The sequence below is a fragment of the Salvelinus sp. IW2-2015 genome, linkage group LG22 (genome assembly GCF_002910315.2).
Source record: "Salvelinus sp. IW2-2015 linkage group LG22, ASM291031v2, whole genome shotgun sequence".
NCBI lineage: Eukaryota > Metazoa > Chordata > Actinopteri > Salmoniformes > Salmonidae > Salvelinus > Salvelinus sp. IW2-2015.
In genome coordinates, this window is record NC_036862.1 from 27174760 (window position 1) to 27230652 (window position 55893).

At 42.5% G+C, this 55893-nt stretch overlaps 3 protein-coding genes and 1 long non-coding RNA gene across 42 annotated transcripts; 1 reads left to right on the top strand and 3 right to left on the bottom strand.

Moving 5' to 3' along the window:
• Nucleotides 1-26795: 26795 nt before the first annotated feature.
• Nucleotides 26796-39193, bottom strand: igsf5b (immunoglobulin superfamily, member 5b). The gene is made up of 9 exons (XM_023966857.2): nucleotides 39099-39193; nucleotides 38313-38392; nucleotides 36738-37049; nucleotides 31723-32022; nucleotides 31160-31294; nucleotides 29295-29319; nucleotides 28462-28550; nucleotides 28072-28142; nucleotides 26796-27512 (listed from the first exon to the last, which is right to left on the bottom strand). Exons 2-9 carry the CDS (start codon nucleotides 38356-38358, stop codon nucleotides 27399-27401), a joined length of 1092 nt encoding a protein of 363 aa, XP_023822625.1. The 5' UTR covers nucleotides 38359-38392; nucleotides 39099-39193; the 3' UTR covers nucleotides 26796-27398.
• A 645-nt stretch (nucleotides 39194-39838) lies between these two features.
• Nucleotides 39839-51139, bottom strand: LOC111949431 (adapter SH3BGRL). Of its 38 annotated transcripts, none has more exons than XM_070434166.1 (13): nucleotides 50950-51139; nucleotides 50204-50389; nucleotides 49990-50070; nucleotides 49450-49611; nucleotides 48067-48252; nucleotides 46723-46749; nucleotides 46600-46626; nucleotides 45592-45618; nucleotides 44801-44824; nucleotides 44428-44454; nucleotides 43366-43487; nucleotides 41786-41846; nucleotides 39839-40880 (listed from the first exon to the last, which is right to left on the bottom strand). In XM_070434166.1, exons 1-11 carry the CDS (start codon nucleotides 50992-50994, stop codon nucleotides 43410-43412), a joined length of 870 nt encoding a protein of 289 aa, XP_070290267.1. In that variant the 5' UTR covers nucleotides 50995-51139; the 3' UTR covers nucleotides 39839-40880; nucleotides 41786-41846; nucleotides 43366-43409. The 38 variants fall into 38 exon arrangements, with proteins under 38 accessions (XP_070290267.1, XP_070290265.1, XP_070290266.1 ...); XM_070434164.1 differs by having other exon boundaries at nucleotides 46723-46752; XM_070434165.1 differs by having other exon boundaries at nucleotides 41786-41849; nucleotides 46723-46752.
• Nucleotides 46762-48060, bottom strand: LOC139022824 (uncharacterized). Of its 2 annotated transcripts, none has more exons than XR_011473875.1 (3): nucleotides 47405-48060; nucleotides 47123-47216; nucleotides 46762-47043 (listed from the first exon to the last, which is right to left on the bottom strand). It is a non-coding gene; the product is annotated as an uncharacterized lncRNA (long non-coding RNA). The 2 variants fall into 2 exon arrangements; XR_011473874.1 differs by lacking the exon at nucleotides 47405-48060 and adding an exon at nucleotides 47302-47358 and having other exon boundaries at nucleotides 47123-47229.
• Nucleotides 51140-52185: 1046 nt separating the features above from the next.
• On the top strand, nucleotides 52186-54126 carry LOC139022741 (lebercilin-like protein). Its single transcript, XM_070433874.1, has 4 exons — nucleotides 52186-52468; nucleotides 52614-52891; nucleotides 53034-53276; nucleotides 53938-54126. The coding sequence occupies exons 1-4, from the start codon at nucleotides 52186-52188 to the stop codon at nucleotides 54073-54075; spliced, it is 942 nt and encodes a 313-aa protein (XP_070289975.1). The 3' UTR covers nucleotides 54076-54126.
• Nucleotides 54127-55893: the final 1767 nt, after the last annotated feature.

A 55893-nucleotide genomic window follows, 5' to 3' on the forward strand; every position in this document is an offset into this window, starting at 1 on the left:
AAGAAGTGGAGGAACGGAGACGATTAGAAAAGTACGCGCTAGCACGGAAGCCCGAGAGGCGGGGGCCACACGAGGAGATTGGCTGAGTCAGGTAGGAGACCTAAGCCAACCCTCGTGCTTACCGTGGGGAGCGTGTACTGGTCAGGCACGTGTTATGCAGAGATGCGACGGTGTCTCCAGTGCGCTATTCTAGCCCGGTGCGCTATATTCCAGCTCCTCGCATTGGCCGGGCTAGAATGAGCATCCAGCCAGGTAGGAGAGTGCTGGCTCAGCGCTCCTGTCTCCAGTGTACTCCTTGGACCAGGATATCCTGCGCCGGCTCTGCGTACTGTGAGTCTGCACAGCCCTGTGCGTCCTGTGCAGCGCCCTGCATTTGCAGGGCAGTAGAAATCCAGCCAGGACGGGTTGTGTCAGCTCTACACTCAGACTCCAGTACGCCTCCAAGCCCAGTACGTCCTGTGCCTGCTCCCCGCCTCGCCCTGAGGTGTGTCCCCCAGCCCAGTACCACAGGTGCCAACACACGCACCAGGCTTCCTGTCGTCTCCAGTCCAGTATGCCCTGTTCCTCCTCCCCGCACTAGCCTTGAGGTGCGTGTCCTTAGCCCGGTACCACCAGTTCCGCCACCAACCAGCCTACTGTGCGCCTCAGCAGGCCAGAGTCTGCCGTCTGCCCAGCGCCGCTGCGCTGCCCGTCTGCCCAGCGCCACCTGCGTCTCCCGTCTGCCCAGCGCCGTCTGAGCTGTCCGTCTGCCCAGCGCCACCTGCGCCGCCCGTCTGCCCAGCGCCGTCTGAGCCGCCGTCTGTCTGAGCCGTCAACCGCCCGTCTGTCCTGAGCCGCTAGAGCCGTCCGTCAGTCAGGAGCCGCCAGAGCGTCCGTCAGTCAGAGCCGCCAGAGCCGCCCGCCAGTCAGGAGCCGCCAGAGCCGCCCGCCAGTCAGGAGCCGCCGAGCGCCCGCAGTCAGGAGCCGCCAGAGCCGCCGCCAGTCAGGAGCTGCCAGAGCTGCCCTCAGTCCGGAGCTGCCCTCAGTCCGGATGCCCCTCAGTCCGGAGCTGCCCCTCAGCCGCGCTGCCCCGTCCAGTGGCGCCTCTGGATGGTCTTCAGTCCGGGACTCGCTGTAAGGGTCCTCGCTCCAGAGGCGCCACAAAGCGGGTATTGACTATGTTGGAGTGGGGTCACGTCCCGCACCCGAGCCGCCGCGTAAGAAGGCCCACCCGGACCTCCCTTCTGTGTTCAAGTTTTTCGGCCGGAGTCCGCACATTTGGGGGGGGGGTGGGGGTACTGTCACGCCCTGGCCTTAGTTATCTTTGTTTTCTTTATATTTAGTTAGGTCAGGGTGTGACATGGGAATGTATGTGTTTTGTATTGTCTGGGTTTGTGTGTTTATGGGCAGTCAGTCTTTATAGGTATATTACTGTTGTGCCTAGATTGGTTCTCAATTAGAGACAGCGTGTCTATCGTGTCTCTGATTGGAACCATATTTAGCGCAGCCATATTCTAGGTTGGGTAGTTCGTGGGTTTATTGTCTATGTCGATTATTCAGTTGCCTGTGTCTGCACTGTTTAGCTTACGTCAGTTGTCGGTAATGTGTTTTTGTTTAGTTGTCAAGTTTCTTGTTTCGTGCATTAAACGTAGTATGTATCACTTCACCGCTGCCTTGGGTCCTCCTCTTCTCCAATTACGATCATGACGAGCCAGCCCGGTTAGCCAATGTGCTGGGCACTGGTTGTCGGGGCAATGAGTAGTATTTACATATGTTACAGAATGTATGTTAAAGTGCACTGTGCATATATATAAACAGAGGAGTACAGCAGGAAAGAGAGGGATGGGGGGGGTAACACATGCATATATCCGGTAGCCATTTGAATTACCTGTTCAGGAGTCTTATGCTTGGGGTGTAAAACTGTTGAGGAAGTCTTTTGTTCTAGACTTGGCATCCGGTACCGCTTTGCCAGTGCGGTAGTAAGAGAACAAGTCTATGACTGGGGTGCTGGGGTCTTGACAATTTTAGGCTTCCTTTACACCGCCTGGTGTAGAGGGTCTGAGGTGGCAGCAGCTATAGCCCCCTTGCCTTAACTCACCAACTGCTAAACCCTCGCACAATTCTAAACTTAGCGTTCAGAATGCTTAAGGCCCTCCCCCTCCATCGGAAATCGAACCACGATCGATGGATCGCAGTGGAGAAGGCTGGAAAGCTCAAGTCTGGCGTACACATCACTGAGAATACTGAAATCTAGTCTAGGTGTATGTATGTCTATGGTTGCCTAGATTGGTTCTCAATTAGAGACAGCTGTCTATCGTTGTCTCTGATTGGGAACCATATTTAGGCAGCCATATTCATTGGGTAGTTCGTGGGTTATTGTCTATGTCTATGTCAGTTGCCTGTGTCTGCACTGTTTAGCTTTAACGTCACGTTCGTCGGTTTGTTGTTTTGTTTAGTTTGTCAAGTGTTCTTCGTTTCGTGTCATTAAACGTAGTATGTATTCACTTCACGCTGCGCCTTGGTCCTCCTCTCTTCCACCATACGACGATCGTGACAGACAGCCCGGTTAGCCAATGTGCTGGGGCACTGGTTGGTCGGGCCAATTGAGGTAGTATGTACATATGTACATGAATGTATAGTTAAAGTGACTGTGCATATATGATAAACAGAGAGTAGCAGCAGCGTAAAAGAGGGGATGGGGGGGGGGTACACAATGCATATAGTCCGGGTAGCCATTTGATTACCTGTTCAGGAGTCTTATGGCTTGGGGGTAAAAACTGTTGAGAAGTCTTTTTGTTCTAGACTTGGCACTCCGGTACCGCTTGCCATGCGGTAGTAGAGAGAACAGTCTATGACTGGGGTGGCTGGGGTCTTTGACAATTTTTAGGGCCTTCCTCTGACACCGCCTGGTGTAGAGGTCCTGGATGGCAGGCAGCTTAGCCCCCTTGCTTAACTCACACTGCTAAAACCCTCGACMATTGCTAAACTACCTTCCAGAATGCATATAAGGCCCTCCCCCGCCCTCCATTCGGAAAATCGAACCACGATCGATGGGATCGCAGTGGAGAAGGTGGAAAGCTTCAAGTTCCTTGGCGTACACATCACTGACAAACTGAAATGGTCCACCCACACAGACAGTGTGGTGAAGAAAGCGCAACAGCGCCTCTTCAACCTCAGGAGGCTAAAGAAATTTGGCTTAACACCTAAAACCCTCCCAAACTTTTACAGATGTACAATTGAGCGCATCCTGTCGGGCTGTATCACCGCCTGTTACGGCAACTGCAACGCCCAAAACCACAAAGCTCTCCAGAGGGTCGCGCAGTCTGCCCAACACATTAACGGGGGSAAACTTCCCGCCCTCCTGGACACCTACAGCACCAGATGCCATAGGAAGGCAAAACAGATCATCGAGGACATCAACCACCTGTGCCACTGCCTGTTCACCTTGTTATCATCCAGAAGGTGAGGTCAGTGCAGGTGAATCAAAGCTGGGACTGAGGGACTGAAAAACAGCTTCTATCTCAAGGCCATCAGACTGCTAAACAGCCATCACTAGCACATCAGGTGTGGCTGCCTATAGACATAGATTAGGATCACTAGCCACTTTAATAATGTTCCGTATCTAGCATTACTCATCTCATATGTATAAACCGCACTCCACACTATTCCATGGTATCTTAGTCACTTTTAAATTGTGTTTATATATTGCATCACCCATTTGATATGTATATACTGTATTGTATTCTAGACTACACCACTGACTGTTAAACAGCCATCTCCAGCACATCAGAGTCTGCTGCCTATAGACATAGATTAGGAATCTCTGGCCACTTTAAGGAAATGAAACACTAGGCACTTTAATAATGTCCTCGTATCTTGCATTACTCATCTCATATGTGTAAACTGTACTCTATACTATTCTACGGTACCTTAGTCACTTTAATTGTTTGTAAATATTGCGTCACCCATCTCATATGTATATACTGTACTCTATACTATGCCACTGTATCTTAGTCCAATGCCGCTCCGACATACACTACCGTTCAAAAGTTTGGGGTCACTTAGAAATGTCCTTATTTTTTAAAGAAAAGCAWTTTTTTTGTCCATTAAAATAACATCAAATTGATCACAAATACAGTGTAGACATTGTTAATGTTGTTAATTACTATTGTAGCTGGAAACRATGATTTTTAATGGAATATCTACATTGGCGTACAGAGGCCCATTTTCAGCAACCATCACTCCTGTGWTCCAATGGCACGTTGTGTTAGCTAATCCAAGTTTATCATTTTAAAAGGCTAATTAATCATTAGAAAACCCTTTCGCAATTATGTTAGCACATCTGAAAACTGTTGTTCTGATTAAAGAAGCAATAACATTGGCCTTTAGACTTGTTGACTATCTGGAGCATCAGCATTTGTGGGTTCGATTACAGGCTCAAAATGGCCAGAAACAAAGTACTTTCTTCTGAAACTCGTCAGTCTATTCTTGTCTGAGAAATKAAGGCTATTCCATGTGAGAAATTGCCAAGAAACTGAAGATCTCGTACAATGCTGTGTACTACTCCCTTCACAGAACAGCGCAAACTGGCTCTAACCAGAATAGAAAGAGGACTGGGAGGCCCCGGGGCCCAACTGAGCAAGAGGACAAGTACATTAGAGTGTCTAGTTTGAGAAACAGACGCCTCACAAGTCCTCAACTGACAGATTCATTAAATAGTACCCGCAAAACACCAGTCTCAACGTCAACAGTGAAGAGGCGACTCCTGGATGATGGCCTTCTAGGCAGAGTTGCAAATACAAAGCCATATCTCAGACTGGCCAATACAAAGAAAAGACTAAGATGTGCAAAAAAAACACAGACACAGGACAGAGGAAGATTGGAAAAAAGTGTTATGGACAGACTAATCTAAGTTTGAGTTGTTCGGATCACAAACAAGAACAATCGTGAGACGCATAAAAAATTAAAGATGCTGGAGGAGTGCTTGACGCCATCTGTCAAGCATGGTGGAGGCAATGTGATGGTCTGGGGGTGCTTTGGTGTTGGTAAAATGGGAGATTTGTACAGGGTAAAAGGGATCTCGAAGAAGGAAGGCTATCACTCCATTTTGCAAAGCCATACCCTGTGGATGGCACTTAATTGGAGCCAATTTCCTCCTACAACAGGACAATGACCCAAAGCACAGCTCCAAACTATGCAATAACTATTTAGGGAAGAAGCAGTCAGCTGGTATTTTGTCGAAAATGGAGTGGCCAGCACAGTCATCGGATCTCAACCCTATTGATCTGTTGTGGGAGCAGCTTGACCGTATGGTACGTAAGAAGTGCCCATCAAGCCAATCCAACTTGTGGGAGGTGCTTCAGGAAGCATGGGCTGAAATCTCTTCAGATTACCTCAACAAATTGACAACTAGAATGCCAAAGGTCTGCAAGATTGGAATTGCTGCAAATGGAGCAACGTTTGAAGGACACCATTATTATTTAAATTAAAAATTATTATTTATAACCTTGTCAACATCTTGACTATATTTCCTATTCATTTTGCAACTCATTTCATGTATGTTTTTATGGAAAACAAGGACATTTCTAAGTGACCCCAAACTGTTGAACGGGAGAGTATATGTACAGTTGAAGTCGGAAGTTTACATACACTTAGGTTGGAGTCATTAAAACTCATTTTCAACCACTCCACAAATTTCTTGTTAACAAACTATAGTTTTGTCAAGTCGGTTGGGACATCTACTTCGTGCATGACACAAGTAATTTTTCCAAAATTGTTTACAGACAGATTATTTCACTTATAATTCCCTTAATCATAATTCCAGTGGGTCAGAAGTTTACATACACTAAGTTGACTGTGCCTTTAAACGCTTTGGAAAATTCCAGAAAATTATGTCATGGCTTTAGAAGCTTCTGATTAGGCTAATTTACATCATTTGGGTGTACCTGGTGGATGTATTTTCAAGGCCTAACCTTCAAACTCAGTGCCTCTTTGCTTGATATCATGGGATAATCAAATATAATCAGCCAAGACTGCCTCAGAAAAAAAATTGTAGACCTCCACAAGTCTGATTCTCCTTGGGAGCAATTTCCAAACGCCTGAAGGTACCATGTTCATCTGTACAAAACAATAGTACGCATATGTATAACACCATGGGACCACGCAGCCGTCATACGCTCAGGAAGGACGGACGCGTTTCTGTCTCCTAGAGTATTGACGTACTTTGGTGCGAAGAGTGCAATATCAATCCAGACACAAGCAAAGGACCTTGTGAAGATTCTGGAGGAAACAGGTACAAAGTATTTATTCCACAGTAAAACTAGTCATATATCGACATAACTGAAAAGCCGCTCAGCAACGAGAAGCCACTGCTCCAAAACCGCCATAAAAAAGCCAGACTACGGTTGCAACTGCACATGGGAGAAAAGGTCATACTTTGTTGGAGAAATGTCCTCTGGTCTGATGAAACAAAAATATAACTGTTTGACCATAATGACATCGTTATGTTTGGAGGAAAGGGGGGAAGGCTTGCAAGCCGAATAACACTATCCCACAGAGAAGCACGGGTGTGGCAGCATCAATGTTGTGGGGGTGCTTTGCTGCAGGAGGGACTGGTGCACTTCACAAAATAGATGGCATCTGAGTCAGGAAAATTATGTGGATATATTGAAGCAACATCTCAAGACATCAGTCAGGAAGTTAAAGGCTTGGTACAAATGGGTCTTCCAATGGACAATGACCCCAATCGTATTCCAAAGTTGTGGCAAATGGCATAAGGACAACAAAGTCAAGGTATTGGAGTGCCATCACAAGCCCTGCCTCAATCTGAAAAAGCGTGTGCGAGCAAGGAGGCCTACAAACCTGACTCAGTTACACAGCTCTGTCAGGAGGAATGGACATATTTCTCCAAACTTATTGTGGAAGCTTGGGAAGGCTACCCGAAATGTTTGACCCAGCTAAACAATTTAAAGGCAATGCTACCAAATAACAATTGAGTGTTATGTGAATTTCTGACCCGCTGGGAATGTGATGAAAGAAATAAAGGCTGAAATAAATAATTCTCTCTGCTATTTTTTCTGACATTTCACATTCTTAAAACAAAGTGGTAATCTAACTGACCTAACACAGGGAATTTTACTAGGATTAAATGTCAGGAACTGTGAAAAACTGAGTTTAAATGTATTTGGCTAAGGTGTATTGTAAAACTTCCCGACTTCAACTGTATATCTCTCTGGTTCAAACAGACAGTCATCAGAGCTTTGGGTCGGAAGTTTACATACACCTTAGCCAAATACACGCTTTTTTAGTTCTGCCCACAAATGTTCTATAGGATTGAGGTCAGGGCTTTGTGATGGCCACTCCAATACCTTGACTTTGTTGTCCTTAAGCCATTTTGCCACAACTTTGGAAGTATGCTTGGGGTCATTGTTCATTTGGAAGACCCATTTGCGACCAAGCTTTAACTTCAGGACTGATGTTGCTTCAATATATCCACATAATTTTCCTTCCTTCCTTCTTAATCGTTTACCCTCCCTGCATCACCTCTCTCCTCTCTGTATACAGCCCTGCATACAGAGACCCTGCATCCAACACTGGTGTGCCCCTCTGTGCGCTTTCCAAATAAACAATGTGTCAAAAGAGCCTGGGGACATTCTTTGTGTTTTCATGACTATGGCAGGAAACTTAATTTAATCCTGTGAGCATGGCCACTGCCAGTGAGCCCTAGACAGCCGCATAATGAAATCTCACACAGGCAAAGCCCGACAGCCATCCCTGGGCCCTGCTGGGTCCAGAGCTATTTTAAGGCTCTGTGGGCTGTCTCTGCTGTCTCTGCTGCACGCTTTTCCTCTGCCTCCCTTCATCCTCGCCTGTTGTGTCTCCTAATTGCTAGTCGTGTTCCTCACTGTTGTTCACTSAAATAGATCCCGGTTGTTTAGTGAAGCCCAAGCGTTTTTTGACCAAGTCCCTTCTCTGGAGAATCCTCTTCATCAGAATGTGCACAATGATTGGCTAAACAACTGTTCCTTGGCGCTCTGAGTGGAAGGGTGCATCCGCTCCCATTACCTCAAAGCTCATTGAAGGAAATGTAGGGTGGCTTTAATGTAATTCAATTTGTCTTCCCTCCTGTGTTCTTGATCAATTCCAGTTGTAATGCAAGTGGAGCCGTGCCAAGCCTATCTGCACTGTCAGCAGTTGCATATAGACTGATGTGTCCAGAAATATTCCCTTGTMATTTTAATCTCTTGACTCATTGCACGGGGTGCACAATATGCAAAAAATTGCCTAATGTAACCAAACGTAGTCGACCAAAGCACATCGACCTTGCAATCAGCTGGAAGTGTTTGCCATTTGGTCTGTGGTTCGGTTAGGCCATATTGTGCAACTGTTTGTCACATGCAAATTGCATCAGTATTGAAAATAAAAACTGGAATTACAAACCAATATACAGGCCAGCGTACTGAATGTTGGGTTAATAAAACTAATCTGTGGAAATGTTGTGAAAATGTTCGAGCAGCAGAAGAACAAATCGCAAAGACAACCAGTAGAGCAAGTTTAAATGTAATCGTATTCAACATTCTGGCTTGTAAGGAACATTTACACAAGTACAGTGCCTTCGGAAAGTATTCAGGCCCCTTGACTATTTCCACATTTTGTTATGTTACAGCCTTATTCTAAAATGTATTAAATATATATTTTTTCAGCATCTACACACAATACCCCATAATGACAAAGTGAAAACAGGTTTAAGTTTTTACCTTATTTACATAAGTATTCAGACCCTTTGGTATGAGACTCGAAATTGAGCTCAGGTACATCCTGTTTCCATTGACCATCCTTGAGATGTTGCTACAACTTGATTGGAGACCACCTGTGGTAAATTCAATTGATTGGACATGATTTGGAAAGGCACACACCTGTCTATATAAGGTCCCACAGTTGACAGTGCATGTCAGAGCAAAAACCAAGCCATGAGGTTGAAGGAATTGTCCGTAGAGCTCTGAGACAGGATTGTGTCGAGGCACAGATCTGGGGAAGGGTACCAAAACATTTCTGTAGCATTGAAGGTCCCCAATAACATAGTGGTCTCCATCATTCTTAAATGGAAGAAGTTTGGAACCACCAAGACTCTTCCCAGAGCTGGATGCCCGGCGAAACTGAGCAATTGGGGGAGAAGGGCCTTGGTCAGGGAGGTGACCAAGAACCCAATAGTCACTCTGACAGAGCTCTAGAGTTCCTCTGTGGAGATGGGAGAACCTCCCAGAAGAACAAACATCTCTGCAGCACTCTACCAATCCGGTCTTTATGGTAGCCAGACGAAGCCACTCCTCAGTAAAAGGTACATAACAGCCCGCTTGGAGTTTGCCAAAAGGCACCTATAGACTCTCAGACCATGAGAAACAATATTCTTTGGTCAGATGAAACCACGATTGAACTCTTTGGCAAAAATGTCTAAAAACCTGTTTTTGCTTTGTCATTATGGGGTATTGTGTGTAGATTGATGAGGGGGAAAAAACTATTTAATCCATCCAAAATGTGGAAAAGTCAAGGGGTCTGAATACTTTCCGAATACACCGTACCAATTAATTGTGTACTACAGCTTGATTAATCAGACTCAATGAAATACATTGTCTTTCTGTTGAATCTATAAGAACGCTAAAGCTTCATTGGGTATTTAACGCATCATCTCAACACTTACATCACAAGAAAGAGAAGAAAGATAACTTTATTTTGATGGGTGTTCATTTTTGGGGGAATAAAAAAAGTAATAATTTATACAGTTGAAATGTTTACAAATTAGTTGCTCTGAAATGAAAGCAATTTCCAAAAATGAACGCTCGGATGATAGTGATTTTATGTTTGATCTCGCAAACAATGTAAAGTATGTTTACATAGGTGTAATCTAGAGCCAAGTGTGTTGATTTTTAATCCGAGGGGTGTCCTGCTATTGACACACTTGTTGAATTATGCAAGAGAACGTGACAACATCAGTATTTAAGGATGCAGTCTAGACAGAGCAGGTGAATGCAGGTAGGGTAAACAGAGTAAGTGAGTGCAGGTAGGGTAGACCGAGTAAGTGAGTGCAGGTAGGGTAGACCGAGTAAGTGAGTGCAGGTAGGGTTGACAGAGTAAGTGAGTGCAGGTAGGGTGGACCGAGTAAGTGAGTGCAGGTAGGGTAGACCGAGTAAGTGAGTGCAGGTAGGGAAGACAGAGTAAGTGAGTGCAGGTTAGGTAAGGACAGAGTAAGTGAGTGCAGGTAGGGTAAGACAGAGTAAGTGAGTGCAGGTAGGGTAGACAGAGTAAGTGAGTGCAGGTAGGGAAGACAGAGTAAGTGAGTGCAGGTAGGGTAGACAGAGTAAGTGAGTGCAGGGTAGGTAGACAGAGAAGTGAGTGCAGGTAGGGTAGACAGAGTAAGTGAGGTGCAGGTAGGGAAGACAGAGTAAGTGCGTGCAGTAGGGTAGACAGAGTAAGTGAGTGCAGGTAGGGAAGACAGAGCAAGTGAGTGCAGGTAGGGAAGACAGAGTAAAGTGAGTGCAGGTAGGGAAGACAGAGTAAGTGAGTGCAGGTAGGGTAGACAGAGTAAGTGAGTGCAGGTAGGGAAGACAGAGTAAGTGAGTGCAGGTAGGGAAGACAGAGAAAGTGAGTGCAGGTAGGGTAGACAGAGTAAGAGTGAGTGCAGGTAGGGAAGACAGATAAGTGAGTGCAGGTAGGGTAGACAGAGTAAGTGAGTGCAGGTAGGGAAGACAGAGTAAGTGAGTGCAGGTAGGAAGACAGAGTAAGTGGTGCAGGTAGGGTAAGACAGAGTAAGTGAGTGCAGGTAGGGAAGACAGAGTAAGTGAGTGCAGGTAGGGAAGACAAGAGTGAAGATGGGTAGGGTAGACAAGTAAGTGAGTGCAGGTAGGGAAGACAGAGTAAGTGAGTGCAGGTAGGGTAAGACAGAGTAAGTGAGTGCAGGTAGGGAAGACAGAGTAAGTGGAGTGCAGGTAGGGTAAGACAGAGTAAGTGAGTGCAGGTAGGAAGACAAGAGTAAGTGAGTGCAGGTAGGGTAGACAGAGCAAGTGAGTGCAGGTAGGGTAGACAGAGTAAGTGAGTGCAGGTAGGGAAACAGAGTAAGTGAGTGCAGGTAGGGTAACAGAGTAGTGAGTGCAGGTAGGGTAAGACAGAGTAAGTGAGTGCAGGTAGGGAGACAGAGCAAAGTGAGTGCAGGTAGGGAAGACAGAGTAAGGTGATGCAGGTAGGGTAAACAGAGTAAGTTGAGTGCAGGTAGGGTAAGACAGAGTAAGTGAGTGCAGGTAGGGAAGACAGAGTAAGTGAGTGCAGTGTAGGGTAGACAGAGTAAGTGAGTGCAGGTAGGGTAGACAGAGTAAGTGAGTGCAGGTAGGGAAGACAGAGTAAGTGAGTGCAGGTAGGGTAGACAGAGTAAGTGAGTGCAGGTAGGGAGACAAGAGAAGTGAGTGCAAGGTAGGGAAGACAGAGTAAGTGGAGTGCAGGTAGGGAAACAGAGTAAGGAGTGCAGGTAGGTAGAAGAGTAAGTGAGTGCAGGTGGGTTAGACAGAGTAGTGAGTGCAGGTGAGGGTAAGTACCACAGAGTAAGTGAGTGCAGGTAGGGTAGACAGAAGTAAGTGAGTGCAAGGTAGGGTAGACAGAGTAAAGTGGTGGCAGGTAGCAGAAGACAGGGTAAGTGAGTGCATGATGTGGTGACAGAGTAGTTGAGTGCAGGTAGGGTCGCAGGTGGAGTGCAAGGTAGGGGTAGACAGAGTAAGTGAGTGCAGGTAGGGTAGACAGAGTAAGTGAGTGCAGGTAGGGTAGACAGAGTAAGTGAGTGCAGGTAGGGTTAACAGAGTAAGTGTTTGGTGTTTGCAGCCCTGTTCCAGTCCTTTATTTGAATGTATTCATATATTAAAATAGACCTAGTGTATTTTTGCAAATTAGGCACGTATCATTTTCTTTATTTTAACACAAAATATATACACTTTTTTTTTTGATGTGCATCTATCATTCAACAAAATGTGTCAAAGAAAGCCAGTAGGAGAATGCTGTTTAATATTGTGAAAGGCAAAGCAGAAAACATGTAGGGTAAATAGAGAAAAAAAATTACATTCAGCATCACTACGTCAAGGGAAATGTAGTATTCTTTCAAACAAAGATATCTACATATATTTCAGGTTGTTGTGTATCCCTAGAAATAAATCAGAATGGATGTAAAAATAGCAGTTTTGAAAACATAGCTTGTCCCAAAAAAGTGGTCTCATTGCACAACTTACCCCAGGTATGGGGTAAATTGAGCATAGGGACAGGGTAAATGGGTGATGGTGTCCTGTGACAGTAGGTGATGGTGCTGGTAGGTCAAAGTTGAATTCATGGGATGGGGGTTTGGTATTTTGTATATCTTAAATGTATGCCTACATTCAGCTATAGATACTATATCTCTGTTCAATATCACTTACCCTTCCATTTCTTGACCAGTTGTCTGGGACAGAGATGTTGTTTCAATGTGCCAATTTGTAGGCAAGTTCTCTGCATATGAGGCTACTATGCCCATGAAACTAGTCTACAAAATTCTTGATGTATTTAGCATGCTCAGATTCATCATCATCATATAATCATGATCATATAAGATATTATGTGCCTCTGCTACTCTGTCATAGCCTCTCTTTCACACTGGTAGATATTTGTTTTCTTTTTTGTCAATGTACCACTTCAATCAATCAATCAAGTTTATTTTATATAGCCCTTCGTACATCAGCTAATATCTCGAAGTGCTGTACAGAAACCCAGCCTAAAATCCCAAACAGCAAGCAATGTAGGTGTAGAAGCACGGTGGCTAGGAAAAACTCCCTAGAAAGGCCAAAACCTAGGAAGAAACCTAGAGAGGAACCAGGCTATGAGGGGTGGCCAGTCCTCTTCTGGCTGTGTCGGGTGGAGATTATAACAGAACATGGCCAAGATGTTCAAATGTTCATAAATGACCAGCATGGTCAAATAATAATCAGGAGTAAATGTCAGTTGGCTTTTCATAGCCGATCATTAAGAGTATCTCTACCGCTCCTGCGGTCTCTAGGGAGTTGAAAACAGCAGGTCTGGGACAGGTAGCACGTCCGGTGGACATGTCAGGGTTCCATAGCCGCAGGCAGAATAGTTGAAACTGGAACAGCAGCAAGGCCAGGTGGACTGGGGACAACAAGGAGTGATCATGCCCGGTAGTCCTGACGCATCACTTCAGTGACACTTCAGTGTCATTCAGTCTATTTTTCATCTCTTCCTGCTGCTTGAATGGATGTCTTCCTTTCTCTGACTTCCTTGGCTGCTCTCTCAAGTGCCTGCTTGTTTTAGACCCCTGCTTGTTTTAAGTTTGTACGGTGCATTCGGGAAAGTATTCAGACCCCTTGACTTTTTCCACATTTATTCTAAAATTGGTTACATTGTTTCTTTTCCCCAAACTTGACATTTGGTATTCAGGCCAAAGAGTTCAATCTTGGTTTCATCAGACCAGAGAATCTTGTTTCTCATGGTCTGAGAGTCTTTAGGTGCCTTTTGGCAAGCTCCAAGCGGGCTGTCATGTGCCCTTTACTGAGGAGTGGCTTCCGTCTGGTCACTCTACTATAACGGCCTGATTGGTGGAGTGCTGCAGAGATGGTTGTCCTTCTGGAAGGTTCTCCCAACTCCACAGAGGAACTCTAGAGCTCTGTCAGAGTGACCATTGGGTTCTTGGTCACCTCCCTGATTAAGACCATTCTCCCCCGATTGTTCAGTTTGGCCAGCTCTAGGAAGTGTCATGGTGGTTCCAGACTTCTTCCATTTAAGAATGATGAAGGCCACTGTGTTCTTGGGGTCCTTCAATGCTGCAGACATTTATTGGTACCCTTCCCTAGATCTGTGCCTCGACACAATCCTGTCTCAGAGCTCTACGGACAATTCCTTCAACCTCATGGCTTTGTTTTTGCTCTGACTTCTACTGTCAACTATGGGACCTTATATAGACAGGTGTGTGCTTTTTCAAATCATGTCCAATCAATTGAATTTACAACAAGTGGACTCCAATCAAGTTGTAGAAACATCTCAAATGTGATCAATKGAAACAGGATGCACCTGAGCTCAATTTCGATTCTCATAGCAAAGGGTCTGAATACTTATGTAAACAAGGTTTATTTTTTTATTTTTTTAAATAAATTTGCCCAAATTTCTAAAAACCTGTTTTCACTTTGTCATTATGGGGTATTGTGTGTAGATTGCTGAGGATTTTTTACTTTTTTATACATTTTAGAATAAGGCTGTAACGTAACAAAATGTGGAAAAAGTCAAGGAGTCTGAATACTTTCCGAAGACACTGTATACATAGGACATGACTGTGTCTGCTTTGTAACAATAAAAATGCACTATCTTGAGTTCATATGCATGACACATTGCAAAAATACTATGCATAAAACTGACAAAATGTCATCATCATTTGTGTGGAGTATTGTGGCCATTGGCTCAACTTACCCCAAGGCAAACATTTTAACTATATTAGTCCACACAGCTCCAAGGATGCACTTTAATGCTAGGTTTCGGACCTCATATTGTAGCTTACAGAGACCCCAACTGAAGTATAAAACAATCTTAAAATGATCTACTTTGGTTTAGATACAAGCATCATGAAACGTATAATACAATACATTTATTTGACTTTGGGAAAATATGTTTTTTGGACTTAACTTGCTTATCACTTTTTCCATGTGTTTTCTTCCTTCACAGACTCCATAAAATGATGGCATCTTTCTAAATATTTGGTCACATGATGAATTTTGTGTATGGTTTCCAGTAAACACTCTCCCCTACAGTTCTCCCTCTAAATGAAATGCATTATGCATACTCCAACAGCACTGATAACATCTGCATAAATCATCCCTAGCACCAACATTATTTTCTGATTGTAAACAGACAGTGTTCCCTTTAGACGTAAACAAACACCCACCACTGTTGTCTCCAGGCAGCTTTAAAGTATCACACGGCAGCTGAATGCAGCTGAAAGACGATGCCCAGAGCTTACCCATGATGTTGCACAACGATTTAAGTCAATAAGTCATTGCTTTAGTATGTATATATTTGGGCTTGAAGTGGGAAATCCGAAGTGGGAACTTTGTGGAAATCCATGTCAATGCTGTGTGTTCCCCTTATGACATGACGTGCAAATACTTTTCACACTACGTTTCTTTTCAGGGCTGGGTTTTATTTGAATGTTACCACCCACTAGCATGGAATTGTTAATTAATCAGAAACACCTGCAAAGTTCTTCATCTTCGCGAGTCGCGACTGAACTGAGCCAAACAGCCTTTCAACGTCCACTTGTGCGTCTAAACCCTGGGGCAGATTAAAATAGAGGATGCAAACATGTTTTTGCACCTTCACTTTTTTACCAGATAATTATCATAATCCATTGGATAATTTGTTCATATTTTTTAGCTAGTCTGTATTCAAATTATATTTTATGAATTGTATAATTCCTTTTTGCATCCCTGCTCCCCGTCACCCCAAGATGAAGGGTTTTGACCACAAACGTTTTGGATCGCTACACGCGCCACTGCTTTGATTGGTGAAGCTAGAAAGCATTATTTCAAAAGTGTCTATCCTATAATGAAAAGTCTCCTGTGAAAGAAGATTCAAGGAACTTGTTTATCTATATTGCTCTGCTGTTGTTACATTTGTATTGGGGTTTTGTCCAATGCGCTCAGGGTGTTGTTACATATCATTTGAGCGGTGTGTATCATGAGCAAAGTCATTGTAGCCTATCATTTCACTTTCCATGTGGGAACCATGAGCATGGCTGACTTGGCTTTGCTGTACCGCAGCCGAATAGCCTACCAGCATCCTACCAAAAGTTGCACCTTGTCCCTTACAATGTAGAATAACGCATGTCTAACCCAAATCGTTCAATAGTTATCCATATTACCAGAGCTTGATCTTATTATTTCGAACTATTACTATGGTGGATTCGCGGCCACAATTTATGGAAGATGCCAAAACTTTGGAGATAACAATAGATGGCGAAGTCAAAGATAGGCTACTGATTTCATCTGTGGCGAAGTTTCCCCTAAATGCTTATGACAAATCCAGCTCCAGAAGCAGCCATAGCCAGCTCACTAATCTTTTGAATACTATGTAAAACAGCAACAACAGATAACAGCTACTGTAGCTAGATAAGGTTAGCATGCTAGATTGACAGCTGTCAGTGCCCTATTTGTTGTTGCGTCTCTCCACTACACATGGAATTCACAACAACGTTCACACCCCCAATTTGTGAATATGTATGAGTCTGTGTCATTCTYCGGAGGTGCAACTAAACAAGCATTTCCGTTCTAGGACAGGAATTACTTCGAAATGAAGGTGGAAACTTCCTCTGGAGGGCACCTTTAAGGTTACCAAGCAGGAGAGAGGGAGCAGGAGAGAGGGAAAGGTTAGACTAGAGCAAGTCTGCTCCCCCACTGTTTCCTAGGGAATGGCTCCAATGTTTGCTTTTAATTTCCTCCGTAAAGGATCATGGTGTGAAATGTACACATTGAAGTGGACAGTCCAGGCAAAGTAACTATGGAGGTGTGCTATCAAGTTATGACCAGAGAGAGAAGGACAGAGATGGACAGAAGAAACCACAGACTATCTACCTATCTCATCCTCCTGCCTCTAGTTCTGGTACAGCTGAACACAAAGCCCATGCAGTGCTGAAAGAGAGAAGCAACGACTGCCATCTCCCAGTCAGCATAGTGAGATCAAAGGGAAAGATAGGTCAATGCTTAATTACTGCACAACCAGAATACCTTGGATTGATCTACTATCCAAATTACTTTATTGAAAACTGTTTCGGAAGATTACTTTAAGCTGTTTTTTATGAGATGTGAATATACTGAGGTAAGACCCAGACCAGGAGTTAAAAAGCCTTGGCGAGCAGAGGTTGCATTACTGATGGTCTATCAATAGCCATTAGCAATTTCTCATTCCCTGTTGCCCTGACAATTGTCTTCGCTAAGAAAGGGGAGAGAGAATATATACATTCTAGCAACAAGGTTAGTCTACTTAGCCCAGATGAGACCTCAGACGGTGAAAGGAGCAACACAGAGACCGTGGTAATCGATGGCTCCAATGGGTACTGTAAAAGGAACGACACATTTGGGAGTCAATCATGTCTTCCTTGCCCCATTACTCAGCCCTTGTCATCAATAGCTCTGTTTGCTCGTCTGTGGAAGAAAGACTATAGGGTTGCATGTCTTCAGAACCAGGGCTGAGACCTAGCATAGGAGCCAGAGGTAATGCTAAAGGGAGAAGCCTAATCTAAGGTACTCATCCCTGGAATCATGTCTAATGCATGCAAATTGTCTATTTAACTATGTATGAATAATTGAGGCCGATGATTAACTGTGGAATGGGATTCACCCAGGGATGCTGCTTTCTATCTCTCTTTCTGTCTGCTAATGGCTAGAGGTGGGATGACCCCAGCCCTTCCCCAGCAGCTTCACACTTAGGCTGATCCTTGATGATGGTCTGCATAGCATAGGTGATGTGTATTGAAACCAATAGCTACACCAACAATGTCAAACTGACTTTGACAGCAATTGATCAACTCTCTCTGGTTAGTGCAACTGGATCAACTATACATTTCCAATATAAAACTCTTATTTAATTTTTATTTCTTATAATTTTTGTAATGTTTTATTTTGTTTAAATTTGTTTTATTTAATGTCCTTGTCTATAACTGTTCTTTACTTTGTAATGTATTTGTACATTTTATGTGCAACCCAGGAAAGTAGCTGCTGCATGTGCATATTGATTGCCAATATTGTTCAGCTGGTCACTAATATTTTGTAAATGGATAAGAGGAGTTGGTTTGGTTCTCCCTGAAGGGAAGCTAGATCCGTAATGTAAATGGATAAGAGGAGTTGGGTTTTGGTTCCCCTGAAGAAGCATAGATCCGTAATGTAAATGGATAAGAGGAGTTGGTTTGGTTCTCCCTGAAGGGAAGCTAGATCCGTAATGTAAATGAATAAAGGGAGTTGGTTTGGTTCTCCCTGAAGGGAAGCTAGATCCGTAATGTAAATGGATAAAGAGAGTTGGTTTGGTTCTCCCTGAAGGGAAGCTAGATCCGTAATGTAAATGGATAAGAGGAGTTGGTTGGTTCTCCCTGAAGGGAAGCTAGATCCGTAATGTAAATGGATAAGAGGAGTTGGTTTGTTCTCCCTGAGGGAAGCTAGATCCGTAATGTAAATGGATAAGAGGAGTTGGTTTGGTTCTCCCTGAAGGGAAGCTAGATCCGTAATGTAAATGGATAAGAGGAGTTGGTTTGGTTCTCCTGAAGGGAAGCTAGATCCGTAATGTAAATGGATAAGAGGAGTTGGTTTGGTTCTCCCTGAAGGGAAGCTAGATCCGTAATGTAAATGGATAAAAGGAGTTGGTTTGGTTCTCCCTGAAGGAAGTAGATCCGTAATGTAAATGGATAAGAGGAGTTGGTTTGGTTCTCCCTGAAGGAAGCTAGATCCGTAATGTAAATGGATAAGAGGAGCTGGTTTGGTTCTCCCTGAAGGGAAGCTAGATCCGTAATGTAAATGGATAAGAGGAGCTGGTTTGGTTCTCCCTGAAGTGAAGCTAGATCCGTAATGTAAATGGATAAGAGGAGTTGGTTTGGTTCTCCCTGAAGGGAAGCTAGATCCGTAATGTAAATGGATAAGAGGAGCTGGTTTGGTTCTCCCTGAAGGGAAGCTAGATCCGTAATGTAAATGGATAAGAGGAGTTGGTTTGGTTCTCCCTGAAGGGAAGCTAGATCCGTAATGTAAATGGATAAGAGGAGCTGGTTTGGTTCTCCCTGAAGTGAAGCTAGATCCGTAATGTAAATGGATAAGAGGAGTTGGTTTGGTCCCTGAAGGGAAGCTAGATCCATAATGTAAATGGATAAGAGGAGCTGGTTTGGTTCTCCCTGAAGGGAAGCTAGATCCGTAATGTAAATGGATAAGAGGAGCTGGTTTGGTTCTCCCTGAAGAAGCTAGATCCGTAATGTAAATGGATAAGAGGAGTGTGGTTTGGTTCTCCCTGAAGGGAAGCTAGATCCGTAATGTAAATGGATAAGAGGAGCTGGTTTGGTTCTCCCTGAAGGGAAGCTAGTCCGTAATGTAAATGGATAAGAGGAGTTGGTTTGGTTCTCCCTGAAGGGAAGCTAGATCCGTAATGTAAATGGATAAGAGGAGTTGGTTTGGTTCTCCCTGAAGGGAAGCTATATCTGTAATGTAAATGGATAAAAGGAGTTGGTTTTGGTTTCTCCTGAAGGGAAGCTAGATCCGTAATGTAAATGGATAAGAGGAGTTGGTTTGGTTCTCCCTGAAGGGAAGCTAGATCCGTAATGTAAATGGATAAAAGGAGTTGGTTTGGTTCTCCTGAAGGGAAGCTAGATCCGTAATGTAAATGGATAGAGGAGTTGGTTTGGTTCTCCCTTAACGGAAGTTAGATCCGTAATGTAAATGGATAAGAGGAGTTGGTTTGGTTCTCCCTGAAGGGAAGCTAGATCCGTAATGTAAATGGATAAGAGGAGCTGGTTTGGTTCTCCCTGAAGGGAAGCTAGATCCGTAATGTAAATGGATAAGAGGAGTTGGTTTGGTTTCTCCTGAAGGGAAGCTAGATCCGTAATGTAAATGGATAAGAGGAGTTGGTTTGGTTCTCCCTGAAGGGAAGCTAGATCCGAATGTAAATGGATAAGAGGAGTTGGTTTGGTTTTCCCTGAGGGAAGCTAGATCCGTAATGTAAATGGATAAGAGGAGTTGGTTGGTTCTCCCTGAAGGGAAGCTAGATCCGTAATGTAAATGGATAAGAGAGTTGGTTTGGTTCTCCCTGAAGGGAAGCTAGATCCGTAATGTAAATGGATAAGAGGAGTTGGTTTGGTTCTCCCTGAAGGGAAGCTAGATCCGTAATGTAAATGGATAAGAGGAGTTGGTTTGGTTTTCCCTGAAGTGAAGCTAGATCCGTAATGTAAATGGATAAGAGGAGGCTGGTTTGGTTCTCCCTGAAGGGAAGCTAGATCCGTAATGTAAATGGATAAGAGGAGTTGGTGTTTGGTTTTCCCTGAAGGGAAGCTAGATCCGTAATGTAAATGGATAAGAGGAAGTTGGTTTGGTTCTCCCTGAAGGGAAGCTAGATCCGTAATGTAAATGGATAAGAGGAGCTGGTTTGGTTCTCCCTGAAGGGAAGCTAGATCCGTAATGTAAATGCATGTTCAACGTACAGTGAGGGAGACAATTTCTACAGTAAGCGACTGTACATAAAAACTAATATTGTTTACTACTGAAAGATATTAAATCGAACAATTATATTTCCACTTCAGGCAAATACTGTTCTTATGGAATTTTCTCAGAATGTTTGTCAAAGAAGGGCTGCAGGATGTTGCTTGTCAAAAGTGGTTTAAAAATGAAATAGTAGGAGACTGACAAGTTGTGACAACAAATAAGGGTGCTATGGCAATAATCCTTCCTGTCACCAGTCATGAATATATTTGTCACTACACTGTCATTGATTGGTGTGTTTGAGTTAAGCAGAAGGAACTGCTCAATAGCTTACTGATAGTCTCGAGGATTCACTAGCTGTCACGCCCTGACCTTAGAGAGCCTTTTTATTTCTATATTTGGTTAGGTCAGGGTGTGATTAGGGTGGGCATTCTAGGTTTTCTGTTTCTATGTTGGTGTGTTTGATTCCCAATCGGAGGCAGCTGTCTATCGTTGTCTCTGATTGGGAATCAGATATAAGTTGTTAGTTTCCGTTTGGGTTTTGTGGGATCTTGTCTTTGTTTGTTGCATGTTTTGCACTACGAAGCTTTACGTTCGTTGTATTGTTTAAAATGTACGCCTGCCACGCTGCACCTTGGTCCGGTCATTCTACCAATGAGAGCCGGTACACTAGCGGTAAATACACACTGGGATGTGTAGTTTCGTAGACTTCGGAGAGCCATGGCATATTGATGAATAGGCAGTGTAGAGAAAATCTATTATTAATAAAATCTATTATAAACATATATTGTGTATTTTCCATTTTTGTATGTTGTTGAATCAAACAGCTGGCCATCACGGTCTAGCCGGTCTTGATGAGGGAAAGTGCCTGGCAGAGAGATTCACACAGTACCTAGGCTTCGTGCTTTCTGTCATTGTTAAACCCATGCAGAGTACAAGGCTTATTTCACATTATGATTTGCAATGATGATCATTCAGATGAGGGATTTAAAGATTGTTTAATGACACCTCTCGTCCAGAGGTTAGGCTGCTGAACCAAAACAAATACAAGTGGTTAGTCAAGAGCAGCTTCATTTTAGCGGACCGGAAAAATGAAGTGTTGGTGTGCTTTGGGTTTTGACAAACTTGAACTTTGGGCATGTGCTACTCAAGTTGTGAGCAGAGAGGATCATCAAAAAGGACAGCTGTGTCTCTTGATAAAATACTGCCCATTGCTAAGCTCTGCTAGCATGTTGTGATAAACCTGGAAAGCCTCTTTCAGAAACATAAACAGTTTCCAAACCAGTGTGCACCTTTTAAAATACCTGACACAGCACTCGAAGTTCAGGAAGAGAACATAAAGTAAATTCATYAAAAAAAACTTGAAAACTGTCAATGCGATTGTTACCCTACATACTGTACTGGTATGTATGCATCTCTATCCTGACAGCTTTACTGCACCCTGCTGACAGTGCATATACTATGTGTCCAGGGCCCGTATCCACAAAGCATCTCAGAGTAGGAGTTTGTCCATATAATCTTATTCATTTTAATCTAAAAGGCTAAACTGATCCTGGATCAGCACTCCTGCTGTGAGAGGCTTTGTGGATACAGGTACAGGTCTAAATCCATGGGAAATATCTCATCAGATGGTCACAGAGAAACCATGTCACCACCACTTTTACAAAAGGCCCCTCCAATATCACAGCTCTCTGAAAAAAAAACAATGTCTGTTCTTTCTTTCATACCAGTGAGCACACCTTTGATTTTTCCCCTCTTTTGAAGCACACAGAGGTTGGCTCCAACACTCCAGGGAGATGGTGTGTGTGGGTGACTTTCCTCGCCGAGCCAGAGGTGAACTCTCTCATAGCCTACTGTAAGGCATCCTTCATCTTCTAGGTCTCTCTGGAGATTAGAAATAATTGAATCCTGGTCCCAAAAAAGAAGAAGCCAAAGTGCTGAATGCCTTCATGCAGTACTGTAGAGTACAACACACAAGTTATATCTGCTGATCATCTCAAAATAATACAAAAACAGCTCAGAGATGGCTTTAGGAAGAGCTTTTCAACTCACCTTAACAAAAAAGTGCATTGGAATTTAAACTCTGGGATAGTACTAGATAATTCCAATCCAGGTATCGGTATGTGCCAGTATTGGTCATGGTATGTCTCTAATTTGTTGTCCATGGGCTAATACCGGAGTTAGCAAACTAATCCACACATATGAGGTCTAACATCCTACCTAATGCTGTAGGTCTCCGTTTGGGAGTTGTTTTACTAAGCTACTTCTGTGATGTGAGAGTGAGCAACGATGAGTCAATGCAGATTTTTTATAAAGAGGCTTTCTATTAGGGGCTCTAGTGTTGCATTAGTATTTTGCCTGCTGCCCTGTGACTGCTGGGTGTAGTTTATCAGAACGAGAGCTGTCAGGGGACGTGAACTGCTGCTCCCTTTCTGCCAAAGTCCCTGCCAYCTGAGCCCAGCAGTGACAGGTGCGCAGGTCGGAACATATGGAAAAGGGTCCGCAGAACCTGTAGAGAGTTCATTGGAGAAACTGTGGGTGCACTCAATGTAAGGATGGGTTGAGTGATGAAGTGAGATTTCATTGAAGTGCCCATGCACCCAATCTAACCGTGGTAATATTCGAATAGGTACAGGGAATAGGTACAGGGAATAGGTACAGGGTAAAAAATACAATAGACTGGACACCAGAAGATAACATCTGTTAGATAAAATATGTTCTTATTTGCCCAAAATGGGTGCAATTGAAGTCATCAAAAATGACAGAATAATGTGAATCAGATGCAGTCTACACTGATATAAAAATTATATCCATCCTTAGTTGGCTGGTGATATAATCGTTTCTACACCCTTGTTTGAAACAGCAGGTTGCCCTTAGCAACACACTACAAAACAATTCCCCAAACCAAGATATTAGGGCCTGTCTCAAGAAACAAAAGACTTCTGTCCAGTTCACTTATGCTTCTCTGAGAATCGCCAGCGGTAATATAAACACATGCTGCAACAAAAAAAAGAAGCTTTCATCCTTGAAGAAATGGACTAGAAAATATTTGACGGCAAATAATTATTTGAGTGCACACGATGACATGAATCGTCCCCAAGGCTTAACTTGTACCACATAAGTCGAACAGCGCTTTCTTGCCAGCTACCATTCAGTCATTAATGTGATTACAGTCTGTTGACACAGGGAAAGGAGAAAAACAAAGCTAAGATGTAAGAGTTGTCATGCAATGCTATTGCTATGATTAGCAATGCACCATTAGAGTATAGAGAACACTGTAATGTATGTATACTGTATAATACTATTCTTCCTAGAATGGCTAAAAGGTGACCTTGATGTTCATTCCATGCTCTTCCAAGATGTATCCCACTAGAGGGCTTGTTTTTATTCTGGTGATAACCCTTGCGCAACTAAAAATGTGTGTTTGGCTACGGCTAATGTTAATGGTAGGATATGAAATTGAATCTAACTGAAAGTACAGTGAGTCAGAGACACATAATGGAGGGAGAGGGAAGGCAGGGCAGGGTTGGAGATGCCTCAGAGGCTTAAAAGTGGAAGTGTTCTGCTTAGCTAGGAATCAGAAGGTGGCCATGCCTTGACCCTGCTCCAAATTCAGCCACAACCAGTTAAAGTAATGCTCCAGAGCTTTTGTATAATTTCAGCAAGTAGTTTTGAAAGTAGTGCTCGCTCGCTCACAAGCCAAAATAGGTCCATGATTATTTTTTTAATTCGTATGATATGGTACGAATTCCTAAGTGCTTAAGATCCCGGATTGCATCTTCAATCAGCCACTGGGGTCTGGAGCAAAGTGAATAAACATATACCAGTCTGCCTCTCTCAGAGATCTCTCACAGAGAAATGACAGCCGCATGCAGCTCTCACTCTCTTGCACGCTGGTAAAGGGCTGTGGCATCTATTTCTAAATTGCATTAATCAGCTAATTAAGAGAGCCTTAATTATGTTAACAGGGTCACGTCAAGGATGTTTTGCTCCAGTTGCCTTTAATAACCCAGACACATAATACAGTAGCAAAGGGCTGGTTTTGGAAGCCTTTCACTCATGCCCAGGCCAGTGAAAGATGCACTTGAGAGCATTGGCTTTCAATAACGAGAGGGAGGCCATGCTAAGTTATTCATCAGTATTGGCCCTGAGAGGCACAAACCAAGCACAATTGTTTTATTTGCCCTGACCAATGCCCAGAGGGACAATTTAATTCAAGTCAATTACATCAAATCAAGACCCCTCCTGAAGAGGCAAAGTATTTTATGTCACTGGGGTCTAATATGCATGAATAAATATTTATAGAAATGGTGAAGAGCTCTCAGGCTTCACATCCTATTACTGCCGTATTATTATGTTAATATTGGAGTGACAGAGTTGCACTCATGTATCTTCATTCATGGGTCAATCAGGAGAGATGAATCTGGTGCCACCTTACCTTGTGTTTACTCAATAGAATAATCTCTGTTCCTATATTTGTGCAAGCCTTGTTTCTCTCCGGCACAAGCAGTTCAAGATTAAGAATATACTTACTGTATGCACACTGTTTAAACAAGCCTGCAATAGAGAACCAGAGAACCCTTAGCAAAGGCTCCATTTATTTATTCATACGTTAGAAAAGCTCCTTGAAGAGAGAAGTGTTTATTACGTAAGAGCTGCCCCCAAAGGCTGAGAGACAGGACGGCATCTGAGAGAGACTGTGCAACGTGACTGCAGCCTCACACAAGAACCTGAGCAGGTGGAGAGCTAAGAAAGAAAGGAGGAGAAGCGATGGAGAATGAGTGAGGGAGAGACAGAGATGCTGCCAAGATGTTGATGCTGGAAAGGCACACCTTGGGGTATCCTAGCGATATGAATACACCGTTGATGAAGGGTAACTGAAAACCTTGGAGCTCAAGTGAGCTCCAGGGAGGGTAACATTAGTCTGGAAAACAAAACACAGAACAGAGTCATGTAATAGGCCTCTCATATCATGCCCCTCTTTGTGAACCCACTGGAGGATGTTTAATTTATTTAATAGCTGCCGCTTTGACGGCACGGCAGGCGTTTGGTGTGGAAAAACAGAAGGCTGGGACAAACACGTTAGGGCTAGGCCACTTTCCTCTCAGGCACAGGCATTATGGGATTTTTAAGGAGACGATCTGTACTATCACCCATCTGGTGAAATAGAATTGCAGTGAACAAAACGCCACCCAATAAGGATGTTATGTCTTTCATTTACTTTCTATTAAAAGTTGTCACTCACTCTCTGACACCAAGTGGAATCTTCCAGCTGCAGGCTGCACAGATACAATTACTGTACAATTTACAGATAGACAAATTAGACTAGAAAACCACATCATCTGCATATAAAGAGGTATTAAGGTCAGGGCCCAAACATTTTGCTCTGTGGTGTTTCAGGCCCCTTCTTTTCCACCAAGGTCACAGACACTGACAAGTCAAATCAATGTGCTACATGGGTCTATAAGAATGCATAAATACACTGAGATGTCTGTGTGTTTTCTATTCGCAAAGCATAAGCCACTGATTGCATTCCTTGCCACTTTCCACCCCCATGCTGTTAAAAGATGTAACAAATCAAGTGCCTCGACCTCTGAGATAGAAGTCATAGGCATGTCATTATTTTTATGCATGCCGGCTCTGTAAGTGACAGTAACGCCAGTCTGACTATAGAATTGCTATGACAGGTTCATATACCTCTRCCACTCGCGACTATTCTCCTTTACCATTATAAAATGCAAATGTGATATCATCCCTTCTGTAAGAATATCCACATTCCAATGCATTTCTGAGCCTCTCTCTCACAKGAGCAGCAGCAGCATACCACTCCAAGCTTTTCCATGGCTGTTGTAGCCGTTTCCTCTCCTGAAAAGGGAATTCATTGAGTTAGAGATATAAGGAGGCGAGGGGAGAGGTGCTGACACATATTGGATTACGGTTTAGCTGTCAAAATGATTATATGAAGAAAAGAGAAGAGGGGGGGAACAAGGTTCTCGGACTAGCTATTGTTGGTGAAAATGGCTCTTTCAGATTAAACATTTTATGACACCCTGGTTCCGCCTTTGTGAGGGACAATGACTGACCAAACACTGTGGCTCTGCAAGTTAACTGGGGTTTGGTTGCTCCTTGGTTGCTTAACTCTATTCAGGGGTAGATAGAGACAGTGAATGGTCTTCCTATTAATGCCAGTAGTGTGTATTAAACACATACATTATTGAATCCCTTGAGTTCCATCCAGCATGGTCGTATTGCGTAACATAACTTTCCTCTCATATAATATAGGACATGCTTTATTTTTTTACATCATAGGCAGCTTTTGAAGAGAAAGTTTACATATCTCACGTAATAAAAAGCCATTTTTGTCTTCCTTTTTGTTGAAAGTCACTTGTATCCATTTTCACAGGAAGGGATAGCATATATTATTAATGTTGGCATCATCCATCAATGAACACAGGAAGGTATCCCTATCCTATAACACCTCAACTGGAGGAAAATGCCACTAGAACACCTGCTGTCACTCACTTCCCAGGCCTCATCATTGACCATTGTGATGATTGGTCAATACAGACCCATGTATCTGCCGGGATAACGTCTACTTACAAGGAGGTCTTGAAACCATGCCACTATATCACTGAAAATTGTTCCATGCTTTATCTTTTCCGAACCCTGTCACCTATGAAAATGTGAAACCTAGCTGAGCATTGTGATGATGGTGAGTTGGCCATGTAACTGTTGACAGGAGGATTAACATAGGCTTACACAACAGATATCAATGATGAACCCATGACTCAGTGGGGTCCAGGCTATTGTGTTTCTTAATCCATATTACTATAGCCGGTGGATAGTTGTTAACTCCTCCTAAAACCTGGGAAGAATATGTGAGTGAGAACAAAAATGTTTGAGAGAGTCAGTCATCTGATGCCTTGGTCTGTGTGATCCCAAAAACTGTGTGAACACAAAAACCCACAAACGAAGCGTTGAGAGTTAATTCCATGGGATTAGGTATCCTCAATATGCAGTGACAATACAAAAATGTAAAACAAAGTTTACATCAAGTGAATATACCTACAGTATGTACAATAAAGTGTGATACATTTAATGAAAAGCATGTTGTGTAGCATAATTGGCAATGTTACACTAATGTAACAGTAAAAATCCAGCATATCTTGTTTGGACCCCATACGACGATCACACCGTAGTCATTCTTCTGACAGTCTTGGAGCCATCTCCACAGTGGTCTGTTGGGGCATTACTCTGACTGGTGGTTAGCGAGAAGTTACTGGAAGAGACAACATCTGGGATCTGGAATATAGAAAATGTGAATATTTTGTGACCGTTGAACTTTTGACCTTGTGCAAAGCTACTTGAAGGACAAGGCAAGAAGAGTGTGGTTGCCATATCGTTCTCCCATCACCATTACTGATCATGCAACAACTCTGAACATTCCTTTGATCAATATTCCAATCAGTTACTGATGTTATTTCTTAACAATCTTTATAAAACCATCTAAGAAGCTCCATTGGCTCATCAACATTGATTAACTAATATCCAATATATTATTGACTAACTTTAATCTACATTTTGAACAATCAGTTATTTAGCCTGTTATCATATACAGTACAGTGGGTGTATTATGAGTGAATCATGGGCCCTGGTCAAAACTAGTGCACTCTATAGCAAATAGGATGCCATGCAGTCATTGAAAGTTAACTGTCCTCCGGCCAGGGGAGGACGATCTGGGCAGTCCCTGCAGTCCCCATCAATGTGAGAGCCTGGGAGGTGTCAGGGACTCCGGCTGCAGTATGGAGACTGACTCTGCATTATTCAGCTGCAGTAAGTTGCCCTCTCTCCCTCTCCTTACCTTGTGAGTGCTGATGGAGTTCATCTGGCTGTGGGTTTCCCCAGTGACGATGAGGTCACTGCGGCCAGCGTCTGTCGAGTGAGAAACAGGCTTTTACCTGACCTGACATCCCCTCTGACCATTTCACTGTACCACACTATGCTCAGAGGAAGAGGTATAGTACAGCGGCTCCAACATAGAACATGGCGTTATTATTACATCATAGTCAATTATAGCCTCTAATGCTGTTAGTAGCCTATAATACTTTTAACAAATTCTAAAAATCACAGATAAAATAGAATAGCCTATCCATTCTGATTTTCTATGCCTACCTACCTCACTAATCTCATTAGATGTTGAAGATAATGTGTCCTAATGAGGAACAGGGGTATTTGTCACCCTGACTCTCACCTGAGTGGCCCTCTGTGGTGTATCCCAGGTTGACCTCCCCCCCGGTCGCCTCAGCAACGGAGCTTCTCCCGCTCTTTGATTCGTCTATCCTGTGGAAACCAAGAGGAAAAGCCCAATGGAAAATATGACCTATTCCTACAGATCTCAGTCTCCTACAGCAGGAAAATTGTGTAACCTTGAAAGAAGCAACAGTTATGTGAGCTTTATGTTGGTACTATAAATTGTCTTCTCTTGTGACTGCAGTGTACAGGCTTTAGTGTTTATTTTCCCATTGTAATCTGCTGATACCTATGAAAAAAGAAAGCCATTATAATTATTCATGTTATTGTGTATGTATTTTATTGTTTTCTGTTTCATTGACTGCCATGTGGATATTTTTGAGTAAACTAGAGTTCCAGTCTTAATGTGGATGTTATAATCTAATAACCATCTAATGTTCCAAATTATTCTCAAATCTTTATTTAATTAACTATAAAATCCCAGTCTCTTCTCAGACACAAGGTAGACTCAGAGCCATATAAATACATGCATTTGGGTAGATTTATTTACTGATTTATGCTGAGTCCCAGCAGTAACTTGTGTAAAGGACTAATGGAATTTTGTATCAATAGGATGAGACTGTATTAGTTCCCTCTCACAAATGTTTTCCATAAATCGTTTTATGGATGGTTAGTCACATCCTCGAAAGTAGCCACATTTGATCCTGGATCTTCACTCGTCAGCTCTCGCCAATAAAAACAAAGATCTGTACCATTTCAAACACTGTATAATCCCACATTAACAAGCAGGTTGAGAAGTTAGAAATAATGGCACAAAGAGCATCAAACTCTCACCTTATTGCCTCCGGTAGGCTTGATTCTGAAAGACAACCAAATACAGAAAAATACATGTCATGATCTTATGTGATCTTACATTATGGCTATCATACAGGATTTTCAATGTCTCAATGCTCAATCTAGACCAATACAGTAATCCTGACCTTGCTTGTGGTTGCATAGACCATAACATCATTTAGTTTGCTCAGTGTCTGAAGCTCCAAAATACATTCTTAGAAAAAAAGGTTCCAAAAGGGTTCTTCAGCTGTACCAGTATGAGAAAACTTTTTGGTTCCAGGTAATAACCCATTTTGCTTTCAGGTAGAACCCTTTTGGGTTCCATTAAGAAAGGGTTCTACCTGCAACCAAAAAGGGTTCTTCAAATGGTTCTTCTATAGGGACAGCCGAAGAACCCTTTAAAGTTCTAGATACCATCTTTTTATTCTAAGAGTGTAGGACAGCTGTAAATGCAGCTTTCACTCGTTTTGGGCCAGCACACACTCACTGTAGCCTGAGGTCACTTTAGAAATGTTAGAGTGAAAGCCTGAGCTGATTGTTAATGCATATTATCACACAGCATCATTACCTTTCTTAGCCCAAGGTCCTGGCCAGAGCCAAAACAATTCTATAACAATGGCGGTACAGATGGTGCCGGCCCAGGAAAAGGATAAACCAGTGTCTTTTACAGGAGGAGAAATTGCCTCGACTTTTATTGTTTTAAACCCACACTGTTCAAAGTTATTAAGGTGAATATATTTCATCCACATTCTGTCTGAATAATTGCAATGAATACATTACTCTTCAGTGTGTTGGATTAGTTCAGGGAGCAAGACTGACTTGGAGCCATGCCATTTTCTTAAATGGGAAAAATACTGATTATGTTGATTTGATGCTTTGCTGCCTGGGATTTACAATAAGGAAAGCGGCGGGAAAGGAACTGGACCAAATCAAGGACAGTGAAAAGATACCAGACTATTGGGTGAATACTGCAAATGTACTTAAGAGGGCACACCTGCCTTATTAAGATAATCCTACAACTGCCAAATAACAGCCCTGATTTGCACTGGTCTGAAATCAGTTACAGGGATTAGAGTAGTCTAATGTATGACTCAGGGGCAAGTTTTGTTATCGCACACAAACAGCCAGACGGCCGCCTCGTTACCCACAACAATGATCACCTCTGAGATGGCTCTCCAGAAACTCCTCACCAACCATCACTACTCCTAAAGCCACCAAAGACTCACAAAACCTTCTAGTCACTGGTTGCTGGTAACCCAGAAAGACATTAATCCCAGGGGTAGGAAGTTGAAGATTTTTKGGGGTCACTTCAGAGACATGTTTGTGGATTGTGGCCCCTATTAGAGTCATAATGAATCAGTCTTGGTGTATGTAACACCAGATCATAAGTCTGTTTGATGATTGACATAACTCTCAGATTATTCAACCTAGCAAATGAAAAATAAACCAAATATGATTGGCTAACTCCTGCCTAATGTGATTCTCACTCATATTCATGAGTCTGTCTACCTGTGAAACTTAGTGACAGAATAACTGCATTTCCATAGAGTGACCACCAGGAGGTGCTGTGTCCAGTGTGTCTCTCCTGGACAACTATCTCTCCATGGTAGTGCTCCTGTGTTTTATGGACAGGTGGGGGGTTAGGCCAAAGCCAGCACTTTAGAACTGGAGCATTCTGCTGACAGGTGAAGTTCTGTATGCGTTCAAAAATCCATGACCTTGCCGATGCAGGCGTGGGGCACACTGCAGAATCACAACGTGTGACAGCCTAACTCCTTCATTATACTTTAATCATTGTTCCTGTGCGGGTGGGGGGGGTGGACATTTTTCACTGAGCCGTATAAAAAGAAAAGAAAGGTGCTTACTTGCTCTTCTCCGTACGTAACAGAGGACAATGCAGATGCTTAGCAGCAGGAGCAGGAGCACGGCGGACACGGAGGCTGTTACTGYGATTAGAACAGCGCAGTCGTCGCATACATTCTCCACACCCACCTCTGCAACTAAAAAAACAAGGTAATTTATGAGGTTTAGTCCCAAAGAAGCTGAAAAATTGCATTCTTCAATTAATGTTTTAATCAATAGACTATTATCAGGGTTTGCTGTGATTGTGGCAGGGAGAGTGCCGTCTTTTGTTTACGCTATTGAATGTATTTCAAGACTACCCAAACCACAGAGGGGAAACTCAGTGAACGCAGCAAATCCTGCAGCTCCCAATACTCTATTTATGTAGGATGACTTCAGAGAGATTGGGAACACTTTGCTCCACTTCAATGGTGATAAAAGCCTTGTGTCTATCCTGCAATGCCTTTCTTGTAATTTCTCTCATCACCAATAACAACTCCCCACCGTCTGCTTTCACTGATGAATTTGTGGACATAGACAAACCCCAGCTCAGAGTAGAGAGAGAGAGAGTGTTTATGTTTCTCACCCACAGTCAGACGTACACTGCTGGCCTGGGGCGTGGGTAGGGCAGAGACAGAGGCTAGGCACTCCACATGAGAGCTCTCTGCTGCCTGGACGCTGAGGTTACTGGTCAGGTTGTAGAGCCCATCCACATCAACAGGCCCTTCAGTGCTGATGTTGTACTGACCCTGGTCCACCTCTCTGCCATTCACAAGCCAAGTCAGACTAGGCTCTGGGTACCAGCCTACAGCCAGGCACTGGAACAGGATCTCTTCCCCCTTCAGCACAGTCACGTTCCCCCCTGTGATGGCCACATTACCCCTCTCTGGAAAGAAGATTGTAAATGTTTTGGGATACTGTATGTATTTTTTACAGTTTACCAGGTCATTCTAGTCCATTGTGCTATTTTGCAAGAGTGTGTGGTATTAAGCAGGTTTGGTCACATGTTTATGGATTACAGGAAGGCGCTGTGTGCAGTACTCCATCTGCGTGTATACTGTATGCATGACAAGTGTATCCTGAGACTGATAGGGATTCTCTGATCGCAATTGACCTGCTCACTTATAGAGGCTTCTTACTCTTCCTAAATGATTGATCGTGTGCCTCGAGGTCTCAATTGGCTGATGGAAGAATGCCTCTTTTCCCCTCTCATACACTGGCAACCAAATAAGCCACTTAGACTGGACGATATCGTCTGTGAAGTCTATTGTCTGGCAGAGTGAAAGGCAGACGGCGCAGCAGAGAATTGCTATAGATAGACAGATAATTACTGACGCTTTGTCGCTTTGTCTAACCGAATTACATGTCTATGTTGATTCAGGATCAAAGCTCTCAATGTTCTGTGCACAATGACGGCTCCCCCGTTCGTCATAGGCTGCGCTTTCATATTTGATTTGGTGTCATATACTGTAAGTTGATGTGTAACTTTGATTACACCGCCTCCCCTATTGGAAAGGCTGTAAAAGGAATCTCAGCAGTGCAATAAAGTCATGGCGATCAGAAGAAGAAAGCAGCATCTCACTTCCATGGACTAATAAACTACTGCAACTAATTATGGATGGAAGATTGATACATTTGAGGAAAGATAGTCAGTCTCTCACAACATGAGGCGCCTCCCCCATCATTCCAATCTAAGTGATCTCTGAAATAAGGTTTCATAAGGTTTGTTAATCACAGTAAGCCTAGCCATCTTAGACAGGCTTGGTGACTGTTCCCTGAGAAGATGCTGTGCTTTTTCAATAGGGCCCTCGGCAGGGAAATTGCAACTCTGAGGGACAGCATTTAATCTGGAAGAAGTATGGGCACTTTCTGCTCGGATTAGCAGTATTGTATGTTCCAACAGCACTAGTGGTTATGCATGTGTTTGTATGTGTGTCTGTGTGTGAATTTATTCTGATGAACAGCCAATCACCAAAGGCATACTCACTCGTCTCTGATTTACACCAGTGGCGTCATCCTCGGCTCTAGCCCTTACAGCACATTCTGTTCATATTATATCAACCACATACAGACATATTGATTTGTTCAAGAGAAAATGTGTGTGTGTGTGTGTGTGTGTGGGGGTGGGTGTGTGTGTGTGTGTGTACACGTGTGTGTGTACGTTCATGTATGTCTGTGTTTGTTTGTGTGTCTGCAAGCAGTATGTGTGTATACGTTCTGTGTGAGCGTGTTTACATCACATTCATATTGGACAATTAGAACGGAGGGCTGAGGAGAGCAAAGGGCCAGTCTCCAGTGTAGATTTGTGGCTCTCCTCCGATGGTATATTTGGACCAACAGGCCACAAATCACCAGCAGAATTGCTGACTGGTAACTGGAAAACGCCTAGATGCACAATTAATTAAAAGGCTCTGAGATCCTCTGCATCCACACTGGAGGGCTTGATCCACCATGCACTATTGTTAATGGGTAGTGGTTACATACACTGAGTATATAAAACATTAAGAACACCTGCTCCTTCTATGACAGACTGACAAGGTGAATCCAGGTGAAAGCTATGATCCCTCTTGATGTCACTTGTTAAATCCACTTAAAATCAGTGTAGATGAAGGGGAGGAGACATGGATTGTTTATGTGTGCCATTTAGAAGGTGAATGGGCAAGACAAAATATTTAAGTGCCTTTGAACGGGGCATAGTAGTAGGTGCCAGGCACACCGGTTTGTGTCAAGAACTGCAACAGTGTTGGGTTTTTTCACGCTCAACAGTTTCCTATGTGTATCAAGAATGGTCCACCACCCAAAGGACATCCAGCCAACTTGACATAACTGTGGGAAGCATTGGAGTCAACATGGGCCAACATCCCTGTGGAATGCTTTCGATACCTTGTAGAGTCCATGCCCCAATGAATTGAAGCTGTTCTGATGGCAAAAGGGAGTGTCCAACTCAATATTAGGAAAGTGTTCCTAATGTTTGGTATACTCAGTGTATGTCAGTTATAATGTGTAGCATTGGCAATAAAGGAGGAATCCTGTAATATATTGAAGGCAATGGGTCATTGCTTTGTTCCCTACTTTTTGCATGGTTGACTTTGTTCAGGCTTTTAGCTGAGCTCTCAGTTTGCAGCAGGGCAAAATTAGCTGAATAATGAGAGAGGAAAGGGGAATATCTGAATATCTTGTATTGTGTAATATCATCTTTTTTTTCTCTTATTTTATTTTTATTTTTTTTACATATCATCATCATAACAATCTCATTCATTTTTATGCTAAAACGTAAACATCATTAATACAATATTTATGTTTTTATCGCAAAATGAATTATACATTTCACAGCTTTTCTTGTTACCAACCCAATTGTCTTTGGTCCAACTTTCCAATATGAGTGGAGTTTATAATAAGATTATAGGACTTGTGAAAAATGTAGAGGAGATATCAGCAACACCTCCTAGCATTGCTACTGTCCATACCAGCTTATCAGTTCTGGTGAATCCTGGCCCAGTGTATGGGTTATAATCATTCTTCATTTTTCTTCATTTCTGGCTGAGTATTCTCTGTGGTAATTCTTTTCCATGCAGGGCATCCCCAGAAAACTCTCAGAGATGATTCACTGGAATACTTTTGGCTTGGAGAAATAACAATTTCAGCTACATCTTTGGGGCTCTGATTCTTATCCTGCCCTGACTTTTGAACACTATTCAATATTTGTGTTACTCAATCTCTCCACACCTTCGCCCTTGTGGAACAGTCTATCTGCATACTTGAAATCAGAGAAATGCACTGTGGTTACAGTGGCGCAAAGCACTGCATCAATGATAAGAAATTGAATAACGAAAATGAAAACAGTAATGTCCTCAAGATCCAAATAAAAGTTCAAGAAGAGTATTTTCAGTCATTCATGAACTTGCTCCAAATATATCAACATAATATATCTGAACAAGATAACCAATAGTTCAAAGCACAGACAGTGATACTTTGGAAACCATGCCTGTCTAAGAAATCCATTATGTGAAACACCACCCTTATAAGGTAGATAACAGTGGTTTAAATCCTCCTAATGGAACAAAATAATGGATACAGGGATAAAGGAAGAGAGGAAAAAGAGAGAGAGAGATAGAGGAAGCAGGAAAAGAGGGATAGAGGGAAACAGGAAAAGAGAGATGGAGGGGAAAAGGGAAAGAGGGAAATAGGAAATGAGAGATAGAGGGAAACAGGGAGAGAGGGGAAAAGGGAAAGGGGATACCTGGTCAGTTGTACAACTGAACGCTTTCAATCGAAATGTGTCTTCCGCATTTAACCCAACCCCTCTGAATCAGAGAGGTGCTGGGGGCTGCCTTAATCGACATTAACAAGTTGAGAAAGAGTGATGGAGAAACATATGGAAAGAGAGATAGAGGGGTAAAAGGGAAATAGGGATAGAGGGAAACAGCAAAAGAAGGATAGAGCAATAGAGGAATACAAGGATAGAAGGAGGGCGTATCAGGTGAGGGATGACAGACTAAATCCTGGCTGGTATATAATTATAATTTTTTWAATTATTTAACCTTTATTTAACTAGGCATGTCACTTAAGAACAAATTCTTATTTACAATGACGGCCTACCCCAGCCAAACCCGGACAACGGTGGGCCAATTGTGCACCACCCTATGGGACTCCCAATCACAGCCGGATGTGATGCAGCCTGGATCTGAACCAGGTACAGCAGTGACGCCTGTTATAACTGGCGCTCAGGAGAGTGCCCTCCACCCTGTATTTATAACTGGCCCAATCGATTTCCATCCCACACACTCCAACAATGTCATACAGCCCATCAAAGCAGCTAATGCAGCAGTCTTCCTCTGAGACAGGCCCCAAATGAATTCCCTCCATTGATATACACCTGGATCGATGCCCAACAACCAAATCAGCAGCTGTGAGAAAAACTAGAGAAAATCTGCATCACGCATGAAACCCCAAACAAGTTCAAACAAAAGCTTTCAATTAAAACAACAAGCCAATATGACTTAGGCATACATTGAGTTTTTGTCTCTAGGAGTGTGTGGGTGGCATCATCAAGGATAAGGTTCAACTTTTTGTTTATTCTGCTTTTCTTCTCCTAGTCAAGGCTAAATTCTTCCTTCATGTCTTCTTTCATTTTTTAAATTGAACCTTTATTTAACTAGGCAAGTCAGTTAAGAACAAATTCTTATTTACAATGATGGCCTACCCCGGCCAAACGCAGACAGCGCTGGACCAATTGTGTGCCGCCCTTTGGGACTCCCAATCACGGCCGGATGTGATTCAGCCTGGATTCGAACCAGGTACTGTAGTGACGCCTCTTGCACTGAGATGCCCCTGAGTGGCGTTGCCACTCTTTTGTTTTCTTTGTGTGTGTATGCACGTGTACACGTGAGTGTGCGTACATGTGTGAGAGACAAGGAGAGAGAGAGAGAGAATCCATAAGAAACTAAAATCTCACTTCACAGCTGCCTTTTGAAATCCTCTCTTGAAAAACCTTTGCAGTACAGTAACTGTGGCTCCTTTGTTTCTCTGCCATACTGAATACTGTCAGCCAGCCAGTAGGCAGCCACCTCAAGGACAGCCGAATGAGAAAAGCACACAAACCTTGAACAAACAGATCGGCAGTTTGCCTCTGGATGTTTTGAAGGTCACAGGTCACCTGTCCCTGGTAGCTGCGCTGGACTCTATTCAGTGTAAATTCCCAGCTGGAGAGCTGATTGGTGGAGCAGTTAATGGCGTTCACATTGGGGTTGTTTGAGAGAATACCGTACTGGGCTGAGATGGTCAACACAGAGCCACCGTTGAGGATCCACACCATCACCTGCCAGGGCTCAGCCGTGCTGCAGATCAGCCGGGCCGTGTCACCTCGCAGCAAAGTGATGGTTCTGGGATTCAGCTGCATCTGGGAATTCAACACTAACAGGGACAGACAGAGACATGGGCGTCAGAAGCGTGGTGGTCGGGGAATGTGGGTGACATTGGGGTGTTGTGATAAAATCATGATTGAGTTATAATGGAAACCAATGACACATTTCAGTGTTTGAATCCCACTGAATCACTCTCTGATATGGTATATGAGGTGTGACTGTCCTGGTTGATTGTGAGGTTGTTAGAAACAAGCACAATCTGACTAAGATTCATCCTCGAAAAAGCATTGCGTAAAACTGACTCAAGAAGACTTTTGAAATGTGACCTACTCAAGCTTATCTCTATCTTTCTTACCCCAAATTTGCATATACATCTTTTGAATGCAGACAGAGGTAAAACATTAGTCACATGCTTGTCGGCTCCAGACAAACATGTTAAACCAGTGGGTCCAAATGAGGAGAGCGACTCTAAATCTGTGCCGAACTGTCCAGATGGCAAGCAGGATTTGGCTCGGGCAACCAGGATTAGTACAGACAAAAAGGACAGTGTAAATTAGGGCCCATAGCAGCAGCAGGCAATGGATGGGTGCTCTATAAGTAGCACTGCGCTGGGATAGGTAAACAAACACATTAACAGCTGAAGTGCCATGTTAGATTTAATAACCAACAAGACCGTATACCTGATTAAGAATAGAAAAAGAAAAGCTCTGCTGTGAGGCATTTACATTACTCTCCTTCTTTAGAAAAGTCATCCCCCAATTCAATTTCAGGGGTGCATCACAACTTAATTCCATTGATAAAGGGAGGTGTAAAGGGGAAAATATTAATATGTCTGGTGCAACTTTGGAATATTAAATAATACGCTCATTTCCAAGTAATCTGGGTGACGTATAAGTTGTTTGTGCAGTGCTAACTGTGTTAGCTGATATGGCCTGTGTGGAGTCATAAATGATGTATCCATTTGGGAAATTAGGTCTGAGAAATATCTAGGGCAGCTTATATAGCTCATACTTTTATGGGAGAATGAATGAAGTAATGAACATTTTCATGCTCTAATTTGAGATGGGATTCAGTGACACTCTTGTCCCTGACCACTATATCCTCCAACTAACAAGAAACACCACCATTTTGAGGAAATTAATTATGCAGAGCACATATATCATTAGGAGGTTAATTAGTGTGCCTGTGGGTTTAATATCAAGGGGTTCAATGATCAAGCACATTGTGGTGGGGGGGGATACACAGGCAAATTACTGGCTTCTGATATAAGAATCTAACCCAAGTGTAGCCCTTGTTGGTATGACAGTCTCACCCTGAGCCACACAGGCCAGCAGTATCAAGGGGATGAGGTTGCCCATACTTTCCAGAGAACAGTCAAACCATTGTTCCAAGCTGAAATGACACAGAGACAGGAGAGTGAGATAAAAACGACATTAATGAACATGTGTTGATGGTAAACCTTMATTCTTTACAGAATGGATGTGGCAGTGTGTTACAGATACAATCATGCACACCATTTTGGCAGTCAAAGGCAGTAATCTTGATTGCTTTCTTTTCTAAATTGGCAAGAAAAACACAATTTATTTTGTGAAATGAATTTGTCATTCAAATATAAACATCTACTACCTCTGATTAAATGTACCAAAAATAAATCAAGGTGATTCAAGCTGTTTTTCCGCTTCAGAGTACATTCTTCTCATAAAAGTGAATTTGACTTATCTCAAATAAGAAAAACACATCCCTAAAGTTTGTTCTCTAATTGTTCTCTAATCCTTACGGTATAGTTTGAGAAGATACAATCTCAGTAAAATAAGTACAGTAAGTCCCAAAAAATATACTGAAGAGATACACACCGATATGCACTATAACATTTGTATTGTGTAATCTCGATGCAACTTCTCAACCCTATATCTTGTAATAATCGTAGATATCCTATAAATCATTCCTTATATTATATCTTTATGGTAATATGCTATGTTTGTCCTCCTATTGTATATGCTAGATACCACAGAGCTGCTATATCCCACAGAAATATGTTGACTGGGTGAATTTATTGTTGAACAAAATACAGATTTTTTACAGTATCTATCTCACTTACCGCAGTGTGACTTTGTGGATTTCTGACAGGTACTGCACCACAGGCTGTTAGTGGAGGAACACTATTGACGATGCTTCTGCTATTTCCTCTTGTGTGACGGTTGTGTACTGTAGCTACCATATCACCCAAAACCAGCCTGTTAAACATTACCACAGACGAATGGGAACTTTGCTCCCTGCCTCGAACAAATGGCAAACATACATCATGACTCACTCCCACAGTCCCAGTGAGAACAATGCCATTGAAATTCCCCCAGTCTACAGAGGCTTCATGGCAGCTCCCCTCCCTCTTCAGGAGAATGGGTCTGGACAGACATGATGACCTGTGTGTGAATTTAGAGGGAGAACATTGATCACTGTAATGCCAACCGACCAAAAGTATGCCGTGTTCCAAGGGAGAGCACATACGGTAAGGACTCAGAGCTCTGCCGATTTTGATTTGCAAGGTATGTCTTCAAAAGTGAGCACCAAATATTACATTTCTAGGACAAATTCACAAAACTCACACTTGTAATACTTTATGCAAATGTGGACATAAATGTGTTCTTGGTTTTCTTTTCCACCAAATTCTTTTTACTGTGCAATACCCTCCTCCATACCTCTTTCTGRAGTCCCCAGAGATAGGCTTTACACTGACCTACATCCTGTTGACTTGACCTTGCATTGCCCAGCCCTAACATTGTACACGGATCTATAAATAAAACCCAATGAATTGAAAATAGAACATAATAGGCCATGGGGAGCTGTTCACACCATTCAACTTTATTGGCATTTCACTTCTCTTACATCTAGGGGGATCTCTTAGTCATCCACATAATTTTACATTCAACAAAGTGCACAGTAGATCAGCAGATAGTAACATTCAGTGAATGGTGTCCAGTAGCTGCAAACACAGTCATAAAGCACGCTACATGAGGATTGTCACAGCCACAAAGTCATAATTATGGTTAAACCCCGCCCATTTCTACAATTAATATTTTACCCAACCCAACCACACTGCTAACCTTATGCTTAACCCTAACCTTAAAGTAAGACCAAAAGCAATTTGTGGAATCTGACTTTGTGGCTATGAAAGCTAGTGGAAACCCTACACAAGGGTCTTTCTCATGTTGGATTGAGACATAGTCACTGGGTTGCATTCACACATATAGATCTAACATCTTTGCCGGCATCAAGTGAGAGGCACTGCATTGATAGATCTGTTTCAGGCTGAGATTATAAGTCCATTCACTGGTTGCAGTTCACAGTAGAGTGATCTTCACTCAGATACTCACAGGTTTATAGCTGTCCGTCATTGACTGCTAAGTTGTTGTTGGTGACATGCTCATCATCCTATACAAACTGTGGTATAAAACTACCATTTTCAATTTGAAACATGAGAAGTATGTTTGAAATCTTTAAAACACTTAACATATGACTGTGTATGTACAATTAGAAAAGCTGCTGAATAAAACAAACTGATAACACTATGTAATTGAGCTACACACTGGATGGAAGCTACCATAAACTAACAACGTTATACAAATGAAGTACAGCAACACATCTTCTCTAGTCCTAGTCCCCTACGCAATATAAACATCTGGTAAAACAGGGGGTATCTCTGGAGTATAGGTAGGCCGTACAGACAGTGTGTGATTGGCAGGTTTCAGCCAGCAGGGTCCAGCAGGGGGACATGTGCATTCCCAGTGAGCAGGTGGGGGCATCGTGGGTAGTGGGATGGGTGTGGGACGGTCTGAGGGGTCAGGGGGGGTCAGGAAGGATCGGAACAGGGGGTCTCTCGAGGCTGGAAGACAAAAAAAGGTCACCAATGCGCYGCTGTTAGTGGCTGTGGGTCCTAAGCTTCCAGTCACCATGGTGCCCAAACTGCCCATGCCTCCCTGAGTGCCAGTCCCTCCCGAGGCTCTTCAGTAGCTCACTTAACTGCTTTCTCTAACTGGGCGTGACAGGTTGTTTTTTTTCAGGGAGGGGGTGTGGTGGGCTATGCCATCCGATCAAAGTCTCAGGCTGTTCTCTCTCATCAACTCAAATATCTCCTGAAGAGAGCAGTCTTTTCCTACACTACTGGAGAGTGGAGATGAGTGCGGCTTTGAAGATTACGATTATTATTATCATCATCACTGCCGCAGGAAAAGAAACGAGAATTCATGAGATATAGTTTTATATGATTGTTCTTTGGATCCTTCAGGCATTCTGTGCTCACTAAAGCTTTTTGTGTAGAGACTGGTGACAGTCCCTGTTAAATAGACCAATGCTCTGTTCTCTCTAGCTTCTCTGACAGAACACTTATGAAAACACACAGCTACCAATACATAACAGCAACAGTGTACATTACATACAGGGATTATATCCTCACTTTACACTGGTTGGTTTATGTGTTTTTTTAGGATTGATATATGTAATCTGTATGATATCAAACAGATTATAACCTAGGTACATGTAGGGCACTAAACAATACAATGGTTTAATAATTCCAGTATGACAAGACATTTGATAAAAGGGTCCAAAAGGCACAGAGTAATACATGTACTGAATAGTTTTCTTTTTAAATTACTCTAGAAAGACATTCAGTAACAAGAAGACATGTTTATGAGGTGCAGCCATCAGTTCACTGCAAACTACATGCTCTAATACTGCCACCCAGTGGCAGAGAAGAGAATTCCAATTAAGCAATAAATAAGTGTATTTTACCTGGGCAGTAGTAAATCACATCCTAAACCTTTCCTGGCTGTAACTACTCGTCCTCTTCTTCCTGCTGAGAAAAGAAAAGTGAGTAATGGCAACGTTGATGACAAGGTAAAACAAGTCATTGTAAATAAGAATTTGTTCTTAACTGACTTCTCTAGTTAAATAAAGGTTAAATAAAAATAAAAATAAAAAAGAAGAGAGGAGAGGAGAACCAAGATATCCCACTCAGTACTATCAATATAAGAGCCAAACTGTAGTTTAACTCCAAAGCGCCCGTCTTCAATTAAGTGATATCACTCAGCTGTGCTTGATTACAGTTTAGAAAGATTAGTGAGAAGTGGAGAAACTGATTTCATTCAGGTAAGGCAGTCATCATCATCAATAACCATAACAAAGATTCAGTAGAATATTCAGTAGAAGGCTTCTCAAAGTGGAACAAGAGTCTTTGCACCAAGGTAAACACTGGTGAGAACTTTTTCTTCTTTCTCCTTTGCATAAGGAGGGTGAGGTCCAGCAGAGGGGAAAAGGAAAAGTTATTGTGTATAGTTGGGTTAAAAGGGAGTAAAACCATATTACAATCCAGGGGAGGCATCAAGAAAACAGGTAGGAGAGATGAGGATGGGAAGACATTAGGAATATATCCATTACTTAGGCCAAGGGAACAAGTTATCCACAGGGATAAGGCACCATTCCCTTAACTGCCAGTGAAGTAGTAAGAGTAGTGTGGGCCTTTAAGCAAGGCCCTCTATGAGGTGGTGTCATACGATGTGAAACTGCAAGGCACTGCATACTTCACAAATCATCAGACCACATTCACTCCAAGGTGCATCTGTTGTGTTGAGCATGTTGTTGCTCTAATGCAATTAGCTACATTTCTACAAAGGTAAATAGCCTTTACACTATGGGTGACATTTTAAAAAGGTGATACAGTGCAATTATTTAGTCCTGTGACCAAGTAATTCACTGTTTTTAATGACTACGTAACGGACAACTTGCTTGTGGATATAGTGCTTGCTGTGTATTCAAGATTTGATAAATAATGTCCACAGTAACAAATTATTTAAAGCAGTGTAATCTGGTGCAACATATCTGACACTGCCAAGATCTTGTTGTGGGGGAGCATTGCACAATAACAAACAGTCATTCATCTTTTGCTGTGCTTGTCCTGTCCACACTCAGTCTCAAGACTCTCCTCCGAAAGAGAAGCCATGCCAATGGCTTTTTAAACATCCCGGTTGTCATCAAGTTCTGGTCAAGTCACTAGGGATCACTATGCAACACCGTAAGATCCAATTCACAAGCATGTCTATGTGTCAGACTTGTGATCATGTGCGCAAGGCAGATCTTGACACCAAACGATGCATGTCACCTGTTATGAAACATCCACTGGCACAATGCTACAGAATACTCAAGCCTCCACGTAAACCAATGGGCAATGACCTCATCCCAGTCACACTGCATCAAAACCAGAACCAGAGTCCAGAGAAAATCCAATCATTTCCAAAAATGAAAGACAGCATAGCACAGGAGTGATGCTGGCAGCCTTGGGGAATAAGAGAGTAGAGAGCTCTTCACAAACCCACACTAAATYCACATATGAAGGAGTAGCGTCATGCATAAGATCCATTTACTCCACGTCAGGGGCCACACCATGCAATGGGCTGGGAGCACAGCCAGAATATACCTCTGGGGCCTCTTCTTCTTCCTAAGGATGGGGATATCAGGGGTTTTGAGCATTTAAAAAGCAAGAGATACAACGGCCTATATTTGAGATAAGTGAAACGGCATGTCACTAAGGAGACTACAAGCGGGAGGAAAACCCTGTGCTACTTAATGTTCCCACTATTATTATTATTACCATAGGTGTACCGAATGACTGTGTTCGCAATGTTACGTCTGTCATGCTGCACACTATCAGTTATCTGTACCACAGAGACCACCACCCATGCAGAAGCAGAGACAAATAGAGAGATAGAGATAGATAGAGAAAGGGTGTTTCCAATCTAAGATCCACAGAAGATGCCACAAATTACAACCAGAGGAAACTCTCAACCTCATTGACTGACTCTTCTTGCTCCTGCAATGAAGGTATAGGAGGTGGAGGAGAGAAAGAAAGGGGAGAAAGAACAGAGCCGAGGGAGAGAGAGAGAGCAAAAAGCGGTGTGTGTGTGTGTGTGTGTGTGAGAGAGAGACAGAGAGAGAGGGAGAGAGACAGAGGGAGGGAGAGAGACAGAAAGAGAGAGAGACAGAGGGAGAGACAGAAAGAGAGAGAGAGAGAGACAGAAAGAGAGAGAGAGAGTGAGGACTATTCTAAAATCAGTATGAATGACAATGTTGGGTTTCTCTATCATGGTCTGTGTTCTGATGGCTACCAGAGTTACCATGTTGCTCATCCAACGATTGAGATATCATTATCTGGAATGAGTGAGAGGGCTAAAGATATACAGTAAGGGCTACAGTCTGTTCAGATGCCATACGTCGGTGAGATAGGTTTGTTTTAATCTACATAAAAAAGTAGTGGAGGAGGAAATTGAAGGAATGCTGAATAAACTCTGCACGATTTGGAAGCAAGAAAAGCAGCATTGGTAGAATGGTGGAGAGGTAGAGGGGGGACGAATGTAGTTTAAAAACACATATCAATCTACCTCAAGCTGTCGCAGCTCTTCTTCCTCCTAGAAAGGATGAGATTAAGTGTCAGTGGTGTGAATGGAGAGGTCAGAGGTGACACCAGAGGCATGCGCTATAGGAAAAGTCCGTTATTTTTTTAATGGAATCTACAGGGATAGTTCAGGCTGGCAGGAAGGAAGCAGCTACAGGACTAGGGAAGAAATGAGGAAGAAGGCTAAAAGAGAGGGGAGACAGACAGACAGAGGTTCGGAGGGAGTGAACACAGGCTACGGATGAGGGGCAAACGGCAGATAGATCACACAAAGCCTTCTGATCTCTGCCAGACAAACCCACACAGCTGGTGACTAAGGGAACAACCGGATAAATTCACAGCCGCAGACACCCAGTTACCTCCGACCCCAAATCCTCTTCTCCCTGGAAAACCAAACCAAGAGATGGGGAAAAGGGCAAAGGGGGGAGGGGTCAATGTGTGGAGGAGGTACAAGGAGATGCTGGAGGAGACCCTCTTGCAAATAGCTTTACATGCATGATTCAACATGAACCAAGCTGGTTCAATATTTAGATAAACGTAATTATCTTTATGTGACTTTATTGGATTTATTTAGACGTACAATCCTTGTTACTGTATCTGTTTTAACTACTTATACAAGATATCTTTCAATGTAGACACTAAACAGAGTAGCAGCTAAACGAGCATGACATATTTCTAAATACAATCATAAAAATATCTTATCAAATGACAAATATGAATGTTATTGACTAGGGTATCTAATGATTATATCTCTAAGGTGGCATGTCATAGAACAAATCAGTAGTGTTCTAAAACTGTGTCAAGGATTAAGATGAAATGCATCCGAACATACAGCAATCCCTCCACAGCAGACCTGTGGAAAATGGGACGGGGGCAAAAACAACAATAATGGATCTGGAGTTGTAAGTCATGGGACTTCGAAGGAAGAGGGGTTTCAAGCATTCAATATTGCACAAGAAAAGCTACAACAAAGAAGAATGTGAGGTTAGTTGTCTGGATGTCAGATATAGATCACAATCACAAGGATGCAAACAAACACATTAAAACTGAACACCCAAGGCCCTTAGCACAGACATTGAGACTACAGTATATAATGAATACGATTTAAGGACTGAACACTACAGCTATAGAACATTCAAAGTAGATCTACCTCAGAAACCGGGTGATCGTCTTCTCCCTAAAACAACGAATAGCAGTGATTAGCTTTGGATCAACTCGCTAGCTTTCACCAGGTTACTGTAACTAGGAAATAGAGATTTTAACAAATTGATTATTACTACAATCCAATAACATCACAAGTGCTTTGATATCTATTGACACATTGCACATAAATACTGATGGATATATTCAGTTGAACTTATTCAATAGCATATAACTTTATATCTTATCAATAACGAGTTTATAATGGTTCACTCTGTAGAGAACAACAGTGCCCTGGGTAACACGAACACGTCTTGGTTTACCATGCGTCTGTTTGTTTGTGCCACAGCACATTGTATTCAATACCAGCATTGCACAATACCAGCAATTGCTTCTGAGGCACTTCTGAACCCAACAGAACACAACAGTGGTATGAGACATTAAAATAATGTGATATTTGACCTTTTCTGATCAGTCAGGCTTTTGTCTTCATATAACATTTACCATTCTCAATACAGCTTTCAAGTCACAATAAAAACATTTATTAATGAATTAAGCTGCTGTTGAGTTGGGAAACTTTGCAAGTGTATACAGATAGCATGTTATTAAGCATGTATGACGTAATCATGTTTCGTTACAATGGCTAGCAGACATAGCTGGGCCTGGGCATTGGCAGAGAAACTTCATAGTACTGATTTATAATCAGTGACTATGGCCAGGAAAACTTAGACCTAACATGCTTATTTCCCTTTTAGACCTACATGTATATGCTTTGTTGAGAATAGTTGAATGACTAAAATATATACAAGATAATAATTTACTTTATTTCAGAATATTAGAGTTAAATAAAGGTGCAATGTACTGTAGTATGGAACCATGTGTCAGGTCTATTGGATCCAGGCTAAGAGCGTTTTTTAGTGGGGCAGATGGCACAATACAGAGAGCAGTGGCTGTTGTTATTAATGACAATGCCCTTCATATCAGTCATTACTCCGGTGGACACAGTGTCGCCTGTTACCTTAGCCTCCTCATCCTCTACTTCTTCCTGTTTCGGATAAGAAAGAAAAAGAGTGAGACTGAAACATGACTCCCAAATTTGGATTTGATTTCAATACTTTTCAGAAATGTAAAAACACTTTACCTGGGCTTCTTCCTGCTTCACGGGGGCCTTCTGACAGAAAAAGGAGAAAATAGAAAAAATTGTGTATCAGTATCTTTACAATGAAAGCATGACCTCAAGGAGGCATATGGGAAACAGAGAACCTCTCCTCAAACTTGAATGAGACACTTATACATGGGAGGTTGTGCAACTTGAACAGATCTCACAGATCAGGCACATTGAAGAACATGTTGGGATTTCCAGAGGACCCCCACCAACACTTACACACCTAGACATGGATGGACAGTAGAACTACACTTACACACCTAGACATGGATGGACAGTAGAACTGCACATACACACCTAAGACATTGGACTGGACAAGTAGAACTACACTTACACACCTAGACATGGATGGACAGTGTAGAACGCACATACACACCTAGACATGGATGGACAGTAGAACTACACTACACACCTAGACATATGGACAGTAGAACTACACATACACACCTAGACATGGATGGACAGTAGAACTACACATACACACTAGACATGGATGGACAGTAGAACTACACAACACACCTAGACATGGATGGACAGTATAGACTACACATACACACTAGACATGGATGGACAGTAGAACTACACATACACACCTAGACATGGATGGACAGTAGAACATACACATACACACCTAACATGGGAGGGGACACACTACTACACATACACACCTAGACATGGATGGACAGTAGAACTACACATACACACCTAGACATGGAGACACATACTACACATACACACCTAGACATGGAGACACATACTACACATACACACCTAGACATGGAGACACATGTATGTGTATGTGTATTACTGCATGGTCGGAACTAGAAGCACAAGTATTTCGCTACACTTGCATTAACATCTGCTAACCATGTGTATGTGACCAATAAAATTTGATTTGATTTTTGACATACTATACATACACACCTAGACATTGATGTGGAACAAAGAACATAGTACATATCAAGGAAAATCAAGAACAATGACGACACAAAGGCTGCAAATGGAGTCAATTAAAACAGAAATACAAAACAGCCAACAAAGAGATTACAGTTAACTGCTCCAGAACAGAAAAGTGGTTAAACATCCAACAGATCGAAAGAATAATAGAACAGTCAATAGAAACAGCTACAGAACAGTCAATTGAAACAGTTATGGGACAGTCAATATAACAGTGGGGTGGGTTAGTATGGTCCAGAGTTGAGAAGGAGAATAAGACAACAAGAGCTTGAGGGAAACAAAACCCTGAGGTAGAGGAAAAGACCATATTAAAGAGATGGAGGAGAGGAGATGCCACAGCACGGGATTCTGGGAGCCAATTACAGTGTCTTCTGCGGCTTCCTCTGTGTTTTCGACCGCCTCCTCCTCCTTTGCCACCTTCTCTTCTGCGGCGGCGTCTTCTTCTGCGGCCTCTTCTGCTGCCTCCTCTCCTGTTTCTCCTCCCACCTCTGCTTCCACCTCATCTGTGTGTTCATCTCCATTGAACTCCTCCATCGGAACCTCTCTTTTCTAGAGTGAAAACAACAATGTGCCATCAAGGGGGAAAAAACGATGTGTTAGAATAGGAATGACACAGCAGCTGTCATGGGCACACATCAAACACCAAGAGGGGAGCAGCCCTACTGCTGGAGTCTCATGTTCAAAGACATCACAGAGTAAGGCATCAGGATCAGCAGCTCCTCTGAGTAAAGAAAAATGCATGAATAAATGAAGGGAAATTACATATGGTTGCAAGATGATGAATATCAGTATATTGTGCTGTGGAGAGAAATGAGAGATTCACAATGATGTATAGTGTAGCAAGGAAGACTGCATATTATCACACTGCCGGAAGCCAGCTAAATCAGTACAGTCAACAGTATCAATAAAATAACTGTCATTACCTCAACATCGCAACTTAAATGGAAAATAAACTGGCCTGGTACTCTGGAGAACAGCGAAAGCAGAGAGCGGCTGCACTCATTTCCCAGAAATACCCATGAAGTTGGTCCAACTCAATTTGCACTCTTCTGGAAACCGCACCATCTAAAAGCCAGTGGGATTTATTATAGGAAAATCACATGTTCCGCTGGGCAATATTTATCTGCTGTCCCTGGCCCCCTCCTTGAAAAACAGAAACAATTCCTTTCTCTGTGATGCTCATGCACCAGGTAAATCTCTCCGGTTTGGCAGCATCCCAAAGTGAGTTGAGAAGTTTAAGTTTGCCTGATGTACTTAAAAAAAAAAAAAATCTCCATATAATTGTTCATATCATCATTTTTTACAACAGCATCAGCATGCTCTTCTGTAAGAACAATCCTATTATACAAATTATTAATTTGAAAAAGAATGACCTGATTCCCAATCATCTGCTATCTATTGAATAGAAATCATATATATAATATCATAGAATTATTATAAGCACTTTATATGCTTTGCAAAAACTACAGATGAAATATAAACACAATGAAAAACTATTAAAGTGAGAAATGTACACGTTAATTAATGAGAGATGGTTACACTGTGCTTAAACCAACTCTAAATTGACACTCATCCATGCAATGAGAGGATTAGCAACATTACTGGTTACTTGGTAATTGTCAATGGAAAATGAAACCAACAGGAGTTAACTGGAGGAATGGTTAAGGTTATGCTAGATGGGAGGAAACCCGGGGGAGAAATGGTAAAGGTGAGACAGGGACTGAGGGGATAAAAGAAAGGCATTACTAGTGAGTCATCATCAAGGTTCTCCTCCTCAACCTCCTCAGCTTCAAGGTTCTCTTCATCCTCAGCATCATCAGTTCCGTTCTCAACGGTCTCATTCTCAACAGTCCCATTTTCAACAGGCCCATTCTCAAGGATAAATGCCTTTTCAGCCTCTTTTGCTTCCTGCACCAAGGAAAATTGTCAGGTTGTTTAACACAGTTGCATCATCCTCAACTAGCGTAGCATACATGTCACATCGTATCCCTCTCACACAATTAACCTCACTAACTCCTGCTTGCCCTCCAAATGAATATGATATACAGTATGGAGTGTAAGCAGCCATGTCTGAGCAAAAACAAACTAGAACAATACATGGCTGAGAATTTCAGCTAAATAAACATTAAAACAGCCTGACATGGAAGTGAACCATTTTTTGCTGAGTTTATTTGCATTATAAAATCCCTTGAGTGGAAAACAGGTTGTGTTGTTGTAATCTTAAACTCAAAAGCTATATAAACATAATTTTCATTTTAGAAAAGTAAGTGAAAGTTGAATTCCAACCTTGGATCCTGGAGGAGGTGGCAGACCCAGGAAGGCAAACACTGCATTGTCTTCTTTAGCGTCAAAGAATGTCTCGTAGTCCTGTGGTAAAAGACATATGAGACATTTCAGTTTAGTCTCTAATCGTTCTCTCAGCATTTTAATGGACATTTTCTCCCCAGCTTTACCTGGCCTATTAGTTACCACACCTTCTACATGATCTTGTTATGCTCACCCCACAGTAGCTCTCTTCATTGAAGATCTGAGGGGGTAGGGGGATCCCGTTGGTGGGCTTTTTCTCCACAGGGACATTTTCCCTCATCCACATGCGGTTGTCCTCATTGCAGGCAATGTCCAATGGAGCGTAGTCCACTTTCAGGGCCTCCAGGAACCCAAGCACATCCTGTTGCTTCTTTTTGATCTGGACCATCACACAGGTGTACAGACAGACAACACAGTATAGATAGGCTTCTTCTTTATGAGATCATGTTTGTCTGCTTTTTTCTATCATTAGGTTGGGGAGAGCAGAGTAGAAGACACTGATACATTAAGGAAACCGTTTTACTTTTTGTTTTATATTTTCTGGACAAAGAATCAGTTCACATATCATATATATTCTTTGATATTGTAGATTAGGTCTGAAGTAATCCAAATATATTCCAGAATGTTCTGCAAGTGAATGCATGGTGATTAATTTTCAACAGATTGCTATTGCAGGTTTGGAATGTGATCTCAGCGACGGTCGAGATATATAAGGAAACTCGAATTGTCCTAGTGCTCCTCAACTGAGAAGTTAGACCAAATAACGGTACTAAAAGTTGACAAACCGCTAAATTGCCTAGGCCTATAATAACCTAAACCGATTTGAATCTGTTTGCCAGTTACATAAATGCATGTACTAAGAGCTGAACAATAGTCATGGGAAACCGGCCAACAAAGTTAATTTTGCATTTAATAACAAAGACTCGGGTAAATGCTTACCGCTGTCGATCCTGATGAAGAAGCTAGAAATACTTTTATAACCATTTTGTTACGACGTGTTCTGTAGAATGAGGTACTAACGTGGGTTATTAAAGATACAGGCTGCCTCCCTTAATAGTATAGCGTACCCAGGACATTACTCTGCGAACACAAGCCACACCACTGAGGCTATTTTTGTCCCCAAACCCTCCATCACCGCAGGATTGGTGGGCCAGGTTTTATGGGTGCAGCGCTGACCGAGTGATTGGCAACTTGAGCTGTCTGTCGGTATGGGGACCACAAAGTTCGTTTGCAGCTACATGCAACGTGCATATATCGACAGAAATAGCCACTGACCAACAGAGCAACTAGTGAAAATAAAACCAAGAGTTAAAGCGGGCAGTTGAAATGTATGCATATTGTTGGACCATGATTATCTATAGGCTTAACAGTTTTTTTGTTGTTGTAAATCTACAGGGCACATCTTTATTTGTTTAACTTATTATAGGCTAATGTATATTTTTGTTGTTGTAGTATATACTGAAAGTTATTTTTTTTWAACAATTGCAAACGAAGTCTAATGTAATTGTTTTACTAAAAAACAATTAGTTTATATACAAATTAGGATGGTGTGGTCTTTAATTCTCCCAAAAGCAGTCAGTTCTAAGAAATTTCCCATGATTAAGGAATGTAATAACATTGCTTGCCTATGATTTGCTCATATAATCCGAATGTATTAAGCGTTTAGTAGCCAGAAAACTACATTTCCCATCGTCCTATTCAATGAGAACGCTTGTTTCTACGGCAACCCAAAATACAATTTCAGAGACAGCCAGCCAACAACATAATCTGTCAATGACTCTCTTGCTCATGAAGATACATAATAACTTAACTGAATGAAAGTTAGTGGGGGGAAAAAACATTTAGTGTTTAAAAAATAATTTAATGTAAGGATAGCATTGGCATGGGGAATTATTAGGCATGGTTGTTAGCTTTGTAGAATAGTTGAAGTCAGGAAAGATTTCTATCAAGGCAAGGAATGTCTGTCACTCTCTGTCTTCTAGACCTAGCTAGATAACGTTAGATTAGCTAAATGTATTAAACTATTAATGAATGTAAGTAGGCTATAGTTGAAGGTATAGATTGTTTTGGTTCTTATAATTTCACATACAGTGTGGCTAAATGAACTACTCCAGCTCATTGGATATCTGTCTACTATATTACAGAAACTGGTGCAGGCTTATCTTTGGGGGAGACATGTCTCTGAGGCTGAGACACCACAGCAGAGGCATAGTGCAGCAGGACAATGCAAACTATGAAGTGGGTGCAGGCGATGCAGACTCAAGCTGTTCCTCAGGCCAGTCCACCTCCTCCAGGTCAAGCAAGGGATACAGCAGTAGGACCGGCAGCAGGGAAGACTCTCAGGGGTCATGCACCCAGTCAGACTACAAGGAGGAGGCTGACACTACTACAAATAGGACCCTTTCCCTCTCACCAAACAATAAGCCAGGTCTAAGCACGAAGACAGCGAAAGCACGAAGTATGTGATATCAATCTGATATTACATATCTTCTCATTACTACAGACAGTCTACCTATAATGACATAAGTGTAGGCCTATAGGCCGAGATGGTTTGCAGCATATTCCCATGTAAGCATCACACTTAGGTGCCTTTTTCCTCTCAGCTCAAAACAAGGGAGGGCAGTGGTGCAAAAAGAAGAAAAACACTCTTTCAAGGAACCACAAGGCCTCTCGCTTCCCTCCAATCAAGCCCCTGCAGGGCTCAAACCAGCGCATCAGTTCTGCCCACAGGCACCACATCAAGGAACTCAACAGCCAATTCTGGGAGCTACAGCAGCAGCTGAGTGGTGTCGCCACAGAGAACAAGTTGCTAAAACAGGTCCAGGGCCGCCACACGGTGGCGCTACAGCGCTTCCAGGATTCACAGAGTGGCCTTCCCCAGGTATGCTGCACTAAAAGAAAATTGGGCTTGAATAATTGATTTATAACACAGCTATAACAAACTCATTATCAGCTAACAACAATAATCTGATCTTGTAGCAATGGCTACGGTCATAATGTTTTGCACCCACCCACACCGTCAGGTTTTGGCCAAGCACGGCAACGAGGTGCGCGCTCTGCAGGAGCTCCAGCGTAAAGCCCGCAACCGCCGCAACTGTCTATCCAGGCRTCTGAGGGGCACAGAGGAGGAGCTGCTGCGCACCAAGGACGCTCTGCACCGGCTGCAGCTGCTCAGCAAGGACCGCAGCCTGGAAGAGAGGGAAGAGCTGAGCCATAGGCTGGCCCTGATCACTGTGGACCTACACAGGAAGAACAAGAGGATACAGGTACAGTACATGCACTCACATGGCAGGGCTGACTCCAGCAGCACCCTGCATCCCACTGCTGTCTTGCTTCTGAAGCTAAGCCGGGTTGGTCCTGGATGGGATACCAGATGCTGCTGGATGTGGTGTTGGAGGGCCAGTGGGAGGTACCCTTTCCTCTGGTCTAAAAATAATATTCCAATGCCCCAGGGCAGTGATTGGGGACATTGCCCTGTGTAGGGTGCTGTCTTTCAGATGGGACGTTAAACGGGTGTCCTGACATCCCATGGCACTTATCGTAAGAGTAAGTGTGTTAACCCTGGTGTCCTGGCTAAATTCCCAATCTGGCCTTCATACTATCATGATCACCTAATCATCCCCAGTTTACAATTGGCTCATTGAGCCCCCTCCTCTCCCCTGTAACTATTCCTCAGGTTGTTGCTGTAACTGAGAATGTGTTCTCGGTCAACTTACCTGGTAAAATGAGGGTTAAATAAATGTTCACAGGCCAGGTGGATGTTTGTATTGAAACTGATTGGGTTTTCAACTCTGTCTATTTGTATTGGTCTTCTATGGGGAGACCGATATAGGTGGACAGGGTCAACACAGTTATGCTAGATTGATACTGTACACATAGTACCACAATGTTATATCTGTAGTGAAATGTAAATAAATTGTGTTGCAGGACTTAGAAAGGAATCTTGAGCTGAGCCAGATATCCTTCAATCACCATCTTGCCACAGAAACAAGGAAGACCAATGAAGCCATAGAGCTGTCTGATTACCTCCAGGCACAGATCAATCTGTTGACCAAAAAAATCTAAGTAAGTTTATAAAGAACTTGAGAGCAGCAACATACAGTGTAAAAAACATTAGAAATACCTTACTAATATGCCCCCACCAGGTCAGTCTATGTCATGGAAAGAGCAGGTGTTCAGAAATGTTTTGTACAATCAGTCAGATCTTAGTAGATTTGGAACAGTACTGTTGTTTGAAAGAATGGTAATGTGATTTAACTCGCAGTACTGCAATGTAAACACAAGAGGGAGTCTAATACAGCTATATTTCTGAAGGCATAATTGAAGGTTGAAGTAAAATACCCATTTTCCCAAACTTGCCTGGCTACCCAAACGCTACCATGATTATCTAATAGGCTTAAACAGTTTTTTGTTGTTGTTTAAACTCTACAGGGCACATCTTATTTGTTTTAACTTATTATAGGCTAATGTATATTTTTGTTGTTGTAGTATATACTGAAAAGTTATTTTTTTTAAACAATTGCAAACGAAAGTCTAATGTATTGTTTTAACTAAAAACAAATTAGTTTCAATCTGTGGTCTGGGTGCTTAATAACTCTATGTCTCCAGACCTGCTGTTTTTCAATTCTTAATGATCGGCTATGAAAAGCCAACTGACTTTTATTCCTGATTATTATTTGACCATGCTTGTCATTTATGAACATTTTGAAAATCTTGGCTCTCTCTAATTCTCTCCTTCTCTCTCTCTTTCTCTCTCTCGGAGGACCTGAGCCCTGGGACCGTGCGTCGGGGCTGCCGGGCGTGATGGCTCCTTGCTGTCCCCAGTCCACCTGGCCTTGCTGCTATTCCAGTTTCAGCTGTTCTGCCTGTGGTTATGGAACCGCCACCTGTCCCGACCTGCTATTTTCAACTCTTGATGATCGGCTATGAAAAGCCAACTGAAAATTATTCATGATTATTATTTGACCATGCTTGTCACTTATGAACATTTTGAACATCTTGGCATAGTTCTGTTATATCTCCACCCAGCACAGCCAGAAGAGGACTGGCCACCCCTCATAGCCTGGTTCCTCTTAGGTTTCTTCCTAGGTTTTGCCTTTCTAGGGAGTTTTTCCTAGCCACCGTGCTTCTACACCTGCATTGCTTGCTGTTTGGGGTTTTTAGGCTGGGTGTCTGTACAGCACTTCGAGATATTAGCTGATGTACGAAGGGCTATATAAAATAAACTTGATTGATAAGTCATCTGGTTTGAACAGATTTAGTTTCTCTTGCTCCTGTTAATGGCAAAATATATTAATCCTCAAGTTAAAAAAAAATGGGTTGAACATGTAAAGTAACTCATAATGTCTTTGTAACTTTTCTGTTCCAGCCTTTTGGAAATCTATGTGAGTAGATATTGTGGTTCTCCACATTTCTCTCTCTCTTTCCTATATTTCGTGTTAAATGCAACAGTAGCCATTTCTCAGAATGAATATGTACAATAAATGTTCATTTCTAAATGTAGTGTTATCATCTGATATCTATTACCAGGCAGGTTACAAGTTGCCTGATGACTCAAACTGAATTTGTCCGCTGCTCTTATGTTCGCTACATACTTCAGTCTGAAACTGCCATCTTTTAAGTAGTTTGCGGATGTCAAAATGAGGGGTGTTGTACAAACAAAGTAATCGCGATTGGATCATCTTTAAACCATTAGAGTATCAAAGCCAATTATGAATTTTCAAAACGCAGTTTACCATGTGGTTTCTGGCTCTGGTCCAACCCATCGTTTTCTGGGACCAATTAGAATGGTTATAATGTATTACATTATATAAATCGTCGGGGAGGTACTCAGATCAGATTCATTGCGATGAAAAAACTAACTTCCGTGGGCGTGGTGTAGCG

Coding starts and splice junctions, on each gene's coding strand:
- LOC111949431 (XM_070434164.1), bottom strand. CDS start 50,994: ATGGTTATAAAAGTATTTCTAGCTTCTTCATCAGGATCGACAGCG. Junction 50,390..50,949: donor CTTCATCAGGATCGACAGCG/GTAAGCATTTAC, acceptor GTGATGGTCCAG/ATCAAAAAGAAGCAACAGGA. Junction 46,627..46,722: donor TGAAGCAGGAAGAAGCCCAG/GTAAAGTGTTTT, acceptor TATCCGAAACAG/GAAGAAGTAGAGGATGAGGA.